Source organism: Oncorhynchus kisutch, linkage group LG3 (assembly GCF_002021735.2).
Source record: "Oncorhynchus kisutch isolate 150728-3 linkage group LG3, Okis_V2, whole genome shotgun sequence".
Classification (NCBI taxonomy): Eukaryota; Metazoa; Chordata; class Actinopteri; order Salmoniformes; family Salmonidae; genus Oncorhynchus; species Oncorhynchus kisutch.
In genome coordinates, this window is record NC_034176.2 from 37,243,318 (window position 1) to 37,315,406 (window position 72,089).

At 41.9% G+C, this 72,089-nt stretch overlaps 3 protein-coding genes, 1 long non-coding RNA gene and 1 pseudogene across 8 annotated transcripts in view; 1 reads left to right on the forward strand and 4 right to left on the reverse strand.

Annotated features, from left to right (window-relative positions):
* Positions 1-777: 777 nt before the first annotated feature.
* Positions 778-5,806, reverse strand: LOC116361486 (uncharacterized). Its single transcript, XR_004207622.1, has 6 exons — positions 5,597-5,806; positions 5,394-5,442; positions 2,805-2,884; positions 1,820-1,981; positions 1,419-1,532; positions 778-1,269 (listed from the first exon to the last, which is right to left on the reverse strand). It is a non-coding gene; the product is annotated as an uncharacterized LOC116361486 (long non-coding RNA).
* Positions 5,807-10,233: 4,427 nt separating this feature from the next.
* LOC109882161 (transmembrane protein 150A) lies at positions 10,234-32,194 on the forward strand. 4 transcript variants are annotated; one of them, XR_002253963.2, is made up of 9 exons: positions 10,234-10,899; positions 12,361-12,626; positions 12,741-12,788; positions 12,948-13,034; positions 13,928-13,995; positions 17,400-17,527; positions 17,894-18,071; positions 28,638-29,086; positions 29,169-32,194. XR_002253963.2 is itself a non-coding variant. In XM_020474259.2 (8 exons), exons 2-8 carry the CDS (start codon positions 12,445-12,447, stop codon positions 28,934-28,936), a joined length of 990 nt encoding a protein of 329 aa, XP_020329848.1. In that variant the 5' UTR covers positions 10,234-10,899; positions 12,361-12,444; the 3' UTR covers positions 28,937-32,194. The 4 variants fall into 4 exon arrangements, 2 of the variants coding, with proteins under 2 accessions (XP_020329848.1, XP_020329854.1); XR_002253966.2 differs by having other exon boundaries at positions 29,172-32,194; XM_020474259.2 differs by having other exon boundaries at positions 28,638-32,194.
* A 2,353-nt stretch (positions 32,195-34,547) lies between these two features.
* LOC116360620 (E3 ubiquitin-protein ligase RNF181-like) lies at positions 34,548-44,267 on the reverse strand (annotated as a pseudogene).
* An 8,160-nt stretch (positions 44,268-52,427) lies between these two features.
* Positions 52,428-64,973, reverse strand: vamp5 (vesicle-associated membrane protein 5). Of its 2 annotated transcripts, none has more exons than XM_031805421.1 (3): positions 64,818-64,973; positions 54,736-54,879; positions 52,428-53,678 (listed from the first exon to the last, which is right to left on the reverse strand). In XM_031805421.1, the coding sequence occupies exons 1-3, from the start codon at positions 64,878-64,880 to the stop codon at positions 53,478-53,480; spliced, it is 408 nt and encodes a 135-aa protein (XP_031661281.1). In that variant the 5' UTR covers positions 64,881-64,973; the 3' UTR covers positions 52,428-53,477. The 2 variants fall into 2 exon arrangements, with proteins under 2 accessions (XP_031661281.1, XP_020329865.1); XM_020474276.2 differs by lacking the exon at positions 64,818-64,973 and adding an exon at positions 62,958-63,235.
* A 1,469-nt stretch (positions 64,974-66,442) lies between these two features.
* Positions 66,443-72,089, reverse strand: part of LOC109882195 (vesicle-associated membrane protein 8-like) — an 11,468-nt gene continuing 5,821 nt past the window's right edge. Inside the window, exons 2-3 of the mRNA XM_020474281.2 lie at positions 68,913-69,068; positions 66,443-68,564 (exon numbers count right to left, since the gene is read on the reverse strand). Coding sequence (XP_020329870.1) covers positions 68,379-68,564; positions 68,913-69,068 — 342 coding nt within the window. The 3' untranslated portion in view covers positions 66,443-68,378. The remainder of the gene's footprint in view (positions 68,565-68,912; positions 69,069-72,089) is intronic.

Genomic DNA, 72,089 nt, shown 5'->3' on the forward strand with positions numbered 1-72,089 from the left:
TGTTTAAAGGTACAGTCAACTTAGTGTATGTAAACTCCTGACCCACTGGAATTGTGAGACAGTGAATTATAAGTGAAATAATATGTTAACAATTGTTGGAAAAATTACTTGTGTCATGCACAAAGTAGATGTCCTAACTGACTTGCCAAAACTATAGTTTGTTTACAAGACATTTGTGGAGTGGTCGAAAAACAAGTTTTAGTGACTCCAACTTAAGTGTATGTAAACTTCCGACTTCAACTGTATAGTCACCCTTTCAAGCTGCTACTAGCTTTCACGGTTCCTAAGGCCAAAACTGAAATAGGATAAATATAATTTTCCTATAACGCTCCTTGGTCTGGGAACGAGCTGCAAAAGACTAAAACTGGAGGAGAGGGTATCAATTGTTGAGTTTAAAGCTCTGATAGAGAAATGTTTTTGAATTGTATTTTGCTCTTTGTATATACACTGTACACGCTGACTACTTCCTGCAGACCTCTTGGCCAGGTCCCTCTCGCAAAAGAGGTTTCTAACCACAAATGGTATTTTCCTGGTTAAATTAAGGTAAACAAATACAAAATAACACACACAGATTTGCTGCTCCTATACATTATATACCAGCAGTAATTGCCCATCGTAGTTGAAGTTCAGCAAGCCCCGCCTGCCATTGTCAGGTATTATTTCAAGCCATTTAGGTTAACTGACCAATTCCGAGCACTCTGATTGAATCCATCCAAAGACTACAATAAATGAGAGAAGCACACAGGCACATAAATAACAGTCACAGGCAGTATAGTTCATTCAATGCCAATATACTGTAATCAAAGATAGGCTACAGTAGTAACAGTGCATTAGGGGGATTTTATTTGTTTTAACAGGAAACAAAATGAAATATGACAATGTCAAATTGAGCAACACTTTGCTAGCATTGAGGAAGTCCTCCAGATCAAATTGCTGCTCCATGCGCATGCTAGGGAACAATGACTCTTCTCGTACAACCACTGAAACAAAGAGCACAGACAGGGAGGTATGCATGAGCAAACCCAGAAACAGTGTACAAAAGCTGTAATCCAGTTTAAAGGGCTGAGACTCCTTGTAATTGTGACGGAACATCATTGTGGAATGTGGGGGCAGTAAAACAGAAAAGTACAGATGCTCTTTGAGCAGCAATGGAGAGGTCACTGGTATATTGCTGAGGTGCTGGGCTGAATTTAGTGGGTATTAAAGCTGGTCTCTTCAACTGCTGTTGAAGTTTTGACTGATGTTGAGGCTGCTGAAAATATCCTTCTTCTGTGATAGAAACAACAGCAGGGGACAGAATCATATGAATTAGTTGGGATGTGTATTTATTATTTTACCTATGGGTAAATAGGTTTTTACAATAGCCAAGTACCTAAAGATTCCCTATGCACAGATATTTCCCAGTCGCCATCACTCACCTCAAAGATCTGTACATGTGTCCAGCTCTGGTAGCCCAGGGTGTGGGCCTTCCCCCCCATAAAACAACCAGGCTGATGAAGGGCCAGCAGAACATGAAGTTCCCCACCACATCACTGTGGAATTATGTCAGAAAACAGCATCAGTCAATACTGTCAGGAGATGTAATGAAATACAGGGCCATGTCAGAAGAGGACAGGATATGTAATCTGTTGGAAGATGCAGAACAGGGCCCGTATTCCTAAAGCATCTCATATTAGGAATGCTGACCTAGGATCAGTTTTTCATTTTACATCACAATGAATATGATTACATGGACGTGGGACTTAATCCAAGATCAGCTCTCCTGCTTTTTGGCGCTTTATGAATACTACGTGCCCTTATTTTCTAAAATCAGTTATACTTCGCTTATGCTTTGAACAGGCCAATTGCTGTGTGTTCCAGTTGAGCATCTGGGCACGTGGAGTAAATGGTAGGGTAGAAGATCGCATTCCCAGAGAGTGAGCAGCCACCATCAGAAGCACCATGACCAGCATAACCATGCTGTGTCACCACCACTGCCCACCTGCAGAGCGCGCCAGAGAGCACACAGACGTCAATCCACATTGTTGATATGTCGCAAAATATATGTCAACGTCATTATTTTATAAGTGATGGAAAAATGTGTGTGCCACTATAGGGAAAGACAAGGGAGACGGTGTTTACCCACAGACTTCTGTATATATCTATCATAATTGTATTTGTTTGTTTAAGTGACACTCTTGAAAAAATGCTACTGAATTACTAGGCTACTCATCACTACAACACAAAACCTGTTGGTTTTACTACTTGATTGCTATTGAGATGTGTAGTAAACCAGTAGTGATTTATGTAGTTATTTAAGTAGTAATAAGTGATAAATTGGGAGGTTTCACTACTGGTGAACACTACAAATTTCCTATTCAAATTACTACATAATTCTCCCTTAAATGACTACTGTGTAACTACTGAGCTTTTGGGTATATACACCACATAAAACCTACATACCTAGACAATTCTTACATGTTCACGATTGAATAACTACACAATGCTTACCCATTACTGCTGTATGCCTACTCAATCCCTATTGAATTACTACTGCAGTGTTCTGTCGCGACTGAATTGCTCCTGATCCTTTTTCCATTTCATACATAAACCCCTTTGAATTACTATTGGAAACTGAAACATTTACAACTGTTTGCCTATTCAAAATCACAATTGACATCTTGTTTCAATACTGCGTCACTACTAGACATGAGCACATGTAATTTCCTCATGTTTTCGAACTGTAGTTATATCAACAAACAATAAGCTTGCACAAACTTATTTGGAATTTTTGTATTTATAAAATTATTCACATATTAAATTACCTAGTTACACATTTTTGTTAATCCCATTGAGGTCTTCAGAATCCATTTTTTGTTGCAGCCACATTTCTCCACAACATAACCTTTTAGAAAATAAAGACAAACACAAGAGACAACCAATTATAAGCCACTATCATGCATCTGCTAACAGGGGTCACATAAGACAAGACAGATAAGATCAACGTTGTTTAACAGCAATGGCCTCCAGTTTTCTTAATTGGAGGGCCCCCTTGGCAACAGGTAAGTAAGTATACCAATATCAACATACTGTACATTAGCATACAAACACACATTAGCTAGCATGATGAAAACAGAGGCTACATAGCGATACTAAACAAAAATATAAACGCAACATGTAAAGTGTTGGTTCCATGTTTCATGAGCAGAAATAAAAGATCCCAGAAATGTTACATATGCACAGAAAGCTTAATGCTCTCAAAATGTTGTGCACAAATTTGTTTACATCCCTGTTAGTGAGTATTTCTCCTTTGCCAAGATAATCCATCCACCTGGCAAGTGTGGCATATCAAGAAAGTGATTAAACAGCATGATCATGTCAGAGGTGCACCTTGTGCTGGGGACAATAAAAGGCCAAGCTAAAATGTGCAGTTTGGTCAAACAATGCCACAGATGTCTCAAGTTGAGGGAGTGTGCAATTGGCATGCTGACTGCAGAATGTCCATCAGAGCTGTTGCCAGATAATTGAATGTTAATTTCTCTACCATAAACTGCCTCCAACGTCGTTTTAGAGAATTTGGCAGTATGTCCAACCAGCCTTACAACCGCAAACCACATGTATGGCATTGTGCGTGTAAGCAGTTTTCTGATGTCAACGTTGTTATGGCAAAAGCTACAGACAACGAATAATATTACATTTTATCAATGGCAATTTGAATTCAGAGCTACTATGATAAGATCCTGAGGCCCATTGTCGTACCATTCATCCACCGCCGTATCCTTATGTGTCACGCCCTGACTGTAGTTATCTTTGTTTTCTTTATCATTTTGGTTAGGTCAGGGTGTGACAAGGGTGGTTTGTTTAGTTTTTGTATTGTCCAGGGATTTTTGTATGTCTATGGTTGCCTAGATTGGTTCTCAATCAGAGGCAGCTGTTTATCGTCGTCATTACAACTTGCGTTTCAACCACTCCACCAATGTCTTGTAAACAAACTATAGTTTTGGCAAGTCGGTTAGGACATCTACTTTGTGCATGACACACGTAATTTTTCCAACAATTGTTTATAGACAGATTATTTCACTGTTTCACAATTCCAGTGGGTCAGAAGTTTACATACACTAAGTTGACTGCCATTAAACAGCTTGGAAAACTCCAGAAAATTATGTCATAGCTTTAGAAGCTTCTGATAGGCTAACTGACATCATTCGAGTCAATTGGAGGTGCACCTGTGGATGTATTTCAAGGCCTACCTTCAAACTCAGCGCCTCTTTGCTTGACAAGGGAAAATCAAAAGAAATCAGCCAAGAGCTCAGAAATAAAATTGTAGACTTCCACAAGTCTGGTTCATCCTTGGGAGCAATTCCCAAATGCCTAAAGATACCACGTTCATCTGTACAAACAATAGTATGCAAGTACAAACACCATGGGACCACGCAGCTGTCATACCGCTCAGGAAACAGATACAAAAGTATCTATATTCACAGTAAAACGAGTCCTATATCAACATAACCTGAAAGGCCGCTCAGCAAGGAAGAAGCCACTGCTCCAAAACCGCCATAAAAAAGCCAGATTACGGTTTGCAACTGCACATGGGGACAAAGATCATACTTTTTGGAGAAATGTTCTCTGGTCTGATGAAACAAATAGAACTGTTTGGCCATAATGACCATTTTAATGTTGAGAAAAAAGGGAGGCTTGCAAGCCGAAGAACACCATCCCAACCGTGAAGCACGGGGGTGGCAGCATCATGTATTGGGGGTGCTTTGCTGCAGGAGGGTCTGGTGCACGAGGAAGGGAAATTATGTGGATATATTGAAGCAACATCAAGACATCAGTCAGGAAGTTAAAGCTTGGTCGTAAATGGGTCTTCCAAATGGACAATGACCCCAAGCATACTTCCAAAGTTGTGGCAAAATGGCTTAAGGACAACAAAGTCAAGGTATTGGAGGGGCCATCACAAAGCCCTGACCTCAATCCTATAGAAAATGTGTGGGCAGAACTGGAAAAGCGTGTGTGAGCAAGGAGGCCTACAAACCTGACTCAGTTACACCAACTCTGTCAGGAGGAATAGGCCAAATTCACCCAACTTATTGTGGGAAGCTGTGGAAGGCTACCTGAAACGTTTGACCCAAGTTAAACAATTTAAAGGCAATGCTACCAAATACTAATTGAGTTTATGTAAACTTCTGACCCACTGGGAATGTGATGAAAGAAATCAAAGCTGAAAAATCACTATCATTCTGACATTTCATTCTTAAAATAAAGTGATCCTAACTGACCTAAAGACAGGTCATTTTTACTGGGATTAAATGTCAGGAATTGTGAAACTGAGTTTAAATGTATTTGGCTAAGGTGTATGTAAACTTAACTTCAACTGTATACCAAATAATGATGAAGAGGAAGGTCACTCTCACCTGCTATTGTGGTTGAAAGGTTAGGTTCCTCTAGATTAGAAGACACCACCTGGGCAAAAACGTAAATTCAACATCTCTTCCAACTTGATTGAACGTAAATTAATTTAAATAACGTTGATTCAACCAGTGTGTGCCCAGTGGGCAGCCGATAAACATGATTTCCATTCTGGTATGGTTAAAACTAATCCTGTTTGTGTGCTCACCTGTTCAACAAGGCCTGCAAGGCTGGATATAGGTGACACATTCATATTTTCAGCCATACTGGGGATCTACAATAAAAAAACACAAATGGATACCCTAACATGATTTAATACCAGTGTAACGAGTGCGCTGAGAGTCGGGAAGCAAGTTCAGGGAGTGAGGGTTTTAATAAATAAAATAAACAATTAACACAAACGCACCGCAAAACAGAGTCAATAACACCTGAGGAAAGAACCAAGGGGAGTGACAGATACAGGGAAGATAATCAAGGAGGTGATGGAGTCCAGGTTAGTGTCATGAGGCACAGGTGCGTGAGACTATGGTGACAGGTGTGCGGGATAATCAGCAGCCTGATGACCTAAAGGCCGGAGAGGGAGTGTACGTGACAAACAGACACATGATACAAAAAACAAAGGGAAAATGTCCTTTTCTTTGATCAGTCTCCGGCATATCCTTGGTTTTCGACAGACACGAAAACTAGATTAGAGAAAGAAAGACCTGGTCTGTCCCCCAATGACACCCTATTCCCTATAAAGGGTTATTTGGCTGTCCCCGTAGGAGGACCCTTTGAAGAACCATTTTAGGTTCCAGGTAGAACTGTTTTGGGTTCCATGTAGAACCTTTTCCACAGAGGGCTCAACATGGAACGCAAATGGGTTCTACCTGGAACCAAAAGAAGGTTATACTTGGAACCAAAAATGGTTCTCATATGGGGACAGCCGAAGAACCCATAGGAGAACCCTTTTTTCTATGAATGTAGGGTCAGGACTTCACAGGTGGGGCACTTTCCCAGAATCGTCAATCAGCTCTGTAGCTCCTGGAGGCTTTTCTGCATCATTGTGTGATTGGCCTGCAAGTCTGTCTGGTCGCCTGATACAACTGCAAGTTCTCAATGGTTCTAATAGCATCTGTGGCCATACAGAGAGACATGGGCCCATGTGGAAGAAAATGGAAGTCAATGAGATTCATCCACACTTGCATAAAACATTATAAACAACTGAAAGCACATTTCTGTCCATTAAAATAACATCAAATTGATCAGAAATACAGTGTAGACTTTGCTAATGTTGGAAATGACGATAGTAGCTGGAAACGGCAGATTTTGTTTATGGAATATCTACATAGGCGTACAGACGGCCAGTATCAGCAACCATCACTCCTGTGTTCCAATGGCACGTTGTAGTTAGCTAATCCAAGTTTATCATTTTAAAAGGCTAATATTGATCATTAGAAAACCCTTTTGCAATTATGTTAGCACAGCTGAAAACTGTTGTTCTGATTAAAGAAGCAATAAAACTGGCCTTCGTTAGACTAGTTGAGTATCTGGAGCATCAGCATTTGTGTGTTCGATGACAGGCTCAAAATGGCCAGAAACAAAGACATTCTTATGAAACTCGTCAGTCTATTCTTGTTCTGATAAATCAAGGTTATTCCATGTGAGAAATTACGATGAAACTGAAGCTCTCGTACAACGCTGTGTACTACTCCCTTCACAGAACAGCGTAAACTGTCTCTAATCAGAATAGAAAGAGAAGTGGGAGGCCCCGGTGCACAACTGAGCAAGAGGACAAGTACATTAGAGTGTCTAGTTTGAGAAACAGACACCTCACAAGTCCAGAACTGGCAGCTTCATTAAACAATACCCGCAAAACACCAGTCTCAACATCAACAGTGATGAGGCGACTCCCGGATATTGGTAAATAAAAAGAAAAGATTAAGATGGGCAAAAGAACACAGACACTGAACAGAGGAACTCTGCCAAGAAGGCCAGCATCCTGGATTCACCTCTCCACTGTTGATGTTGAGACTGATGTTTTGTGGGTACTATTTAATGAAGCTGTCAGTTGAGGACTTGTGAGGTGTCTGTTTCTCAAAGGATAGAAATTTGTTTTCCAGAACATAACCGGCAAGATTACATCATAACTAGTGCACATTTCAAATAGCAAATACTTCATAACGGTCAGACTGGTTTTATCAATTGATGAAAATCTGAATGAGGAAAGAATGATCCCTTAGTCAGGGGAGACAGGTGCACCTCTTTGAAAAGCATGCATTGCATTCTTTTAACCCCAATATTACCAGTGTGGGACAGAGGTTATGAAATTCTGTTGAGCTGATATTATTGTAAATGCTGGCCATTTGTCTTCATGTATCCTTGACACTGACAACAGTTACCAGTTAAGAATGGTATCTAACTGTCTACATCCAATGACTGGGGCCCATCAGTCCCTACAAAAGGGATGTCATGCAATTGGACTCAATGGGCATAATGGGTATAACTGCAACATATGAATCAATATATCTGAGGGCAAGGGAACATCATGGAGACAGACAATTTTATCTCCATGAGAAACACAAGCACATACTTGTAGAATGTCTAATTGTTCAGTCTTTAAAGCTGTACATATGATATCTGAAAATAGAAAGCATATCATACTAGTGTCATTGTTTGTCCGTTGAATCTGCCACTAAAACATACCTTCTATAGGAGGGGATTGAGATCTACTTGTACAGGGTTATATCTATTTGTTCCATGCAACATCTGAGTTGATTAATTGGCCCAATATATTCATAGACTTTAAAATAAAGTATTCGGTTTAGAGTGATTAACACAATGCTTAGCATATGTATATATTTTCCCTGACTGTAGCTAGGTTTCGATCCAATTGGCGACAGATTGTCATGATAATATTCTAAAATCTGCATACAAACTATTTGAGCATTTTCCCACCAGAGTAGTGTGTCCGTCAAATGGACTTGTTTTGCAGATAAAAGTTTGTGTGTGATGATGTAGGCCACATAAAATGACCTTTTGCCGTAAAATTCCCATGTACCGAATTAAAAAAAAACTCAAATGGGTTTCCATCCCATTTTCAACTCTTCTGATGGTTCTCACAAAAGAAAGTACATTATATAGTGAGCGCCCACTCTCTTATTGGCACGTGCGCTCTAGGCGACAGCTTGCAGATACAGTGCAGATGGCCTATGATGAGATCATTATGGACAAAAAAGCTAGTTTATTTTTATTTGTCAAACGGCAGCCAAGCATCCATGATCATCTCAGCAGAATAAGACTCTCGATATTTATTGGATCCCTTGCACTTTCCCCACTCTGTGAAGGTCATCACCGTATATTTAATCTGCAGCCTAATAAAATGCATGCTTTCCCGACGAGTGGTAGTGGGAGGTCAATATGATGGTTAGAGGGCCTACATCAATATTTGCGCATAAAAGCGTTTTCACTGACATTTCTCTCATAATTAGTCAAAAGATCCCACCGTGTCTAGTGTATTAGTAATTTTACCGACACAAAAAGATCCTACCTTGTCTAGTGTATTTTGGTTTGTCAACATTTTTACATTTTACCGACAAATGTTCTGTTTCCATAAGGCTTGTCTTTACATTTTTTTTAACCAAAGTACTTTACCCGCATAAAAAGGTTGGATGGAGACTCGGTTGGTAATACACATCATTTGTGTAATTAGGATAAAATGCCTTCTCTGCTTCCATTCTGGAGGTGTCTCCCTGTTGCAACTTGTAATTGATATTATCACTGACTACTCTCCTTTTTGTTCACCTGGAAATCCCCTTTTCAAGTACTGCACATCAACAGCATGGAATGCTTAGATTATAAATGATCACAGGTTCCGATATGGGGTGATGGAGGGGATCTTCCCTCCAATAAACACGAATGTGGGGGGGAATGGGTGTGTCAAGTCAAATCGAAATCAAATGAAAGTTTATTTGTCACATGACATAATACAACAGGTATAAACCATACAGTGAATATTTTATATATATACTTACAAGCTCTTCCTCGACAATGCAGGGTTCAGTATATGAGGTAAGATATTGCGTGTGTGTGTGTTAAAGGTATTACATTTTATTTGGGGTATTATCATTTAACAAGTTTTCTCTTTTAGCATGTGATGTCTAGGGAAATAAACATTTCATTGGTCAGGTGCATGCACAGTCGTCCTGGACAATACAGTGAGTGGCGAGGAGGAGCTTCACAGACATGAAGTTATTTAGCCATTCATTGTTGCCATTGCAATCTGTAGATTGTTATTTTATAGAGTTATAGTGTCAATTAACTCATAATATTCCTGGATTACTCATTATATTAATAAACTCTGATTTAATCAACAAATATGATAGGCAGTTGAAAATGTTTTAATGGTACAACAGTGTCACAGGAGGTTGGTGGCACCTTAATTGGTGAGAACTGGCTTGTGTTAATCACTGGAGCGGAATTAGTGGAATGACATCAAATACATGGTTTCCAGGTGTTTGATGCTATTCCATGTGCTCCATTCCGGGCATTATTATGAGCAGTTCTCCCCTCCGCAGCCTCCTGTGATTACAATGTACATATCTGCCGGTGTTGGCAAAATCCCTACATATCCTATTGAACCAAGCGTGGAGAGATTTTCTGTCGCCACAGTTCCAAAACCAGTCAGAAACGTTCAGTAAATGCAGCGTTCATGTGCTAGTCGGGCCTACGATATTTGCTAACAGCTAACTGGTTTCACGCGGCACGTGTATAACCACAACCACGACTGGGAAAATCAATTTTCCCAGTCGGATGTCGTTTTTTCGAGTTCCCAAATGGACTGAACGCACGGAAGTCGGAGATTTTCGAGTTCCCCGTTGTTTTGAACACGGCAAATTATATCATTCGCCACGGTGGTTTTATGGCAGACATGTCGAACCATGAGTATTCAACAATACATACTTTAAACTTAATTCCAGCGAATTTCTTAGTTAAATGATTGTATAACTAGCAAAGGAGTTTAGAAGTTGAGGGTGTAGTATTTGGCAATGAGGACTACCCAACTAGTTTAGGTTTAGCCATATAAAACCGGAGAAAACGAGCTCACGATACAGTTATAATGCCCTGATATTAGGAGCTGGTGGCGAAAAGTTTGATTAAAGAATTCAGAGACTGAAACAAATAAATCAGATGACGTATGTTTAAGGACAGCAGATCGACATACAATCCTGAAGTCAGCTGTAACCGTCGATAGTAAAATAAAGTTTTAAAAGATATTTGAGTGACCCTGAATACATCCAATGAATGGTGACTCCTCATCACTATCTATGGTCAAGGCCCGGCCATTGATAGTGATGTTGATGGTTAATGTAGTTCATTACGCTTTGTCCTTCATCCATTGTCTCGCAAAAAAACTACAGTTACTGTGTCGGTGCTTGAGTGGCACGCACGGTCGCGTGGGTCCCGAAATATTGTAGTTTTAAAGGGAAACCAAGGTTGTTGCGGTTCGTGGTGGGAGTAGCAGGACCTGGGGTATGTAAATAGTGATTTTCATTATATCTTTTTTTTTACAGATACAATGTTGTGGACGTTTAACGAGCATGTGTAAACGTACTGTTCTTTTCAGAAGCTAACTAGCATAAAATAGCTTGGTGGGTCAAAACTAGCCAGCCAGGCAATATAGCCCCTCTTTTGTTCGATTGTCAGCCGGTAGCCAGCTAGCGGTCTAACTAGCTAATTACTGTGTGGAAATTTGGGAAAAATGGCCACCTAACCGTTGTGCCATCTGAAACAATCTGGCTGTCTGAACACATTTTACGTATACTACCGCTCTAAAGTGTACCGGTGTCTTGTTAGCAACACTGAATGTTGGCTAGCTAACAACTAGTTAGCCGTTGGTTATCTTAGCTAGCGTGTGTTAGTCCATACACAATCAGTTTGAGATGTCGTTAGCTAGGAGGAAAGACGCACTGGGATAAAATGCATGAGCTAGCTAGCCAGTTTACCTGTCACATTTACAGGGTGTACTAAAATGTTAACAATTTTAGAATATAGCTGTAATTAGCTAGCTAACACAGCCGGTGTTCTGACAATCTGCTGATGGTGAGTTGATAATCCATGCCAGCCACTGTTCAACAATGCATCATACATACATCAATTGTAGGTACCCCAAACCTTTTTGCTTGCTGCAGGTGGACCTCAAATAAACTACCACTAGTTAGCTTGATAGAGAGAGAGAGACCCCCGCCCTACCTAGCCTTACAAAGTCAGATGCTGCAGTGGAGGGGTTGATCATTGTGAGACTTGAGAAGAGATAGCCAGTTAAATGGGGAAATTGATCAAGCCTAGACAGGAAATAGGCCTAAACTGGCTTAGAATCATCAACCAGTATCTGTTCCCTGTGTAATTGTATAAGGAAACAATTGTCTCTCATTTGAGATGTGTTCACTGCCCAGCCCCCAAGATTGTAGGAAAACCTATTGCATACATCTTCACCTGTTGTTATTTCTCAATGTGGTTATGGAAAACAAGAGCTTGTTTTATTTGGAGCATTACAGTGGGATTTCCTCTGAAAAGGTCATTTTTTGTTCATTCTAGTCTGAGCAAAGGTCAGAGTTCTAAACTGCACACTGTGCAAAATCACCACTTTATGATGGCCTCTGCTTTTGGCCATTGAATTATCCTCATTCAACACACTCATTTGACCAATGACCCATTGTCAGATTGTTTGTCTTCTGTAGGTAGGCCAACCTTTGTGGAAAAATGCTTATTTTATTGTTTGTTTGTAGGCCTGGGCTATCCGATTTTAGAATTCCTGAGGTGCCTGATTTAATTTATTTTAATGAAGGAATCTCAAAAAGTCAAGTCACCCTACTGAAAAATTAAACTAAATGCTAATCTTTGTCTCTTTCTTTCCTCCCTCTCTCTCTGCTCCCCTCCACCTCACATTTGACCTTTTTGTTCAACTCCCTTTCTTCCTGCTCTGTGGTAAAGACAGCTGCTGGTTGCAGGCACCGAGCGGTGCAACAGAAGCAGTGTGCCGTCCCCCTGTCCTACTCTCATGCCCCCCCTCCATGTATGTCCTCTCTGCCTGTTAGTGTCCCCATCTGGTCCCCTCATTGTCTCGCTACCTTCTCCAGCCTAACGCCCTCCTTTCCCTCATGCTTTGGACAAAGCCGGCATACTGCCAGCCCAATGACTGCCTGGATCGTCCTGCCTGTCAGCCTCTCTGCCTTCTCCATCACAGGGATATGGATAGTGTGAGTCCTGGCGCCCAAGCATGTATCACAAAGTGATTGAAAGACAAATATTCATAAGAAATTCATGATTGTGGGTTTGAGTCATTGTTGATTTGTGTTTGTTTTTCCCCACAGCTACGCCATGGCTGTGATGAACCATCACGTTTGTCCAGTGGAGAACTGGTGAGTGCTTCACTGAGAGTTTCATTAAAAGCAGTGGTAGTAAAGAAGACCGAGGTTTGTCTTTGGATTTATAGCCTACATTAACTTGATATACTGCAGTATATCACCTGCTTGAAAAGAATAATAGCTAATTTAATTGTTTTTATGTCTTACCTGCAGGTCCTACAATGTTACATGTACAGAGGAGATAGCCAGGCCAGGCTTCCCAAAGACATGCTGCACCATACAGGACATCCCCCTCATCAGGTGTTACATTTATTTATTCTCTCGCTCTCTCTCTCTCTTTGCGCCTTCTGTCTTTCAATTACATTTCAATTTACAGTTTATTTTTGCATGGGGAACATATGTTTACATTGCTAAAGTGAAATATGTAATAAATGGACCGGGAGGTCCGTGGGGAGATGCACAATTGGCCTAGCGTCGTCCGGGTTAGGGAGGGGTTGGCCGGTAGGGATAGCCTTGTCCCATCGCGCACCAGCGACTCCTGTGGTGGGCCGGGCGCAGTGCTCGCTAACCAAGGTTGCCAGGTGCACGGTGTTTCCTCTGACACATTGGTGCGGCTGGCTTCCGGGTTGGATGCGCGCTGTGTTAAGAAGCAGTGCGGCTTGGTTGGGTTGTGTATCGGAGGACGCATGACTTTCAACCTTCGTCTCTCCCGAGCCCGTATGGGAGTTGTAGCGATGAGACAAGATAGTAGCTACTAAAACAATTGGATACCATGAAATTGGAGAGAAAAATGGGGTAAAAGTAAAAAAATAAAATAAAAAATTACAGTAAACATTACACGCACAAAAGTTCCAAAAGAATAAAGACATTTCAAATGTCATATTTTGTGAAAATAGTTCAAGTACAAAATGCTAAATAAATAAACATAAATATGGGTTGTATTTACAATGGTATTTACAACAATAAAATGACTGATGCATTAATCTACAAAGTCTTAGCCTTGTAACCAGACTAGAAGGGAAATAGTAACAACCTTGTAATAAACCAGTGACAGGAAGGCCTTTTCCTAACATTTGAATCATGGGCATATATAGGCCTAGTCAATGTCATTCAATGAATTAAGTCTAGTGAGTGGATTTCTAATTAGTTTTGGGTGACATGTTGTTTCCTCCCCCATCTTGTGTCTTGTACAGTAAATGTGGCTCCTTCCCCCCTGAGAGCTGCCTGTTCAGTCTGATCGGGAATGTTGGAGCCTTCATGGGTAAGTAAGGCCTCTTCTACATTCCAAATGGCATCCATAGAGCTCTGGTTAAAAGTAGTGCACTATGTAGGGAACAATAGGGTGCCATTTGGGACGCAGACCTCTTCTCTCATCACTCCACAGCCCACTCACTCACACTGACAATAAGCTGTGTCCTTTGTCTCACTCATCACTGATGTAGTGAAGAGCAAACTCAGTTTACTCACCTTTTTTATTTTGTGAAAAGTGTTTTTTGCATTAGTGTTTAAAGCTGAAATCCTTAATGTTGGAACTGCCATGTCCACTTGCGATATTACAACAACAAAGTTACTGTAAACAATAACAAAATATGTCTCTCCATCTGACATTATTGCATGCACGATAGAGCAGCAGATTGTGAATTTTCTTACCACATTGGCCGATGCTCCTCCCATCCGCTTCATAAACAATAACAACGTCCGTTTGGTTGGACAGTGGCGCTGTTAATTTCATTGAATCAGAGCCTACTTCACCAAACGGGTGATTTAACAAGCGTATTCACAATCAATGACTGTCATTGCTCCAATGTGTACTTAACCAAACATCAATGCCTTTCTTAAAATCAATACACAAGTATATATTTTTAAACCTATATATTTAGTTAAAATAAATTCATGTTAGCAGGCAATATTAACTAGGAAAATTGTGTTACTTCTCTTGCGTTCATTGCACGCAGAGTCAGGATATATGCAGCAGTTTGGGCCGCCTGGCTCGTTGCGAGCTAATTTGCCAGAATTTTACATAATTATGACATAACATTGAAGTTTTGTGCAATGTAACAGCAATATTTAGACTTATGGATGCCACCCGTTAGATAAAATACGTAACCGTTCCGTATTTCATTGAAAGAATAAACATTTTGTTTTCGAAATTATAGTTTCCGGATTGACCATATTAATGACCTAAGGCTCGTATTTCTGTGTGTTATTATAATTAAGTCTGATTTGATAGCCCAGTCTGACTGAGCGGTGGTAGGCAGCAGCAGGCTCGTAAGAATTCATTCAAACAGCACTTTCCTGTGTTTGCCAGCAGCTCTTCGCAATGCTTAAAGCTTATGACTTCAAGCCTATCAACTCTCGAGATTAGGCTGGCAATGCTAAAGTACCTATTAGAACATACAATAGTTAAAGGTATATGAAATAATCCGATAATAACTACAACCTAAAACTTCTTACCTGGGAATATTGAAGACTCATGTTAAAAGGAACCACCAGCTTTCATATGTTCTCATGTTCTGAGCAAGAAACTTAAACGTTAGCTTTTTTACATGGCACATATTGCACTTTTACTTTCTTCTCCAACACTTTTTTTGCATTATTTAAACCAAATTGAACATGTTTCATTATTTATTTGAGACTAAATTGATTTTATTGAGTTAAAATAAGTGTTCATTCAGTATTGTTGTAATTGTCATTATTATAAATATATAAATAAATAAATAAAAATTGTCTGATTAATCGGTATCGGCTTTTTTTGTTGGTACTCCTATAATCGGTATCGGCGTTGAAAAATCATAATCGGTCGACCTCTAGTATTTACCCCCCCTGGCATTTTTCCTATTTTGTTGCCTTACAACCTGGAATTAAAATGGATTTTTTGGGGGTATGCAATCATTCGATTTACACAACATGCCTACCCCTTTGAAGATGCAAAATATTTTTTATTGTGAAACAAACAAGAAAACTTGAGCGTGTATAACTATTCACCCCCCCAAAGTTAATACTTTGTAGAGCCACCTTTTGCAGCAATTACAGGTGCAAGTGTCTTGGGGTATGTCTCTATAAACTTGGCAATCTAGCCACTGGGATTTTTGCCCATTCTCTAAGGCAAAACTCCTCCAGTTCCTTCAAGTTGGATGATCTTTTTAATCATACCACCGATTCTCAATTGGATTGAGGTCTGGGCTTTGACAAAGCCATTCCAAGACATTTAAATGTTTCCCCTTAAAGCACTCGAGTGTTGCTTTAGCGTAGGGTCATTGTTCTGCTGGAAGGTGAACCTCCGTCCCTGTCTCAAATCTCTTGAAGACTGAAACAGGTTTCCCTCAAGAATTTCCCTGTATTTAGCACCATCCATCATTCCTTCAATTCTGACTAATTTCCCAGTCTCTGCCGATGAAAAACATACCCACAGCATGATGCTGCTACCACCCTGCTTCACTGTGTGGATGATGTTTTCAGGGTGATGAGAGGTGTTGGGTTTGTGTCAGACATAGCGTTTTCCTTGATGGCCAAAAAGCTCAATTTTAGTCACATCTAACCAGGTTCCCTTCTTCCATATGTTTGGGGAGTCTCCCACATGCCTTTTGGCGAACACCAACCGTGTTTGCTTATTTTGATCTTTAAGCAATGGCTTTTTTCTAGACACTCTTCTGTAAAGCCAGCTCTGTGGATTTTATGGCTTAAAGTGGTCCTATGGACAGATACTCCAATCTCCGCTGTGGAGCTTTGCAGCCCCTTCAGGGTTATCTTTGGTCTCTTTGTTGCCTCTGATTAATGCCCTCCTTGCCTGGTCTGTGAGTTTTGGTGGGTGGCCCTCTCTTGGCAGGTTTGTTGTGGTGCTATATTCTTTCCATTTTTTTTAAATAATGGATTTAATGGTGCTCAGTGAGATGTTCAAAGTTTCTGATATTTTTTATAATCCAACCCTGATCTGTACTTCTCCACAACTTTGTCCCTGACCTGGTTGGAGAGCTTGGTCTCCATGGTGCTGCTTGCTTGGTGGTGCCCCTTGCTTAGTGGTGTTGCAGACTCTGGGGCCTTTCAGATGTGTATATATACTGAGATCATGTGACAGATCATGTGGCACTTAGATTGCACACAGGTGCACTTTATTTAACTAATTATGTAACTTCTAGAGGTAATTGGTTGCACCGGATCTTATTTAGGGGCTTCATAGCAAAGGGGGTGAATACATATGCATGCACCACTTTAACGATTTTTATCGTTTAGAAATTCTTTCCCATTTTACTTCACCAATTTTGACTATTTTGTGTATGTCCATTACATGATATCCAAATAAAAATATATTTACATTTCAGGTTGTAATGCAACAATATAGGAAAAATACCAAGGGGGGTGAATACTTTCGCACGGCACACATATATACTAATGTGTATGTTAGCCATTAGTTAGCAGCACGTGCAGAAGGGCTTCAAATAGGCTCTGCGATCAATAATGGATGTGGCCTTTCCTCCACTCCTCCCCCTCATCATCCATCACCTTCCTCCATTACTTCCTTTTCTGTCTTATTTATCACCACTCACTCTGACCCCTTTTCCCTGTGCTCCTCTTCACCTACCTCTCTGCCCTCCCCCTCTCTCACCATCCCTTATTTCTCTACTTCTTCCTGCTCCTATCTCTCTTTCGCTCTCTCTGTCCCTCCAGTGGTGATGGTGTGCCTTCTGCGCTATGCCCAGGTGATTGAGCACAGCCACCGTTGCTGGATTAACACCAGCGCTCTGGTGTCTGGCTGTACCAACGCTCTAGGACTGGTCATGGTGGGCAACTTCCAGGTGATTCTTCTCACTTCATTACTCTACGTAAAGGCTGATTCCATGGGTGTGTCCAAAATGGTTCCATATCTCTCTCTAGGCTCGAGCGACAATTACTAAGTGGTGGTGGGTTATATAGTCTATATTTTCCTCATTTTTTATCTCAACTTGGTGATTGGCTGTGTTTTCTAACATGTCTCCATATGTTAAAAACAAGGGGTATGGGCGGATGTGGGTGGCCATGTGCATAGGAGTGGGAGGGTTCAGGGGGACGTCAATGGGATTTGGGTATTCGGAGTGGGTTCACTTGTGCATTAAATGTATGTTTTCAATCACAGTAAAAAAAATACATGAATAGATAAATAAGATTTTTCCCTCCTTGGGCAGGTTGACCATGCCAAGTCTCTCCACTACGTTGGCGCGGGCGTGACGTTCCCCGCCGGTCTGCTCTTTGTGTGCCTGCAGTGTGTGCTCACCTACCGGGTGGCCGTCACTGCCCTTGACTACTGGATGGCACACGTACGTGTGGCGCTGGCCGCAGGAGCCCTCGTCTCACTGGTCCTCAGTATCCTTTTTGACTCACTGGGATTGGTTAAGGGAAGGGTTGAGCGGCTGGGATGAGGGAAAGGGGTGGGGGCTGGCATTAGACTGGTCGTGTTATTGGTCCTGATGGACTCCACCAGTTAGTAAAAGGTGACTGATAATTTATCCTTAGCGTTATTTAATTTCAATCAGTCACAGTTAAAGATGGAATCCGCAGTAGGGGGAAACTGCGCCACTGGCCGCCCTACCACAGTTCAAATAGTTTCTGTTTTCGAGCTGAGGAGCATAAAATTGCAGTATATATTGTGCTCTTCCATCGCACAACGCTGTCTGAGGGGAATAAACAGTGTTTGTTGTTTGCAGTAACTTTGTTGTTGTATCACAAACGGACAACATTAACATTAAGGATTCCAGCGTTAATGTGTATTGTAGTATTGTCATTTCTCTTCTGTAATGAAACCTTGCAATGGCTTGTCTGTGATACCACCAAACAACTAGTGGGCCCCATGTGCTTCATATATATTTAGTAAGTCTAATTCCTTTCAGTGGTCTGTGATAAATAGGCAGATTTATAGTGGCTGTAGGAAAGGAGGGGCTGGGGGTCTGAAGAGGATGTGGGTGTGTGTCTGTAGAGGCCAGGAAGGATGTTGGGGGACGGTTGTTTGGATAGGTAGCTAGGGTTCTGTGGTTGGCTAGCTAATACATATGTGTCTGTACAGGTAGGCTGTTGGGGGAGGGTTGTGAGTGTGAGCAGTTATTGGGCTAGATGGATAGCAACGGTCATGGCTAGATTCTCCTAACCGGCAAGAGATGGCGCCGAAGAACATGGCTGACGGTATACATTCTCTCAACCAATTGTGCAATTTTAATTTTTTTGTATTTTGTGTAACTTATTGTTTTACTTATTGTGTACACCATGTTGCTGCCACCATCTCTTATGACTGAAAATAACTTCTGGACATCAGAAAAGCGATTACTCACACGGACTGGAAGAAACTTTTTCCTTTAACGAGTCCGACGAGAAGGATATCCTACTTTCACTGTAACAGGCCCAGATCCACACCTTTTGCGTGAAGAAAAGACGCTGGAAAAGGGGACACAGATTGGGGATCCTTCTGAGAATCCGTAGGCAAGCGAGTAAACTCCCAATGCCTTCCATTAATCTTGCTAACGTGCAATTGTTAGAAAATAAAATTGATGACCTACTATTAAGATTATCCTACCAACGGGACATAAAAACTGTAACATCTTATGTTTCACCGAGACATGGCTGAACGAAGAAACGGACAATATAGAGCTGGTGGGATTTTCCATGCACCGGCAGAACAGAGACGCTACCTCTGGTAAGACGAGGGGTAGGGGGCTGTGTCTTTTTGGTAAGGGGTGGTAAGAGTAGGCAACAATACATCTGCCACGCTAATCCTTAACACTGGGGCCCCTCAGGGGTGTGTACATAGTCCCCTCCTGTATTCCCTGTTCGCCCAGGACTTTGTGGCCAAACACGACACATTCATTAAGTTTGCTGATGACACAACAGTGGTAGGCCGGATCACTGACAACGATGAGACGGCCTATAGGGAGGAGGTCAGAGAACTGGCAGTGTAGTGCCAGGACATCAACCTCTCCCTCAAGTGAGCAAGACAAAGGAGCTGTTTGTGGACTACAGGAAAAGGCGGGCCAAACAGGCCCATAAAATTGTCAGAGACTCAAGTTATAGACTTTTCTCTGTTACCGCACGGCAAGCGGTACCGGAGCACCAAGTCTAGGGCCAAATACACTTAAACTTAGTATTTCACAACTCCTGACATTTAATCCTTGTAATAATTCCCTGTCTTAGGTCAGTTAGGATCACCACTTTATTTAAAAAATGTGAAATGTCAGAATAATAGTAAAGTTATTTCTTTCAGCTTTTATTACTTTCATCACATTCCCAGTGGGTCAGAAGTTTACATACACTCAATTAGTATTTGGTAGCATTGCCTTTAAATTGTTTAACTTGAGTCAAACAAACAAACATTTTGGGTAGCCCTCCACAAGCTTCCCACAATAAGTTGGGTGAATTTTGGCCCATTCCTCCTGACAGAGCTGGTGTAACTGAGTCAGGTTTGAAGGCCTCCTTGCTCGGACACGCTTTTTCAGTTCTGCCCACAAATGTTTTATAGATGTGAGCGGACCAAGTAATTGGGCGTCACTCTAAAGCGGGAAGGTGGAATAAATGAGTCAGGAGTAGGTTTTCTTGATTGAACACAGTTCTCTATTGAGGGCATTTGGTCAACACAAACACTCCAACATAATCAATGAAAATCTTCAAGGAAAAACATACATCTTCTTCTCCAGATGACACAGGAACACAATAGGATTATCTTTAAACTACAACAAAAAGTCACGGGATTGTCACCGTCTTAGTAGTTCTTCCTGGATAGCTCCTCTCTCTCGGTGGCCATCTTCCAGAGATAGTTTCCCCCTTCTCTCTCTGCTGGTTCCATTCTCTCTCTTATAGGGGAAGGAGAGTATGTCATTAGTACTGTCAGCTGTGCTTAATTGCCTCTGGTTACCTTGTCTCCCATGCCTTGTTGGGCTACTATCCATGAGCCCAGCCTGCCCTCTGGTGGTCCTTCCACATAGGATTGAGGTCAGGGCTTTTGTGATGGCCACTCCAATACCTTGACTTTGTTGTTCTTAAGCCATTTTTCCACAACTTTGGGAGTATGCTTAAGGTCATTGTCCATTTGGAAGACCCATTTGCAACCAATCTTTAACTTCCTGACTGATGTCTTGAGATGTTGCTTCAATATATCCACATCATTTTCTGTCCTCATGATGCCATCTATTTTGAAAAGTGCACCATTCCCTCCTGTAGCAAAGCACCCCCACAACATGATGCTGCCACCCCCGTGCTTCAAGGTTGGGATGGTGTTCTTCGGCTTGCCTCTCCCTTTTTCCTCCAAACATACAATGGTCATTATGGCCAAACAGTTCTATTTTTTTTTTCATCATACCAGAGGACATTCCTCCAAAAAGTATGATCTTTGTCCCCATGTGCAGTTGCAAACCGTAGTCTGGCTTTTAACGGCGATTTTGGAGCAGTGGTTTTTTCCTTGCTGAGCGACCTTTCAGGTTATGTCAATATAGGACTCGTTTTACTGTGGATATAGATACTTTTGTACCGGTTGCCTCCAGCACCTTCACATGGTCCTTTGCTGTTGTTCTGGGATTGATTTGCACTTTTCGCACCAAAGTACGTTCATCTCTAGGAGACAGAACGCGTCTCCTTCCTGAGCGGTATGATGGCTGCGTGGTCCCATGGTGTTTATACTTGCATACTATTGTTTGTACAGATGAACGTGGTACCTTCAGGCATTTGGAAATTGCTCCCAAGGATGAACCAGACTTGTGGAGGTCTACAATTTATTTTGCTGATTTCTTTAGATTTTCCCATGATGTCAAGCAAAGAGGCACTGAGTTGGAAGGTAGGCCTTGAAATACATCCACAGGTACACTTCCAATTGACTCAAATGATGTCAATTAGCCTATCAGAAGCTTCTAAATCCGTGACATCGTTTTTCTGGAATTTTCCAAACTGTTTAATGGCACAGTCAACATAGTGTATATAAACTTCTGACCCACTGGAATTGTGATACAGTTGTTGTAAATAATTGTTGGAAAAATGACTTAGGACATCTACTTTGTGCATGACACAACTAGAGGTCGTCCGATTATGATTTTTCAACGCCGATACCGATTATTGGAGGACAAAAAAAGCCGATGCCGATTAATCGGCTGATTTATTAGAGAGAAAAAATGTTTTATATATATATATCATACACTCACACACATTTTTGTAATAATTTTTTCATTTCATTTTCATTTCACCTTTATTTAACCAGGTAGGCTAGTTGAGAACAAGTTCTCATTTGCAACTGCGACCTGGCCAAGATAAAGCATAGCAGTGTGAGCATACAACAAAGAGTTACACATGGAGTAAACAATTAACAAGTCAATAACACAGTAGAAAACAAAGGGGGGGTCTATATACAATGTGTGCAAAAGGCATGAAGAGGTAGGCAAATAATTACAATTTTGCAGATTAACACTGGAGTGATAAATGATCAGATGGTCATGTACAGGTAGAGATATTGGTGTGCAGAAGAGCAGAAAAGTAAATAAATAAAAACAGTATGGGGATGAGGTAGGTGAAAAGGGTGGGCTATTTACCAATAGACTATGTACAGCTGCAGCGATCGGTTAGCTGCTCAGATAGCTGATGTTTGAAGTTGGTGAGGGAGATAAAAGTCTCCAACTTCAGCGATTTTTGCAATTCGTTCCAGTCACAGGCAGCAGAGTACTGGAACGAAAGGCGGCCAAATGAGGTGTTGGCTTTAGGGATGATCAGTGAGATACACCTGCTGGAGCGCGTGCTACGGATGGGTGTTGCCATCGTGACCAGTGAGCTGAGATAAGGCGGAGCTTTACCTAGCATAGACTTGTAGATGACCTGGAGCCAGTGGGTCTGGCGACGAATATGTAGCGAGGGCCAGCCGACTAGAGCATACAAGTCGCAGTGGTGGGTGGTATAAGGTGCTTTAGTGACAAAACGGATGGCACTGTGATAGACTGCATCCAGTTTGCTGAGTAGAGTGTTGGAAGCCATTTTGTAGATGACATCGCCGAAGTCGAGGATCGGTAGGATAGTCAGTTTTACTAGGGTAAGCTTGGCGGCTTGAGTGAAGGAGGCTTTGTTGCGGAATAGAAAGCCGACTCTTGATTTGATTTTCGATTGGAGATGTTTGATATGAGTCTGGAAGGAGAGTTTGCAGTCTAGCCAGACACCTAGGTACTTATAGACGTCCACATATTCTAGGTCGGAACCATCCAGGGTGGTGATGCTAGTCGGGCATGCAGGTGCAGGCAGTGACCGGTTGAAAAGCATGCATTTGGTTTTACTAGCGTTTAAGAGCAGTTGGAGGCCACGGAAGGAGTGTTGTATGGCATTGAAGCTTGTTTGGAGGTTAGATAGCACAGTGTCCAAAGACGGGCCGAAAGTATATAGAATGGTGTCGTCTGCATAGAGGTGGATCAGGGAATCGCCCGCAGCAAGAGCAACATCATTGATCTACACAGAGAAAAGAGTCGGCCCGAGAATTGAACCCTGTGGCACCCCCATAGAGACTGCCAGAGGACCGGACAGCATGCCCTCCGATTTGACACACTGAACTCTGTCTGCAAAGTAATTGGTGAACCAGGCAAGGCAGTCATCCGAAAAACCGAGGCTACTGAGTCTGCCGATAAGAATATGGTGATTGACAGAGTCGAAAGCCTTGGCGAGGTCGATGAAGACGGCTGCACAGTACTGTCTTTTATCGATGGCGGTTATGATATCGTTTAGTACCTTGAGTGTGGCTGAGGTGCACCCATGACCGGCTCGGAAACCAGATTGCACAGCGGAGAAGGTACGGTGGGATTCGAGATGGTCAGTGACCTGTTTGTTGACTTGGCTTTCGAAGACCTTAGATAGGCAGGGCAGGATGGATATAGGTCTGTAACAGTTTGGGTCCAGGGTGTCTCCCCCTTTGAAGAGGGGGATGACTGCGGCAGCTTTCCAATCCTTGGGGATCTCAGACGAGATGAGAGGTTGAACAGGCTGGTAATAGGGGTTGCGACAATGGTGGCAGATAGTTTCAGAAATAGAGGGTCCAGATTGTCAAGCCCAGCTGATTTGTACGGGTCCAGGTTTTGCAGCTCTTTCAGAACATCTGCTATCTGGATTTGGGTAAAGAAGAACCTGGAGAGGCTTGGGCGAGGAGCTGCGGGGGGGGCGGAGCTGTTGGCCGAGGTTGAAGTAGCCAGGCGGAAGGCATGGCCAGCCGTTGAGAAATGCTTATTGAAGTTTTCGATAATCATGGATTTATCAGTGGTGACCGTGTTACCTAGCCTCAGTGCAGTGGGCAGCTGGGAGGAGGTGCTCTTGTTCTCCATGGACTTCACAGTGTCCCAGAACTTTTTGGAGTTGGAGCTACAGGATGCAAACTTCTGCCTGAAGAAGCTGGCCTTAGCTTTCCTGACTGACTGCGTGTATTGGTTCCGGACTTCCCTGAACAGTTGCATATCACGGGGACTATTCGATGCTATTGCAGTCCGCCACAGGATGTTTTTGTGCTGGTCGAGGGCAGTCAGGTCTGGGGTGAACCAAGGGCTGTATCTGTTCTTAGTTCTGCATTTTTTGAACGGAGCATGCTTATCTAAAATGGTGAGGAAGTTACTTTTAAAGAATGACCAGGCATCCTCAACTGACGGGATGAGGTCAATGTCCTTCCAGGATACCCGGGCCAGGTCGATTAGAAAGGCCTGCTCACAGAAGTGTTTTAGGGAGCGTTTGACAGTGATGAGGGGTGGTCGTTTGACTGCGGCTCCGTAGCGGATACAGGCAATGAGGCAGTGATCGCTGAGATCCTGGTTGAAGACAGCGGAGATGTATTTGGAGGGCCAGTTGGTCAGGATGACGTCTATGAGGGTGCCCTTGTTTACAGAGTTAGGGTTGTACCTGGTGGGTTCCTTGATGATTTGTGTGAGATTGAGGGCATCTAGCTTAGATTGTAGGACTGGCGGGGTGTTAAGCATATCCCAGTTTAGGTCACCTAACAGAACAAACTCTGAAGCTAGATGGGGGGCGATCAATTCACAAATGGTGTCCAGGGCACAGCTGGGAGCTGAGGGGGGTCGGTAGCAGGCGGCAACCGTGAGAGACTTATTTCTGGAGAGAGTAATTTTCAAAATTAGTAGTTCGAACTGTTTGGGTATGGACCTGGAAAGTATGACATTACTTTGCAGGCTATCTCTGCAGTAAACTGCAACTCCTCCCCCTTTGGCAGTTCTATCTTGACGGAAGATGTTATAGTTGGGTATGGAAATCTCTGAATTTTTGGTGGCCTTCCTGAGCCAGGATTCAGACACAGCAAGGACATCAGGGTTAGCAGAGTGTGCTAAAGCAGTGAGTAAGACAAACTTAGGGAGGAGGCTTCTGATGTTGACATGCATGAAACCAAGGCTTTTTCGATCACAGAAGTCAACAAATGAGGGTGCCTGGGGACATGCAGGGCCTGGGTTTACCTCCACATCACCCGCGGAACAGAGAAGGAGTAGTATGAGGGTGCGGCTAAAGGCTATCAAAACTGGTCGCCTAGAGCGTTGGGGACAGAGAATAAGAGGAGCAGGTTTCTGGGCATGGTAGAATATATTCAGGGCATAATGCGCAGACAGGGGTATGGTGGGGTGCGGGTACAGTGGAGGTAAGCCCAGGCACTGGGTGATGATGAGAGAGGTTGTATCTCTGGACATGCTGGTAGTAATGGGTGAGGTCACCGCATGTGTGGGAGGTGGGACAAAGGAGTTATCAGGGGTATGAAGAGTGGAACTAGGGGCTCCATTGTGAACTAAAACAATGATAACTAACCTGAACAACAGTATACAAGGCATATTGACATTTGAGAGAGACATACAGCGAGGCATACAGTAATCACAGGTGTTGAATTGGGAAAGCTAGCTAAAACAGTAGGTGAGACAACAGCTAATCAGCTAGCACAACAACAGCAGGTAAAATGGCGTAGACTAGGCAACGGGGCCAACAGATAAAACAAACAAGCAGAATGGAGTACCGTGATTAATGGACAGTCCAGCGTGCATCAGCTATGTAGCCAAGAGATCAGTGTCCAGGGGGCAGCGGTGGATGGGGCAGGGAAGCTGGACTGGCGAGTGTTATCCAGGTTTTAAAAAAATAACAATGACTAAATAGCTTGTAGCTAGTTAGCTGGTTAGCTTCTGGAGGTTCTTGAGTGTGTTCTAAAAAGAAATAAAAAATAATGACAATAATTTGACAAATGCAACAATACTGAATGAACAATGAACACTTATTTTAACTTAATATAATACATAAAAACACACACACACACACAGCTCTGAAGTGACAATGATACTGAAGTCTGCTTAGGAGACAAATAAACTCTATTTTTATTCAAAGAGTTGAGGGTAAGTTACCTGTGATGAATGTTGAAAACAAAAACTTTAATTTCTATATGCAGGAAATCATATTTTAATAATGGGCATGGTAAGAATTGACAATCAAAGTGCGAGTCATAATTCCCATGACACCTAGCAAAATCTGAATAGCGGTTCCTTCATTTATTCCATAGGATATTTTTTGAATCTCTTAAAATAAGGTCTGTGTTTCGTGTAGGCTTACACCACCGTGCCAATTTTATAACTGTGTAGATATCCATAGGACAAGGTAATATTGGCCAAATATAAGCGAAGATCATTTTTTTTGTAGAGTGGATTTATGAAAATATGTTGACAAACGTTACCTTATCCTAGTGAGATTTACAGGGGTATCAAAACGCCGAGGCGGTTTAAGCCTGCACGAAACACAGACCTTATTTGAAGTAGATCAAGACATTCTCTATGGAAGACATGAACTGTAAAATAACGAAGGAACCCCTTTCAAGTTCAGCCGCAAGTTATTACAGGAATTATAACGCGTCGACTATTTCTCTCTAAACCATATACCTTTGACTAATCCGGAAACTATCACCTCAAACAAAACGTTTATTCCGTTCCGTATTTTATCTAACGGGTGGCATCCATGAGTCTAAATATTCCTGTTACATTGCACAACCTTCAATGTTGTCATAATTACGTAAAATTCTGGCAAATTATTTCGCAAAGAGCCAGGCGGCCCAAACTGTTGCATATACCCTGACTCTGCGTGCAATGGACGCAAGAGAAATGACACAATTTCACCTGGTTAATATTGCCTGCTAACCTGGATTTCTTTTAGCTAAATATGCAGATTTAAAAATATATACTTGTGTATTGATTTTAAGAAAGGCATTGATGTTTATGGTTAAGTACACATTGGAGCAATGACAGTCATTGATTGATTGTTTTTTTATAAGATAAGTTTAATGCTAGCTAGCAACTTACCTTAGCTTACTGCATTCGCTAACAGGCAGGCTCTTCGTGGAGTGCAATGTAATCAGGTGTTAGAGCATTGGACTAGTTAACTGTAAGGTTGCAAGATTGGATCCTCCGAGCTGACAAGGTAAAAAGTCTCTTGTTCTGCCTCCTAGGCCGTCATTGAAAATAAGAATGTGATCTTAACGGACTTGCCTACTTAAATAAAGATCAAATAAAGGTGTAAATATATATATATATATATATATACATTTTAAAAATCTGCAAATTGGCACCCAAAAATACCGATTTCCGATTGTTAAGAAAACTTGAAATCGGCCCTGATTAATCGGTCGACCTCTAGTCCTAACCGACTTGCCAAAACTATAGTTTGTTAACAAGAAATGTGTTTAGTGGTTGAAAAACGAGTTTTAATGACTCATAAGTGTATGTAAACCTCCGACTTCAACTGTACATGTACAGACTACCTCAACTAGCCTATACGCCTTCACATTGACTCTGTACCGGTGTCCCCTTTGTATAGCCTCGTTATTGTGCTACTTTTTATTATAACTTTTTTATTGTTATTTTTTTATTTTACCCCCCTTTTCTCCCCAATTTTGTGGTACCCAATTGTTAGTAATTACTATCTTGTCTCATCGCTACAACTCCCATACGGGCTCAGGAGAGACGAAGATCGAAAGCCATGCGTCCTCCGAAACACAACCCAACCAAGCCGCACTGCTTCTTAACACAGCGCGCATCCAACCCAGAAGCAAGCCACTAATGTGCTGGAGGAAACACCGTGCACCTGGCGACCTTGGTTAGCCTGCCACAGGAGTCGCTGGTGCGTGATGAGACAAGGATATCCCTACTGGCCAAACCCACTCTAACCCGGACGATGCTAGGCCAATTGTGCGTCGCCCCTCTCGGACCTCCCGGTCGCGGCCGGCTGCGACTGAGCTTGGGTGCGAACCCAGAGTCTCTGGTGGCACAGCTAGCGCTGCGATGCAGTGCCCTAGACCACTGCGCGACCCGGGAGGCCCTTATATATATTTTCTTCTTCTTGAACTGCACTGTTGATTTAAGGGCTTGTAAGTAAGCATTTCACGGTAAAGTCTACACTTGTTGTATTCAGTGCATGTGGCAAATAATGTTTGATTTTATGTTAATTCTCCTAACCTTCTACAAAAAGTAAAATCTGATGTTAATTTGACAAAAGCTGGATCCCTTCTAGCCATTGCCACAAACTAGGGTTCTTAAAACATGATGATGACTCCGAATTGTGAGAAGTTCTCAGGGACAAGGCTGATCTTCCTCCTGCTGGAACTAAGTAGGGGTGAAGACTGCCTGGCAGGCTCAGCCATACTCTGAAGCTCTCATTAACATATTGATGGATGAAGAAGCATATTGATATATCCCTGCCTAAATATTTCCACAGCAACAGTACTGCACTCTGTGAACCGTGCACTCATTATTGACCATAGCATACTGTGCGTCCCAAATGGCATCCTATTCCATTTAAAGTAGTGCACTATATAGGGAATAGAGTGTCATTTGGGACGTAAGCATAGATTTCTTAATGTTGCCCTTCCTCCTCCATCGATGTGGCTGTTGCTTCTCCTTAACCGTCTTTCCCCAGGTGGTATTTTCTTCATTCACGAGAGCTTTGTCCTCCAGCATGCGGCGGCCATCTGTGAGTGGGTCTTCACCGTGGACATCCTGGTTTTTTATGGCACTTTCACCTATGAGTTTGGCACAGTCACCAATGACACCATGATGGTCGGCCTGCAGCAGACCCACCACCACTCGGGGGTCATGATGGGCGGCGCGGCCGGGGCCATGACGCTGGGCATGGGAGCCAAGGGCCTCAAGTCCCCTGGAGGAAGTAGCACATCCACCCATCTCAACTGCACCCCTGAGAGTATAGCCATGTTGTAGCTTAGTGGGGATCACAGGAGGTCACCATGCTGCTGCAGAGAGGAATCACCATACAGGCAGCGGACGTTAGGGCTCAATGATAGTACTGGCCGCCAGGGGAAGGAGGAAAGACAAGACATTGAAAATCACAAGATATGATTGACACACCGGGTCGGTATTGCTGTATTGAGTTTTCGTGTTGTAATAATCTGTCCGCTTCTCCACTACGGTCTAATTTTCTTTGCTTCATCAGCAGGAAGGAAGACTTACAGGAAGGACAAATATATGGGATGATGAGGGATGATGATGTTCTGAGTGTTTCCAAGATGACAGCTGGCACATGGGCCTCCCAGCACACTGACCCGATGATACCTTTTTTCTTTCTTAAAGATCAGTGTTGTTTGACCGGTCACTGAGGCCTTTGCCAGTGTTCATCCCTGTCATGTCGGGATGGCAGACACAAACGGTTTCTTTTATATGCCAACACAATGATGTTTTTTGTGGCACATTTTACAGACTTCCTCTACCGGGTGAATGAGAGAGTAGAGTACGTTGTTGGATTGATCAGACTTGGTTTGAGTTTTTCTTTTGTGTATACTCTGCCAATGTTTAAGCATCATAGTAAAAACTATTGAATGTTTGAGAAGTGGAACTATGGATAGTATACTGTTATGTGCATGACAGGTTGTATGCACACGTCTTTTTATTTATCAAATCAAGTATGAATGAACTGTAAAACGATTTGTGAACTCAGAAACATAATTTGACAAGACAATTGACACATTCTGTGCACAATATCTTCCCAATATCTCAAATAGCTGTCTCAAGAGGGCAAGTGATATGAACAACTTTATTTTTTAAATATTGTTTAAAATGATATCTCTGTATGTTTAGTAATTCCCTAGATAACATTTTATAGATGTATGACATGCTATACATCTAGATGACATGATCTGAGCATCGAATGCTCGCACATACCTGCTGGTCTGTTCTGCCCCTCTGTTACTGGGGCAAACTCTGCGTCTCAATCACTCTTGCTTGATTTGTTTTATATTTCCCATGTTGCCACTGCATTTCCATCAACTGTTAGCCACTGGTAACATAGCTAATTGTGTTGCTTTTATGAGGTCACCTTTATTGTTTTCCATCTTTGTTGGTGAATTAATAGCCATTTCATCTGCCAAAGTAAAGTACACTACAGAGTATGTTTTGAAAGCCTTGCTTTGGAGAGTTTTGAACACATTGCTCTTTGTTATATGTCAAAATACATGTAATTAAATATATGGTTATAAATATGTCAACCCTCTAGGCTACGATCCATTTTAAAAGGTGCAAATATGACTAATTGAACAACAGCTGTCTTATCTGGAGAAGACAATACAGGGGTATCTACTGGTTGGATTCCAGGCTGGTTCCTTGGAAGCCTTATTTGGAGACTGGGCAACACAATCTCTGTAAGAAATGTCTCGTCAAAGCCTGTCCTTAATGTTCTGAGTCAGATACTGTGTTGAGAACAGTGCTCGTATTTATAAAGCCTCAGAGTCGGAGTCCCCTTGAGTCCACCCCCTGTCCATGTAACCTTGTTCATTATGATAGAAGTGATCTTTGATCAGCACTCCTACTCTGAGATGCTTTATAAATACAGGCCCAGTTGTGTTGACATTAGGGAATAAAGAGGAGGATGCCTATATTGACCTTGTGCCATTGACCTGATAATGACGAGTGTCTGATGTGTGTCAACAGGTTGTGAGTATTGTTGAGATCCTCTCTGTCATGCCTCTGATGTGGAAATACATGAGGACATTTGTCATTTTAGAGTTGAGAGGCTGCATGCATGTACTGTGTGGGCGATGGGGTGCAAAATTGTTAGACTGAAATAGATGTGTATGATATGTAGACCGTGACTTATGAATGACTTATTAAATTGTCTTTCTCATTGCCAAACATCTATAACTGAAATGGTACAGAATAAACCTCTCAACGTTGTGACTGACAACCAACCAAATATACCCCAGGTGAGAGTCACCAGGAAACAAATGTGTTTCTGTAACCAACCAGCGCCACCTTGAGGCCAATAATTGTCTCCACATGGAGAAATCAAATGCAAGTCAGCAGTTTGTATGCTATGCTTTCTCCCTCTCTCTCTCTGGCACTTCTTTAGTAGGCCCCAGGGGTGGACTTTGCTACGTTGAAGGGGTTTCAATTAATTGAAACTGTCCCCAGCTGCCCATGGGAACCCCACTGACTGTTATTTAACAACTTTATATGGCCTATATATTCAGTGAAATAAATATTTTCAATTGTGGGATAATAATCATATATGTCAATTTAAGTCCGCCCCTGGTTGGCACTTTTAACATTAGTGATCTATGATATCACTTCCACGGTATTCTCTATTGGGTCATTGTGTTCCTGGTAGAGTATATATTAAACTGTACAGTACAGCCACTGGATGGTTTTTCAGCCAACAAAACTATTTTCAACCGTGTTTTATAGTTTTCTTCATGTCAGCTACCTCTGTGATTGCGAGTGGACTTGATGGTATTCCAGAGAAGATGCATAGATTGTATTTCCTATTCCTATAGCTGGAAAAGATGAGAATCTACACTGGAATGTGATGGGTTGGCTCTGTTGCTATAAAACAGGCTACACAGAAAAGACAAGAAAATGAAAGCACACTGGTGGTTTCTGATGCAAAAATTCTGTAGCTCCTGTGTATGTTCACTATGTTCGATCTTTTGGCATTTTCCCCCTTATCCCGTACCAGCCAAAAAGTTTTTTCAAATATTTGATTTCAAATGACCTTATTTTCTGATGTATTTCAGCACACTGTAATTTAGTATCAAGGTTAGACTTCAACAGGCAGCTTTGATGAAAATGTACCTACATGGGATTGGAACTATTCTGTGTAAACATTTGTGTTCTCTTACAGTGGACATGGCCAAAACATGACAAAATGGAATTTCTATACATGATTGTTTTTGTTAAAAAATAAATAAATAGATTCATGCACTCTTTCAAGACGTGAGAGAATAACAATTCCAGTAGCAGAAGACAGCCTGTATGTAAAATGATGTCTTGAATTCTAAATAACAGCAATGCACATCAAAGATGTAATAGTCATTTTATAATTTTTGAAAACTATGTAAAACGGGTGGTATGGGAGGGAAGTCGATTACCCCCTTCTGTAAATGTGTGATGTATCTATCATTTAGCTATTTTTCTTTTGTCAGAGATTTATATTCAAATATGAAATAAAATGGATGAATTATAAGCAAATTCTTTGCTCTTCGTATTGTTTATTTGTGGGCAGAAGATGGGTAAATCATGTTAGATTACACAAGCTGAAGGTTTGTTTCGCCATGACTGATCTGGGACGAGTCTCAGCTGTATCCCCTCAGAGAAGGGAGTAGGCTGGCTTGGCAGACATTGACTTGGCAGACATTAGCCTACCCACTAAAATGATATTTCCTCAATATTGCATAAATCAACATTTGGCATATCTTTGAGCCCAGAACATCAACTTCTCTCTTCCGCTCCTCTGCTCTAGCCTTGTGAAACCACACTAACTGCAATGTGAGATATTGCAAGATAATTCAGGTTTCATGAGGCCTTTACTATAATTAAACGTATCATGTGCTCTATACAAGACAGCCCTTTGTTGTAGACTGAGAAATATGGCAGAACAATTATCACTGCCTTGAAATAGTGTCTGTTCAGTACTGTCCGCATTTCACAGCAACTGTTAATTTTAAGGACTCACTCACAGGACTCAGCAGTTGGAGGTTATTTTGTCATATGCCTACTGAGATACACTCATTGACATGAAGCACAAACCAGTTATGCCAGCCAGATCAACAACTGAATGCTATACATGCTTTATAACCACCCATTGGACTTGGTCTGTGTGTTAACAATGCTGGGTCATTCAACAAACTATTTAGTATTTGAGGAAATGCGATTGAGTGGACCTGAGAAAAACTACAGTTCTGAGATTGGTCCTTAATCTACAATGCCTTTAGAAATTATTAACACCCCTTTACTTTTTCCTAATTTTGTTGAATTAAAAATAGTTTAAATTGAGATTTTATGTCACTGATCTACACACAATACCCCATAATGTCAAAGTGGAATTTGTTTGTAGAATTTTTTTTATTTAATTAATACAAAATGTAAAGCTGAAATGTCTTGAGTGAATAAGTATTGGACCCCTTTGTTATGGCAAGCCTATATAAATTCAGGAGTAAAATGTGCTAAACAAATCGCATAATATTTCGCATGGACTCGTGTTCAATAATAGTGGTTAACACACATTTTTTATGATTACACCATCTCTGTACCTCACACATAAGGTCCCTCAATCAACTAGTGAATTTCAAGCACAGATTAAACCACAAAGGCCATGGAGGTTTTTCAATGCCTCGCAAAGAAGGGCACCGATTGATAGGTGTAAAAAAATATCCCTTTGAGCATGATGACGTTATTAATTAGTCTTTGGATGGTGTATCAATACAGAGTCACTACAAAGATACAGGCGTCCTTCCTAACACAGTTGCCGGAGAGGAAGGAAAATGCTCAGGGATTTTACCATGAGGCCAATGGTGATTTTAAAACAGTTACAGAGTTTAATGGTTGTGATATGAGAAAACTGAGGATGGATCAACAAAATTGTAGTTACTCCAGAATACTAAATTATATATATTTTTCATTTTACTAGGCAAGTCAGTTAAGAACATTAAGAACAAATTCTTAATTTTACAATGACGACCTACCCCGGCCAAACCCTCCCCTAACCCGGACGACACTGGGCCAATTGTGTGCCGCCCTATTGGATAAAGTGAAAAGATGCCTGTACAGAATAAAAATATTCCAAAACATGTATCCTGATTGCTACAAGGCACTTAAATAATACTGCAAAGCGTTATGTTTAGGGCAAATCCAACACATCACTGAGTGCCACTCTTCATATTTTCAAGTATCGTGGTGGCTGCATCATGTTATGGGTATGCTTGTCATTGGGAAGGACTAGGGAGGTTTGTTTTTAATAAAAATAAACGGAATACAGCTATAAGCACAGGCCAAATTCTAGAGGAAAACCTGTTTCATTCTGCTTTCCAACATACACTGGGAGATGAATTCACCTTTAAAGCAGGAAAATAACCTATTAAAACAAGGCCACAACTACACTGGAGTTGCTTAACAAGATGACATTCAATGTTCTTGAGTGGCATGGTTACAGTTTGGACATAGTTCAGTTTGAAAATATATGGCAAGACTTGAAAATGGCTGTCTAGCAATGATCAACAAATCAACTTGACAGATCTTGAAGAATTTCTAAAAGAATAATGGGAAAATATTGTACAATCCAAGTATGCAAAGCTCTTTGAGACTTTTTGAGGCTCTTTGAGACTCTTTGAGACCCAAAAATACTTACAGCTGTAATCACAACCAAAGGTGCTTCTACAAAGAATTGACTCAGGGGTGTTTGCTTATGTAAATGAGATATTCCTGTATTTCATTTTTAATACATTTGCTAAATTTTCTAAAAACATGTTTACACTTTGAAATTCTGGGGTATTGTGTGTATATGTATTTTTATATTTAATCTATTTTGAATTCAAGCTGTAACAGTACAAAATGTGGAATAAGTCAAGGGATATGAATACACTGTATGTTCACTGGTTTTTTTCTGTGCACTGAGTGGTGTTCATTGAACTTTCTTCAATATCCTATACCAGGGTAGGGAGTTACTGCTGGTGCCAAAGCAATCAACACTATAAACAGATTGTTTTTCAAATCTGAAAAATGTGAGGCCATCAAAACATATGCCATTTAAAAATCTGCTTTGGTCATTATATTGCATCTTGGGGGGAAAAGAAAAGGAAGGGACATGGTATGACATGTTAACACAGGGAATGTAGAGAGAGTTCAAACTGACTGAACTGCCTCATTATTCCTTTCATATTGTATAATGATCATCCATCATTTATATCTGTATCAAAAAACAGGTCTTTGTACAATTGACTGTATATAAAAACGGACATATTTACAATACACAGGATAAAACATAATAGCTAAACAATATTTTTTGCAGCTTTTGTCAATTCTCAATTCTATTGCGACCCAATGCAATACATGTGAAATAAGCAATAAGTGTGCGCTGAGCCGCTATGTGTACATGGCAACATGTAGATACTCCAGTCTATGTTCCCTCTGTTTTCTCTTATCCTTTAACACACAAATACACGGTTTAGTAACAGGCTGATGCTGACCATTTCTGTGTCCCAAATCAGCCAAATGGCACCCTATTCCCTGTACAGTTGTGACCAGGGCCCACAGAACACTTAGGAAAGAGGGTGTCATTTGGGACACACCCAAAGTCTCAAAAATGAGACAAGCACTTTGATTATGATTTCCCATGCCAGAGTTCCACACACACCTTGTCCTTCTTAAACTCCTCATACTCTGGATTGTCGGTTGGTAGCTAGAGTCGGCATAGCAGACAAGAATTGGCCTGTAAAGATGCACAGCAAAGGTTAGGATTCTCCAAGGGTTATATATTGTTCAGGTAAATAGTAAATTCACATCAGAACCGACAGAATTGATCCGTGTGTGTGTCGATTCAGTGGCCCTCACCTTCCTTAACCAGGGCAGGATACAACCAGAGTGAAAGGGGTGTTTGCCGGGCATCTCACGCACTGTCTCCTGCTCCTCAAAATCCAGCAGACACACAGGACACTTCATCCCTTTGCTGGATGATGGGAGAGAGGGAGTTCAATCACAGACAATAGACTACACTTACAGACTACATTGGTTGTCGTGCAAGCAATTATAATGAATTCTTTTAATAATCATAAATATTTTTGAACGGGGTGGATCAGCTTCAACATTGCAAATAGATTGCTTCTTCTATGAATGTAATTGTAACGGCGTTCTTCGTTTGTAGAAAGAGAGTCGGACCGAAATGCAGCGTGGTGGTTAATCATGATCTTTAATGAAGAAAAAGTGACGATACATGAAATAACTTAATAAATACAAAACAACAAACGGAACGTGAAACCTAATACAGCCTATCTGGTGAAACTACACAGAGACAGGAACAATCACCCACGAAAGACAAAGCGAACTCAGGCTACCTAAATACGGTTCCCAATCAGAGGCAACGAGAAGCACCTGACTCTGATCGAGAACCGCCTCAGGCAGCCAAGCCTAACTAGACACACCCCTAAACATACCAATCCCAAATCTTATAAAACCCCAATACGAAACACAACACGTAAACCCATGTCACACCCTGGCCTGACCAAAATATATAACGAAAACACAAAACACTAAGACCAAGGCGTGACAGAACCCCCCCCCAAGGTGCGGACTCCCGGACGCACCTCAAAACCATAGGGAGGGTCCGGGTGGGCGTCTGTCATTGGTGGCGGCTCCGGCTCGGGATGTGGACCCCACTTCATTAATGTCCTAGTTCCTCCCCTTCGCGTCCTGGGATAATCCACCCTCGCTGCCGACCATGGCCTAATAGTCCTCACCCAGAACCCCACAGAACTGAGGAGCAGCTCGTGACTGAGGGGCATCTCGGGACTGAGGGACAGCTCGGGACTGAGGGGCAGCTCGGGACTGAGGGGCAGCTCGGGACTGAGGGGCAGCTCGGGACTGAGGCAGCTCGGGACTGAGGGGCAGCCCGGAACTGAGGGGCAGCCCGGAACTGAGGGGCAGCCCGGAACTGAGGGGAAGCCCAGTACTGAGAGGAAGCCCAGTACTGAGAGGAAGCCCAGTACTGAGATGAAGCTCAGGTAGGTAGTAGGCTCCGGTAGATCCTGGCTGGCTGGCGGATCTGGAAGATTCAGGTTGACTAGCAGATCTGGAAGATTCTGGTTGACTAGCAGATCTGGAAGATTCTGGTTGACTGGCGGATCTAGCTGCTCTATGCAGACTGACAGCTCTGACTGCTCCATGCAGGCTGACAGCTCCTTGCAGACTGGCAGCTCTTTGCAGACTGACAGCTCTGACTGCTCCATGCAGGCTGACAGCTCCTTGCAGACTGACAGCTCCTTGCAGACTGACAGCTCCCTGCAGACTGGCAGCTCCTTGCAGACTGACAGCTCTGACTGCTCCATGCAGGCTGACAGCTCCTTGCAGACTGGCAGCTCCTTGCAGACTGGCAGCTCCTTGCAGACTGGCAGCTCCTTGCAGACTGACAGCTCCTTGCAGACTGACAGCTCCTTGCAGACTGGCAGCTCCTTGCAGACTGACAGCTCTGGCTGCTTCATGCAGACTGACAGCTCCTTGCAGACTGGCAGCTCCTTGCAGACTGACAGCTCCTTGCAGACTGACAGCTCCTTGCAGACTGACAGTTCCCTGCAGACTGGCAGCTCCTTGCAGGCTGACAGCTCCTTGCAGACTGGCAGCTCCTTGCAGACTGGCAGCTCCTTGCAGACTGGCAGCTCCTTGCAGACTGACAGCTCTGACTGCTCCATGCAGGCTGACAGCTCCTTGCAGACTGACAGCTCCTTGCAGACTGGCAGCTCCTTGCAGACTGGCAGCACCCTGCAGACTGGCAGCTCAGGCTGCTTCAAACAGGCAGGAGGCTCCGGCAGCGCTGTAGAGAAGAAAGGCTCTGATAGCGCTGAACAGGCGGGAGACTCCGACAGCGCAGGAGAGGAGGAAAACGCTGGCTGCGCTGAACAGACAGGAGACTCCGGTAGCGCAGGAGAGGAGAAAGGCTCCGGCAGCGCTGGAGAGGCGGGAGACTCCGACAGCGCAGGAGGGAAGGAAGGCTCTGGCTGTGCTGAACAGGCGGGAGACTCCGACAGAGCAGGAGAGGCGAGGCGCACTGTAGGCCTGATGCGTGGTGCGGGCACTGGTGATACTGGAGCGAGGACACGCACAGGAAGCCTGGTGCGGGGAGCTGCTACCGGAGGACTGGTGTGTGGAGGTGGCTCTGGATAGACCGGACCGTGCAGGCGCACTGGAGCTCTTGAGCACCGAGCCTGCCCAAGCTTACCTGGCTCGATGCCCACTCTAGCCCGGCCAATAGGAAGGGCTGGTATGAACCGTACCGGGCTATGCACCCGCACTGGAAACACCGTGCGCTCCATAGCATAACACGGTGTCTGCCCGGTCTCTCTAGCCCACCGGAAAGCACAGGGAGTTTGCGCAGGTCTCCTACCTGGCATAGCCATACTCCCTGTAAGCCCCCCCCCCCAATAATTTTTTGGGGTTGCTTCTCGGGCTTCCTTGCCAACCATGTTCCCTCGTATCGCCGGCTCTTATCTCCTGCTGCCTCTGCTTCCTCCTTGGGGCGGCGATATTCACCAGGCTGAGCCCAGGGTCCTCTCCCGTCTAATATCATCTCCCAAGACCAGAAGTCCTTATATCGCTGCTCCTCTATGATTAACAGGGAGAGTTGGCTCAGGTCTGACTCCTGACTCTGCCACTCTCTCCCTGAGCCCCCCCCCCCCCAATAAATGTTTTGGGGTGACTTTCGGGTTTCGCTCTGCGCCGCCATGTTTTCCTTTTCGACTCCATTCGCCTATAGCCTTCTTCGCACTGCTCAAGCGAATCCCATGCGGGCTCCTGCACTCTCTCTGGGTCGGCCGCCCACCTGTCGATTTCTTCCCACGTCGTATACTCCATGCCATTGCTGTCCATAACGTCCTCCTTTCGCTGCTCCTGCTGTCGCTGCCTGTTACCACGCCGCTCGGTCCGTATGTGGTGGGTGATTCTGTAACGGCGTTCTTCGTTTGTAGAAAGAGAGTCGGACCGGACTCAGGCTACCTAAATACGGTTCCCAATCAGAGGCAACGAGAAGCACCTGACTCTGATCGATAACCGCCTCAGTCAGCCAAGCCTAACTAGACACACCCCTAAACATAGCAACCCAAATCTTATAAAACCCCAATACGAAACACAACACGTAAACCCATGTCACACCCTGGCCTGACCAAAATATATAACGAAAACACAAAACACTAAGACCAAGGCGTGACAGTAATATTCTGAATCATTTCCAATCCCACATATTTTTTAAAATAAATATATTATATTAAATATATATATTTAAAATGTTGATATTTAATGCAGGGCCGACAGACAAGTTTCTTACTTTCTCCCCCTTCTACTTGCCTTTTCCATTTTTTTGCGGTAATGCTGCAATTAGTTGGTTGTAATTTTGGATAGAGCAGACATTTCCATATATTTTGTTAGCTTGCATGTGTGACATACTGTAACTCCACCAGTCCTTTATATGATATAACTTACCAAGATTACACCGTACATTTTCAAAAAATCCATTTGAGTTTATCCATAATATATGTTGTGTCTTTTTGTTAAGATATTTTATCAAGGTTTAAGATAAATTATTAAATAATTCTACCCATAAACTTAACCATTAGGATTATAGGTTATTATAGGTTAATTGAATTTAAATTGAATTGGTTAATGAACACATCTTTGATTTGATGTTCTAAAAATGTTTAGAATTGATCAATAATAGGAGCTTCGCTATTCCAAACTGGTTTTGTGGGTTACCTGTATGACCAATATACAAGGGTTTGTGTGTGGCAGGTCCGAAATGACCTGAGGTAAGGTGCGCTACCATAAATCAAATATCTTAATAGATCCGGGCCTTGCAAGCCATGAAGGTTATTAAGGGTGGGATATAGTAGGTGTTGTTAGATAGGACGGTCGTTTTGTACAAATAGGACAGCCATTAATTAAAAAGACATACCTAAATAAAGTCCTAACCTAAGTGGTAAAACAGGAGAGGATATAAACTAGGCCTGGTGAGAAGGAAAGGTAATTCTATGCGAACAGGATAACTGCACCTATTCAATACTGAAATAAATAATATCCAAAAAAGGAGAAGAGGGAAACCTAATGTAGCGGAGTGAGATACGAGATATTGGGGTACTTTCTAAAACCACCCGAGGTTAACTAGGGATGTATGGCCCCTGGGTAATAGCTTATAGTTGTGCAAGTGAGATATAATGTCCGATTGACAGCCAACGCTATAGATAAAGTTTCCAGAAAGGAGAAACACATAGAAATTTATACACATAGATTGTAACTTGGTAACCGTTACATAGATAATAGAAATATATACACCTAGATTGTGAGAATATACTGTAGAATATAACTATAGTATTTGGATAGCGGTAGAAAAGAACACACACATAGAAGGTAAAAAGCACATACACATAGAAGAAGATGAGACAGAAAAAGGATTGGGCGGCTGTAAAAGGAAAAGGGGAACCCCAGGACAGGGGGCAGCGGTGGTTTTACAGTGGGCTGTAGATAGAAAACGAGAGAGCGAGAGTAAGGAGAATCATCGCCGGAGAGATGCCTTGACCTTTAAGTTAGGGCTATTTTTTGGGAATTGTCTCGGTGCCGGAATCTGTGAGTCTGTGAAATAAGAAAGGAGAGAAAAGGGTTACTGTTTAAATAGATAAACATATATATATTTAAGAACATACAAAGCAGCACAGATACCTCTTAAACTAGATAAGACACTTGGCAATGAATTGATACAGGATAGACATGAATGGACGCCCAAGGGAGAATTGGACATGTGGAAAATGAAAGGGGCGCTCCTACATGATAATGTCAGAACATAAGGATAATTTACTAATCTTACCTAAATCATTGTTTAGAGTAGGCAAGGTTGTTACCTGGGCAGAGCCAGGTATCAAGGGGGGGGGGGTTGGGTAAGTTGTGGTCTAGGATAGGACGGGGCCTAGGGAGGCCTAGGATAGGACACTTTGTGGCCTATTGGATAATAAACTAATGTAAAAAAAATCTAGCTAACAAGTAGGCATAGAAGTTAAAGATATAATCAGATAGAACAAATGAGAAACTGTTTGTTAACCAAACCTGTATGTCCAAGATTTTATGCACTACAGGTGAATTACAGGAGAAGGTGATTCACTCAATCCAGTCCCTGAGGAGAATAGACAGGAAGCAGCCCCCATTGGGAGGGGTCATACCAAGTACTCCTGGTGACAGCCTTCGTGGTGAGAATACCTGAAAGAGCTACTTGGGTTCATATCACACACTGAAAAAGGGTAAGACACACTGACACTGTCGAACAATCACAGTGTTAGAGAGGAGAACCATAACCAACAGGGTTCGGGGATCATCTCTCTAATGAAGATTCCCTGATCCAGTCTTGTCATCCCTGTGGGCGTTCATAGAAGTGAAAGTGTGGGCTGGCCTCTAGCTGAGGATATGTTCTCCGGGAAAGGGTGGGGCTTTACAGGAGTGCTGATTGGTCTGAGCTGTCTTATTGTGGGAGCAATATTCCTAAATATACCAAGACCCATCCGAGAAGGCCAAAGAGGGAAACTTGACACATAGTTAGACAATGAGGATTTTGTTTTAAAACCTCTTGACACTACCCATCCCTGTCGCGGGATCATTTTCGTCAGCAACCGCTGAATAGCATAGCGCCACAGTCAAATAATATTACAAAAAAATATTCATATTCATGAAATCACAAGTGCAATATTGCAAAACACAGCTTAGCCTTTTGTTAATCCACCTGTCGTCTCAGATTTTGAAATTATGCTTTACAGCGAAAGCAATACAAGCGTTTGTGTAAGTTTATCGATAGCCCAGCGTAGCATTATGTACACTTAGCATCAGGAAGCTTGGTCACGAAAATCAGAAAAGCAATCAAATTAGCTGTTTACCTTTGATGATCTTTGGATGTTTTCACTCACGAAACTCCCAGTTACACAACAAATGTTCCTTTTGTTCCTTAATTAACCTAGCATAAGAGATCACTTGATCTGGATAAACCAGAAGTGAGAGTGGGATTGGGAAGGATGTCTCAGTGGAGTTCTATGTAGACCAAATGCGGTCTCTGACTCCTTGGCAGTCTAGGACTATGAGCCATTATGGAAGATATCTGTGCAAGTCCCTGTGTAGTTCATGGAAACAGGTTATAGCTCACACTGAGAGAGAGGGCTACATAAATCCACGTACCCTGTATGGAAGAAGATGGAGTGTAGTGAAAGTAAGGGTTTCAGTTGATAACCTAGTGCCATTCCGGGTAGAAGAAGTTAGAGCAGATGATAGCTCTATAGTCAGCCAGAATAAAGCAGAGCCCCTGACAAAGCAGAAACTGACCCAGAGCCAAGGGCCGGTGTGGATAGTTCAGATGAAAGATCTGAAGGAAGTGATTGAGGTGGAAACGGGTTATGGGGATTCTAACCTATGGGTAGGAGTTGTGAGAAAGGTTCTCATTTCTAGGACTCTGGAGAAATCGATGACAGAATAGATGGTGAGATACGGACCGATTCCAAGCTCTGACTAGTGGGATGAAGAATACAGACTTCCAGGCCTAAGAGAAGGCTCGGTGTCTTTTAATTATGAGGAGCCAATGTTGGATGAGACTGTTTTCAATTTTTTATTAAAGGCTGTTCATTTCATGAAGATTATGATGAAGATCCTAAACCGGAAGTGTTATAATTGGATATAGGCGTAGAACAGTCATTGCTGAGGAATTGAATGTAAATACATGTATCGTTTTGGTGTATTCTTGTATAAAAAGGAATGTTTCCATATAGTGTTTGATATGTCAGTATGAATTATTTAGTCATTAAGGGTGGATTGTTAAGATATTTTATCAAGGTTTAAGATAAATTATTAAATAATTCTACCCAGAAACTTAACCATTAGGATTAGAGGTTATGTAGCATGAACAAGGAGTAATTAAAATTAATAAACACAGCTCCAACTACGTTGGAGGGGGGAAGAGAGGAATGCATGTGTGTGCCTAAAGTAAGCAAAGATAATCCTTAACCTATGTTTAAACTGACTCAGCTATAACTCTGTGGCGATAAAATAAGACAGCGAGAGCCCCTCCAGGTTTTCCGTATCTGGGGGGGACTGGAACTGTCTGCTAAGTGGTATTAAACTGTGGTGAGACTTCAGGAGATAATCCAGATATAGTGTGCGTTAGTGGGTTGAAATGGACTTTTGAATCTGCTTTGTCCTTGTCGGAGAGGAGGAGGGACATTAAAAAACGCTATGACGTCACATGTGATATATAAACTGATGTACATGGTATTTTAACCAGCACTCTCGGGAATAAATGCTATTGGCTAATTTTGGTAGACTGGTCTGTGTCTATTTTATGCAAATAAGGATCTTACAAATTCTTAGAAACAGACAGTGTGATTTAAATTGAATTGGTTAATGAACACATAAGAACTAAATTCATCCAACACTTTTCTGACATTTGGATGTAAGTATAGCTTTTGTATGACTATCATTTAAAAAACAAGTCATTAGGTGTAGGCAAATAAGTAAACTGGGATATAAATAAAGAGTTAATCAGGGTGATTTTCTTTCACAATAGACAACTATTTTCCATTCCATGGTAGCCAGATATTATCTATTTTTGCTAACTTTCTATAAAATGTATTGTTGTGAGATCATTTCTTTCGGAATATAAATACTGAGTATGACCACCATTTTATTGGTAATATACACAGTAATGTAAAAGTTGAATTTGTTTGTGATCCAATACCTCATATAGTACACTTATCATAATTTGGTTGTAATCCAGAGAGGTTAGGAAAATTATCTAGATCCTCTATGAGGCTATGGAGGGATCCAAATTGTTTATTTAAAATAAAACATGAATCATCTGCGTACAATGACACCTTTGTTTTTAAGCCCTAGATTTCCAGCCCGTTGATATTATTGTTGGATCTGATTTGAATAGCTAACATTTCGATGGCCATAGTAAATAGATATGCCGATAGTGGACAACCTTGTTTTACTCCTTTTGACAGTTTAATACTTTCTGAGAAGTAGCCAACTGAAATGTATTACCACATGAGACAGCACATTATTGTTGTCTCCTTTTTGAAGAGACAGTAGCCTATAATCCCCAAAGGTTTTTCACAGCTAAAGAGGGTAGTTTATGCAGGCAGCAGGGTTCACCTGCTTGCTCTGAGGATATGACAACCACAGGTAAGGTTTGGACTGCTGTTTTAGCAGCTGGAGGAGGAAGATGCTGTAATATTCATATGTGTAAACATACTGAATTGTAATTGGATGCATTTTACCGCCATATCATACTGTGCTATGATTGGTTAAGACCACCCAAATGGTTAGGTCATGGTCAGTTTGATCCTGGTTGGCGATATGTGAACATGCTAGTTATAGCTAGCTAATAAAGAGCTACGTTAAGAAATATCCTGTAGTACTGCATTTTATTATTTTGTACAAAGTGTACAAAACAAGACATTGTGTCAGAGTAAAAGGTCTTAAAAGATGGATTTTTCTGGAGTTCCTCGAATGGACTGGGAGTCTACAAACTTACCCGACGCATGGCGTAAGTACAAACAGCATGTGGAGCTAATGTTCACTGGTCCTCTGAAGGACAGAGGAGAAGAGGAACAATGCAGCTACCTGCTCCTCTGGATCGGTGAAAAAGGGAGAGATATTTACAACACATGGACACTTACCGAGGCTGAATCAAAGGTACTGAAAACATACTACGATCGTTTTGAAGCATATCTTGTGCCGAAGACCAATACGATTTTCGCTAGGTACAAAGGTTAGGTTCCATGAGAAAGTACAGGGAGCTAGCGAGTCTTTTGAACAGTTTGTGACAGAGCTGCATCTGCTTGTGAAAGACTGTGATTATGCAAACAAGGATGAGATGGTCAGGGACCGTATTGTATTTGGAATACACTCACCGCGAGTGAGAGAGAATGTTGGGTCTGAGGTAACGCTGGACAAAGCTATCGACATAGCCAGATCTAACGTGCTAGCACAGGCTCAGATGAAAACCATTTCGCGCGGCAGCACGAGCGCATCACGTGAACAAGCAGTGCATGCAGTCAGGCAGACATCAAAGCACACCTCCGGTGCACAGAGAGCGCGTTTTAGAACGGAGAGAGACGAAACTCCAAAACAGAGCGACACAGACTCAAAACGCCCCACAACATGTGGATATTGTGGATACAAAGTGCATGGCGAACAAGGAAGTTGCCCAGCTAAAGGGAAACAGTGTACTAAATGTGGAAAATGGAATCACTTTGCAAAAGTGTGCAGAGCTTACCGTGGAAAAACAGTACACACAGTGAGTGAAGATGAAATGTCAATCAAAGAGTCAAACGCTGATGAACTGTTTATTGATTCAGTAACACAGAAAAGTCAAATATCAGAGACAGAGCAAGCCTTTGCTGACATTGAGATAGGAACACAAGGCACAAAGCTAAAGTTCAAACTGGACACTGGTGCACAAGTAAACATTATTCCTCTGAATAAGTTTCACAGCTTGACATCTGAATGCGAGCTACAGCCCACCACGTGCAGACTGACTAGTTATGGTGGTGAACAGCTCCCAGTAAAAGGCCCATGCACTTTCAAATGCAAATACAAGGAAAGTGACATGATGTTGGACTTTTATGTTGTTGACACTGGAACACCAGCAGTGCTAGGTCTTAAAGCATGTTTAGACAGAGACCTCATCAAGCTAGTTTTATCTGTGACAGTGTCACGTTCTGACCTTAGTTCTTTTATTATGTCTTTGTTTTAGTATGGACAGGGAGTGAGTTGGGTGGGTTGTCTATGTTCGTTTTTCTATGTTGTGTTTTGCGTTTGGCCTGGTATGGTTCTCAATCAGAGGCAGGTGTTGTTAGTTGTCTCTGATTGAGAATCATACTTAGGTAGCCTTTTTTCACCTGTGTTTTGTGGGTGATTGTTTTCTGTGTCTGTGTGTTCCACACGGAACTGTTTCGGTTTTTGTTTCAGTCTTTCACTTTGTTATTTTGTATTTGTATAGTGTTCAGTTTGTATTATTAAAATGGACACATACCACGCTGCAAATTGGTCCGACATCTCTTACTCCTCATCAGAGGAAGACGAATCCCGTTACAGACAGCACCAGTAGAGACAGACAATTTACTGGAGGAGTTTGCTGATGTTTTTACAGGAATAGGATTATTCCCAGGAGAATGTACCATTCACCTTGACCCAGACGCAACCCTTGTGGTCTACCTACCGAGAAAGATTCCCCTTGCTCTCCGTGCCCGTCTGAAGAAAGAGTTGGAGAGCATGGAGCAATCTGACATAGTCACCAAGGTTACAGAACCGACTGACTGGGTAAACGCATTAGTGGTGGTGGAGAAACCACGCACAGGCAAGCCCCGAGTATGTCTCGACCCAAGAGACTTGAACAAGGCTATCAAACGCCCCCATTACCCTTTACCGACTAGTATCACACACAAGCTAGCGGGAGCACACTACTTCAGCGTCATGGATGCTAGATTAGGCTACTGGGATATCAAGCTTACAGAAGAGTCATCTAAGCTCACAACATTCAACACACCGTGTGGACGCTACAGGTTCCGTCGCCTGCCTTTTGGGATTATCTCAGCCCAAGACGAGTTTCAGTGAAAGATCGACGAAGTGTACGAAGGCCTCGACGGAGTTGTGGCAATTGTGGACGACATCCTTGTCTATGGTCGGACTCCACGCGATGCTGCAAAGGTCTTGCGAGAGAGGAGTCCGGCTCAACCCCGAGAAGAGCACAGTCGGTGCTACAGAGGCCAGCTACTTCGGACATCTTCTCACAGCGACTGGAATCAAGCCAGATCCACAGAAAATCTTAGCCATAAAAGAAATGGAGCCACCAAAGAACCGTGCAGAGCTGGAAACAGTGCTTGGCATGGTCAACTACTTAGCCAAGTTCGCACCCAGCCTCTCCAACGCTAATACACCCCTGCGTCAACTGCTAAAGCAGTCCAGTGAGTTTCTCTGAGACAAGCAACACGACATTGCTTCCCAGAATGTGAAAGACTTGATCACAAGAGAACCAGGACCAATCCTTGCCTACTACAACCCTGACAAAGAGCTCAGACTCCAAGTGGACTCGTCGAAGTATGGACTAGGTGCAGTGCTACTGCAAGAAGGAAAGCCCATTGGCTATGCTTCCAAATCTCTCAGAGACTGTGAAATCAACTACGCTCAAATCGAAAAGGAGCTCTACGCCATTCTGTTGTGTAAACGTTTCCATCAGTACATATATGGACGACAAGTCATTGTGGAATACGACCACAAGCCCCTTGAGTCAATTATGAGGAAACCACTAGCCGCAGCCCCGCCAAACTACAGGGAATGATCTTTCAACTGCAAAAATATGACTTCACAATCACTCACCGTCCAGGCAAAGACATCCCTGTCGCAGACACACTCTCCAGGAAGTTTCTTACCTATAAAGGAGCCTCAGTGAAGGCATGGACATGCAAGTGCACACTGTGTACAGCAACGTACCAGTTAGTGACACAAAACTGAAGGAAATCCAAGCAAAAACAGAAGAGGACTCACAACTCGCACAGCTGAAGAAAGTCATACAGGATGGATGGCCTCAGGAGAGGAGAAATGCCCCCACAGAGTCTCAGAATTCTGGAAACATCGTGATGAACTATCACAGATCAACGGAATAATTTTCAAAAGAGAGAAAATCATTATTCCTACCAGTCTCAGAGAAGAGATTTTGACAAAGATCCATGCTGGACACATGGGCATGGAAAAGTGGAAACAGAGAGCATGGAACATTTGTTTTGGCCTGGAATGTGCAAACAAATAGAGGACATTGTTGGTAAATGCGCCATATATCTTGAACTACGCCCCTCAAATACCAAAAAGCCAATGTTACCTCACTGTATCCCAGACCGACCCTGGCAGGTCGTGGCAACCGATCTGTTCACCTGGAACAACGAGGACTACATCGTAACAGTGGACTACTACAGCAGATACTTCGAACTCGACAAGCTTCACAGCACCACATCTGCAGCTGTGATACACAAGCTGAAAGCAGCCTTTGCCAGGTATGGCATTGTAGAGACTTTAATAGCCAACAAATAAAATGAGTTTGAATCCTTCACAAAAGCATGGGAGTTCACACGTCACCACAAGCCCACATTACCCTCAAAGTAATGGCCTTGCTGAAAAATCTGTGCCGATTGCTAAATCACTCATGGACAAAGCAAAAGCAGACAAGAGAGACCCCTACCTCAGTCTCCTTGAATACTGCAACACTCAAGTTGACAACTTCAAATCCCCAGCCCAGCTGTTGATGAGCCGCAGACTTCGCTCAAACCTTCCCAGCACCAACCAGCAGCTGCAACCTGAGGTCGTCAGCTACAAGGAAACGTGCACGGATACAACAACAACAAAAGCGATACTACGACAGATCAGCTAGACCACTGCCACCACTGATCGACGGAGAGTCAGTTAGAATCCAGAAGCATGGCCTCTGGAAGCCAGCAGTCGTCATCCAGCCAGCTGACACTGAACGTTCATATCACGTCCGCACCGCAGAAGGAGCGGTGTACCGCCGCAATCGTCGTCACCTACTGAACACAAAAGAACAACACACTGATGAGATGAACTGTTCCCCTGAAAGAGAACGTGATGGACTAAACACACACAGCACAACATACACCATACTGACCTGCAACACCACAAGAGCTGTTGACTGACACAGAAGCATGCTCAGCATCATATCGCTCAAGGTCAGGAAGAGAGGTCAAGCCCAGAGCTGTCCTAGTCCTGTGAAATGTCAAAGGATGTAGGTGGATCGCTGCCCTAAAAGAGTTCCAGACTGTTAACTTGTTATTGGAAGTTCACTTGAAATGCTTTGGTATTGTATTTGTTTGAAATGTTAAGATGTTATTTCTACAGTGAAAACTGAGTTGCTGAATCCCTTGTTTGAAAAGTAACAGTATGTTGGATTATTGTTTCAGAGTCTATGTTGATTCAGTTGGTATAGTATGCAATATAAATGGTTACTTACCTTGAGTTCAAACTACAGAGCATGTATTCAAAAGCAACCCTTAGAATATGTTTTTAAAAAATGTTTTAAAAGAAGGGGGATGTAATATTCATGTGTAAACACACTGAATTGTAATTGGATGCATTTTACCGCCATATCATACTGTGCTATCATTGGTTAAGACCACCCAAATGGTTAGGTCATGGTCAGTTTGATCCTGGTTGGCGATACGTGAACATGCCAGTTATAGAAATATCATGTAGTACTGCATTTTATTATTTTGTACAAAGTGTGCAAAACAAGACAGATGCTGGTCCCAGTCTGAATGCTCTTGAGTCAATGTCCAGGCCCTGCATCAAAGACCTACACAGAGGTCAACAGGCATTCAGTGGCAGTGATGCAAAATACAGACTGGATTGTGTTTTGCCAGAAGACACAGACCCTACACATGTATACACTGCACTATGGGTCGGCATGTATACACTGCACTATGGGTCGGAATGCAATCATGGTTACATTAAGACACTGCGGAGCTGGAGCAAGATATGTGTCGGAAAACTTACCTCAATACAGGGATGTGCCACTGTGCTCTAAATGTTACCTTTATCCACACTGTTCCACCAGGAAGATTGAAATTCTGCTAGTTTTCCTGGAAAACTGCCCTTTTCATCCTCATTCAAGCCAATAACAGGAACCACTGAAGCCATTTTGGAATGGCAGTGTCAGCCAATCAGTTGTTCTAGGTGATGTGCCATTCGATAATGGCTGCAGTGGCTCCTGCTAGCTAGCACGAAAAGAGCAATTTTCCAGGAAAACTAGCAGTATTTCAATCTTCTCGTTGGAGCAGTGTGGTTAAAGGTCAAATTTGGGGTACAGTGGCATATCCCATCACTGCATAGAGGTACGTTTTCCGACCCATATCGGTTTTCTGACCCAAACGTAATTGATTTATATAGCTTTAAATGGCTTTTAATAGATTGTATGTATTTCTATCAAATCAAAACTGGAGTTTCTATTCAAAGCAAAGGTTGTAAAATTATACTAGACATGTATAGAATAAATCACACCTAGTTTGATGTTTCTGTGAGAAACGGTGAATTAGTTATTGATTTATACCGCTTTTAATGGCATCTTATAGATTTGATGTATTTCTATCAAATCAAAACTGGAATTTGTATTCAAAACAGGTTTTAAAAGTGTGCTAGACATTTATAGAATAAACCATCTGAATTTTTATGTTTCTGTGACATTCAATTAATTAGTTATTTATTTTTACAATTCTAAGAGGCTTTTGGTGATTGTCTGTTGAATGTCTGATTGTCACGGTCGTTGTATGGAGGAGACCAAGGCGCAGCGTGGTGAGCGAACATAACTCTTTAATAAAGAGAGAACACTGAACAAAACAAAACAAAACAACAAAACGTGAAGCAATATGGCTAGTGCAGAACAGGCAACTAGACATAGAATAACAACCCACAAAATAACCAAGGAATATGGCTACCTAAATATGGTTCCCAGTCAGAGACAACGATAAACATCTGCCTCTGATATCTGCCTCTGAGAACCAATCCAGGCAACCATAGACATATAAACCCCTAGACATACGAAAACCCCAATACAATACGAAATCCCCTAGACAATACAAAAACTAAACAAACCACCCTTGTCACACCCTGACCTAACCAAATAATAAAGAAAACAAAGATAATTAAGGTCAGGGTGTGACACTGACCAACTTCACCTTGGTAGATATTTTCTCCTTGTTCTATCTCTGCTACACCACTGTCATTCTACCGGGTACCGTCATGTAAAGTCTGTCCATCTGATCACAAATGATGTATGGGAGGGGTTTAGGATAACAAGAGCTGGTACAGGGTTGGTTTGGTATTTTTATTGATAGTAGTTGAAATAGGGACTTGGTTATCGAGGACTGACCCTGTTTGCAACTGTTATCCTGTCAGCTCTTTTTCTCTCTGTCTCTCACTCTCTGTCTATTTAACTTGTCAGCAGCTCTCTCTCTATCAAATACAAAGTCACTTTATGATGTCTAAATGTATATGTAAATTCACTCAATATGGGGCTACTTCATGACAACTTTCGTAAACCTGTCAATAGCTTTTTATGTACAGTACATTGGACCCCTTGACTTCCTCATTTTGTTTTGTAAAAGCCTTATTCTAAAATGGATCAAATAAAACATTTTTCTCATCAATCTACACACAATACCCTATAATGACAAAGTGAAAACAGGCTTTTTTGGAAATGTATTACAAGTAAAAAACAGAAATACCTTATTTACATAAGTCTTTAGACCCTTCGCTATGAGACTCGAAATTGAGCTCAGGTGTATCCTGTTTCCATTGATCATCCTTGAGATGTTTCTACAACTTGATTGGAGTCCACCTGTGGTAAATTCAATTGATTGGACATGATTTGTAAAGGCACGCACCTGTCTATATAAGGTCCCACTGTTGACAATGCATATCAGAGCAAAAACCAAGCCATGAGGTCGAAGGAATTGTGTTCCGAGACAGGATTGTGTCGAGGCACACATCTGGGGAAGGGTACCAAAAAATTTCTGCAGCATTGAATGTCCCCAAGAACACAGTGGCCTTCATCATTCTTAAATGGAAGACGTTTTGAACCACCTACTCTTCCTAGAGCTGTCCGCCCGGCCAAACTGAGCAATTGGGGGAGAAGGGCCTTGGTCAGGGAGTTGACCAAGATCCCGATTGCCACTCTGACAGAGCTCCAGAGTTCCTCTGTGGAGATGGGAGAAGGACAATCATCTCTGCAGCACTCCACCAATCAGGCCTTTATGGTAGAGTGGCCATACGGAAGCCACTCCTCAGTAAAAGGCACATAACAGCCCGCTTGGAGTTTGCCAAAAGGCAACTAGAGGACTCTCAGACCATGAGAAACAAGATTTTCTGGTCTGATGAAACAAATATTGAACTCTTTGGCCTGAATGCCAAGCGTCACGCCTGGAGGAAACCTGGCACTATCCCTACGGTGAAGCATGGTGATGGCAGCATCATGATGTGAGGATGTTTTTCAGCGGCAGGGACTGGGAGATGAACGGACCAAAGTACAGAGAGATCCTTGATGAAAACCTGCTCCAGAGTGCTCAGGACCTCAGACTGGGGGCGAAGATTCAACTTCCAACAGGACAGCGTCCCTAAACACACAGCCAAGACAACGCAGGCCTGGCTTCGGGACAAGTATGAATGTCCTTGAGTGGCCCAACGAGAGCCCAGACTTGAACCCGATCAAACATTTCTGGAGAGAACTGAAAATAGCTGTGCAGCGAAGCTCCCCATCCAACCTGACAGAGCTTGAGAGGATCTGCAGAGAAGAATAGGAGAAACTCCCCAAATACAGGTGTGACAAGCTTGTAGCGTCATACCCAAGAAGACTCGAGGCTGTAATCGCTGCCAAAGGTGCTTCAACAAAGTACTGAGTAAAGGGTCTGAATACTTATGTAAATGTAATAGTTCAGTTTTTTATTTTTAATACATTTGCAAAAATGTCTAAACCTGTTTTTGCTTTGTCATTATGGGGTATTGTGTGCAGATTGAAGAGGGAAAAATACAATCAAATCCATTATATAATAAGGCTGTAACATAACAAAATGTGGAAAAAGTCAAGGGGTCTGAATACTTTCTGAATGCATTGTACACACTCAATCAAAATGCTCCACAGAGATAACTTATCAACTTATTTTTTATTTTACAAATTGTGCACTACAGTTTTACATGTATTTGAGATGGTAATAGCTCAAGGGTAAAAAACTATTGGGAAAGGAAAATCAGTAACAAATAGGGTAATCTCATCCACCAGCCGGCTAACAATTGAGCATGGGGATGAGGTTACAAATAGAGAGGACACCAAAAAGACAAACTCAAAACTCATAGAAGATAAGTGAAGATATGATGCAATTTCTCTGCAGCGGTTTTTGATACTGTACACATTGCTTACCTGTAGGCTAATGAATAACACATGTAACATAAGTACTCACACTGCATTGCCCACAGAAACAAACTTTCCCCAAACATAAGTGTTTTGTATACAAATAAAATTAAGTTCCTTTTCTTCTGTTTCTTTTGACCAGAAAAAAAGGAAGAATGACATGAAATGACTTACTCACAAAATGTCATGACAATTATAATTTTACAGCTTACATGGAATACTGAAAAAAAGGATACAAAATTCATCCAATGGTGATTTTTGCTTTTTAACAAAGGCACAATATTTTTTATTTGAACTGACCAAACATTCACATATACCAAATCCTATGGTAAGGCTGAAGCATTTCTGAGTATGAATGTTAAACTAGTGAGCCTGACCAACTACGGCCAGTTGAAGACGATACTGAATTGGGAAGCAGCTGAGCTAGTGATGGTACCATTTTATTTAACGATCTACACACTGAGCACGGAGCCTAAAATGCTTCTAAAAATAAACAATATCACAGATTAAAAAGTTAAGAAAAGTCAACCCACAAAACTTATATTGAGCTCAGGTGGAAAGCATGTTTGTGCTATCATCATACCAACTCCTTGTCGCTCAATGTCATGCCAAATGTTTGGTCCCAAATCTGGGACCAGGTTAATAAACCTATATATTCATCTACATGCACTATTCTTGTCTGATTGACTCCTTATTTCCGGGGAGGCCTCGATTACCCCTGTCTCCATCTCCATCTTCCATCTTCATTTCCTCCATGTCCTTTGCTCTGACAGACAGTCTATGGTCCTAAGGCCCTGAGGTGGGCTGCTCTACAGCAGTGGAGCTGTTTGAGCTGCGGTCGTCAGGTCCAAACGCTGTCCATACAACAATCCCAATGATGATGGCTGCCACGACAACCCCTATACCGGACAGCAACACTTTCATTTTCATGTGTTCCCACCACTTCTGTTGTTTAACTCTTCCAGCAGACTTTGAGAAAGCCTTACTCTGAAAACACATAATTATAAGATGTTAATATTAAGATAGTAGGATGTTAATACCAAGACTCTATGCATCTATATCTGTCAGAATATGGAGGAGGGGGGGGGGGGGTCTGCTTTATCCGTGCAATTGAGGTCATGGTGCATTGTACATATTTTAAAATCCAGAAAGAACTATTCTGTCATGAAACTTGACATTTTCTGACAATTTGCTAGACAGAAGCCTTTAGTTACAGTGCACACAACTTTCCCAATGATCTTCCAATGAATCGAGACTGTTTGTTTTTCTTGACGCTTCTGTTTTATTTTTCCCAGTAACCGAGTCTGCCAGCCAGTCCTCAGATAACTCTGGCTGTGTCCCATGTGGGCTCTAGTCAAAAGTAGTGGGATAGGGATTAAGGTGCCATTTGGGATGCAACCCCAGTCAGCCACCTAGCGAGTCCTCAGAGAACTATGTGGTTGTTGTGATGTAACAGCCTGGCTGGGGAGAAATGTGGGAAAGCTGTGACCTGGTTGGTTGACCCCAGGATGGACCATTACGGACATGCACCCTGTGGCACATCCTGGACACCCCTCTCTCTATACCGAGGGAGACTAGTGGGTTTAATTCATCTTACAACAATAGGAAATACCTTTCTAAAAATATCACCTTAAACCACAACCAGGATGTAAATTGTACATTATTTCCCCTCTCCAATTCCACCTAAAGTGTATTTGTAAACACCAATATGACATTTCCTGCCTATTCCCTGGACTTGTTTTGGACCATGGAACATTGGAAAACCCTTTCATGAGACACCAAAGCTGGAGAATCCAAAGGAGAACCCTATTGTGCTATTTGTGTATGATAGCATTGGAATCATCAAAGTAAGACCTTCAAAGTCAGTGTCTTCATATTACGAATGCTTTGTTTTAAGTCATGATTTGGTTCGATTAAAGACATATATTATTACATCTAGGGTACATCCCAAATGGCACCTTATTCCCGATATAGTGCACAATTTTTGACCAGAGCTCTCTGAGAATAGGGCTCCATTTGGAACATATCCATAAACTTCAATCACCTTCTCCAGAAGTTCATCGGCCCTGTTCTCCAGTTCTCCCAGCTTGCCTGACCTCTCGTCAGCCTTGTTGAGATTATCTAGCATGATCACCTTCACCTCTTCCACCTCCTTCTGGGCCTGCTGCAGGCGGTTCTTCCCATTCTCCTGAACACACAAAAAAACGTTTGGGGTTAATGGAAGATAAATCATGGAACCACTACCGATTTGGTGTATATTTTATTAATGGTTTATTTGAATAGGGGTTGGTTTGAACAAATTTATTGACACAATGATTGAACAATCATCATAAGCACCATAGTGTGTGTACAGATGTAGGATCTTAACTTGAGCTAGTTTCCTACAGCAGGGAAAATAATCCTGCAGCAACAGTAAATGTGAATAATTATGTGGATTATAATTCATGGACATTTTTGTAGAGATTGATGTATTTCTCGTAAAAGGAATTTCAAAGTGGAAATTATAAACTTTAGAAGCCTTTTTAAACCTCAAATACACTAAATGTTTTACATTTCCTGCGTTGCAGGAAGGTTATCCTGCAAAAGGGTGAAAGATAATTACAACTGTAGCTCATGCATTTTTCTTTATAGATTTGTCCCTATCTTTGTGTCACCATGTTCAAGGTAATATTTTGTATTTCTTATGTTATGTAACCTATGCAATGCTTAACAGTAGTGCATTGTTAACACAGTATCATTAATCATTAGTCATATTGGCTGAGAGATTACGTTTCCATAGAGCAAACAAGACAGAACAGGAATATGACACCCAACAACTGAAGTGGGGCAGGTTTTCCTGGACATCTGGATTACTCTGTTTTCTGTAGCCTCTGAGTCTGTCTGGAGGAACATGGCGGCACCCTACAGCTCTCCAAACAAATGAAGCACTTTACCCTGGGGCAACGAAGGTTGAACAACCCACTGTGACAATGACACTCTTGGAGGCCACCAAAATCTACTATAAACTGTAAGGGCCGAATCCTAACTGAGATGTGCACACTTAAATCATGTATTGATATCAAGTCTCAAAGTATCAAATCTCAAGTCACTAAAAACGTAAACAGGATATTTAATAATAGGTTGTGCAGAGCTTGATTTATATCCTGATGGGACTGTCCGTGACCTTTTGCCCTCTGAGCCGGACAGGGAAGTGAGTGATTCAGGAGTCAAGGATGCTGAGTGCTCTAACACTAAAGCTCAGACACACCGGTAGGATTGTCAAACGTTTTCCCGCCGACAGTACTTAGCACTTCTGAACAGAATGTAGGCAGTCAATCTCTTTTGTGTTCATCGTTAGCCATTCAAACCAGATGGTGTCAGTAGCATTGTTTGGCCTTGCATGTCCATGTGTGTTGCTTAGTTTACGGTCTAGATTCCAACGTTAGCTAGCTAGCTAATATTGTTATTTTGTAAAAAGCCATTGTTGAAACTTTCCAGGTGGCTATAGCTGGATAACGACCTAGCAAGATAACAAAGAAACAATTCAATTCCCTCTCCATAATCCCAAATTGTCAGTGCCAGCCAATAGCCAAATGTTTATCTAGCTAACATTAGCATATCCATTGTGATTTAAATATAATGTCAATACTAGCTAGAGTGGTTAGCTAGCTTTGAGGAAGTATTTAGGTTTGTGTGCATTGCGGATTTATATTTATATTATATTTTTTATTTATATTGGAGAAGCAATTACTGCCTATCTTCACACTGTACTGTCTTTGGTACCACTTTTGTTCTAGCAAGAGAAGGAATGGCCTCGCACTGTGAGTACTTCTCTGCAGTGAGATTCTCTGTTTCATGCAGGAAACCAAGAGACTGAACAAAACAAGTGCAATCTCAGCGAATCTGATGATTTCATATTTCACTGTCATTACTTCTTCGACACCCTTTCATACACACAAACATAGTGGGATATGACGAGGTTAGAACACTAGTTCAGTGCCCCCAGGACTAGCTGTTATAAGTTACCAGTCAATGCACCGTCAATGCACCGAGTTATACAAGCTTTAGTAAAAGCTGCATTTCTTTCCCATTTATATTCACTATTACAGCTGTCATATGGTGAATAATACTACATCTGGATTGTTGTAGTTAAATTGGATTGAGACATAAAGTTTGAGGATATGCATGGCACTGATTTAGTTTGCACCACCAGTTAAGTTTCAATAGCTGAACAATAGTCGGTTTAAAAATCAACTGGCGACAAAGTCTTCACACAGGAACTGTTGCCCCTTCCAGGAAATAGGAAATCTTAAGTCTTATTACATACAGCCGGGAAGAACTAATGGATATAAGAGCAACGTCAATTTACCAACATTACAACTAGGAATGTGACTTTCCCGAAGCGGATCCTCTGTTCAGACCACCACCCAGGACAATGGATAATGGATAATACCAGTAGCCGACCCAAAACAACGGCACCGCAGAAGGGGCAGACGGAGCGGCCTCCTGGTCAGGCTCCGTAGACGAGCACATCGCTCACCGCTCCAGACTATACTACTCGCCAATGTCCAGTCTCTTGACAACATGGTAGACGAAATCTGAGCAAGGGTTGCCTTCCAGAGAGAAATCAGAGACTGTATCATTCTCTGTTTCACAGAAACATGGCTCTCTCGGGATATGTTGTCAGAATCAGTTCAGCCACCCGGCTTCTCCATGCATCATGCCAACAGAGATAAACACCTCTCTGGGAAGAAGAAGGGCGAGGGTGTATGCTTTATGATTAACGGCTCATGGTGTAATCATAACAACATACGGAAACTCAAGTCCTTCTACTCACCTGACCTAGAAATCCTTACAATCAAATGCCAGCCATTTTACCTACCAAGAGAATTCTCATCAGTTATTGTCACAGCTGTGTACAATCCCCCTCAAGCAGACACCAAGACGGCCCTCAGGGAACTTCACTGGACTCTATGTAAACTGGAAACTATATATCCAGAGGCTGCATTTATTGTAGCTGGGGATTTTAACAAAGATAATTTGAGAACAAGGCTACCTAAATTCTATCAGCATATTGATTGCACGACACGCAGGGCTAATACTCTCGACCACTACTACTCTAACTTCCCCACCCTCCCTTCAGCAAATCCGACCACGACACCAGCTTGCTCGTTCCGTCTTATAGGCAGAAACTCAACCAGGATGTACCAGTGACAAGAACCATTCAACGCTGGTCTGACCAATTGAAAGCCACGCTTCAAGATTGTTTTGATCACGCGGACTGGAATATGTTCCGATCAGCCTCAGAGAACAACATTGTCCTATATGCTGACTCGATGAGTGCGTTTATAAAGAAGTGCATTGGAGATGTTGTACCCACTGTGACAATTAAAAACTACCCTAACCCGAAACCGTGGATGGATGGCGGCATTCGCGCAAAACTGAAAGCGCGATCCACCGCATTTAACCATGGAAATAGGTCTGGAAATATGGCTGAATATGAACAGTGTAGTTATTCCCTCCGCAAGGCAATCAAACAAGCGAAATTCCAGTACAGGGACAAGGTGGAGTCAAAATTCAACGGTTCAGAGATGAGACGTATGTGGCAGGGAATCCCGGACTACAAAAACAGCCACGGCACAAACACTGACGTCACACTTCCAGACAAACTAAACACCTTCTTTGCCCACTTTGAGGATAATACAGTGCCACTGTCGCGGTTTGCTAACAAAGACTGCGCCTCCCCTCCCTTCTCCGTGGCTGACGTGAGTAAAACATTTACGTTTTTAAACTTGTTAACCCTCGCAAGGTTGCTGGCCCAGACGGCATCCACAGCCGCGTCCTCAGAGCATGCACAGACCAGCTGGCTGGTGTGTTTACGGACATATTAAATCGCTCACAATCCCAGTCTGTTGTCCCCACATGCTTCAAGATGGCTACCATTGTTCCTATACCCAAGAAGGCAAAGATAACTGAACTAAATGACTACTGCCCCATAGCACTCACTTCTGTCATCATGAAGTACTTTGAGAGGCTAGTCAAGGATCATATCACCGCCACCTTACCGGCCACACTAGACCCACTTCAGTTTGCATACCGCCCCAAAAGGTCCACAGATGACGCAATCGCCATCACACTGCATACTGCCCTATCCCATCTGGTCAAAAATAATAGCTATGTAAGAATGCTGTTCATTGACTAGAGCTCAGCATTCAACACCATAGTACCCTCCAAGCTCATCATCAAGCTGGAGGCCTTGGATCTCAACCCCACCCTGTGCAACTGGGTCCTGGACTTTCTGACGGTCCACCACCAGGTGGTGAAGGTAGGAAACAACATCTCCGCTTTGCTGACGCTCAACACTGGGGCCCCTTCTGTACTCCCTGTTTATCCATGACTGCATGGCCATGCACTCCTCTACCTCAATCATCAAGTTTGCAGACGACACAACGGTAGTGGGCTTGATCACCAACAACGACGAGACAGCCTACAGGGAGGAAGTGAGGGCACTTGGAGTGTGGTGTCAGGAAAACACCCTCTCACTCAACGTCAACAAAACAAAGGAGATGATCGTGGACTTCAGGAAACAGCAGAGGGAGCATCCCCCTATCCACATCGAAGGGACAGCAATGGAGAAGGTAGAAAGTTTTAAGTTCCTGGGCGTACACATAACAGACAAACTGAAATGGTCCACCCACACAGGCAGAGTGGTGAAGAAGGCGCAACAGCGCCTCTTCAATCTCAGGAGGCTGAAGAACTTTGGCTTGTCACCCAAAACCCTGACAAACTTTTACAGATACACAATCGAGAGCATCCTGTCGGGCTGTATCACAGCCTGGTAAGGCAACAGCAACGCCCTCAACAGCAAGGATCTCCAGAGGGTGGTGCGATCTGCACAACGCATCACCGGGGGGAAACTACCTGCCCTCCATAACACCTACAGCACCAGATGTCACAGCAAGATCATCAAGGACAACAACTACCCGAGCCACTGCCTGTTCACACCACTATCATCCAGAAGGCGAGGTCAGTACAGGTGCATCAAAGCTGGGACCGAGAGATTGAAAAACAGCCTCTATCTCAAGGCCATCAGACTGCTAAATGTCAATCATTAACTCAGAGAGGCTGCTGCCTACATTGAGGCCCAATCACTGGACACTTTAATAAATGGATCACTAGTCACTTTAAACAATGCCACTTTAAATAATGGCACTTGAATAATGTTTAGATATCTTACATTATTCATATCACATGTATATACTGTATTTTATACAAGCTATTGCACCTTGCCTACGCCACTCGGCCATCGCTCATCCATATAAATATATGTACATATTCTCATTCACCCCTTTAGATTTGTGTGTATTAGGTAGTTGTTGGGGAATTGTTAGATTACTTGTTAGATATTACTGCACTGTCGGAACTAGAAGCACATACACTCACATTAACATCTGCTAACCATGTGTATGAGACCAATAAAATGTGATTTGAGGGATAGTCTGCTTATGGACTTCAGAGATATTTAACAGAGCTGGGTCTATATCTGTTATTAAATAAGAGTAAATATAGTAATGTCATAAACAAACATAAAAATATCTAACCATTTAAATGTGGTTGATTGATAGGTTAATATCCTACACTAAATTATTACCCTGGCCCTCTGATGACGTTCACAAACCATTTTCAGGTTTGTATGCAGGTTTGGAGAGTAACGGATGACAAAAAACGGTAACTGTAATCAGTTATGTTACAAGCAAAAATGTTGTAATCAGATTACAGATACTTTTGAAAAACTAGATTACTTTGAGGATTACTTTTAAATTCAGAAAGGATGTCAACGACATTCAAATCAAAATTGAAAATCTAAATATGTTCCGCCTGACCGTGTCTGACCACAAGTCAGAGACTACTATGATGACACGCTAAATGTGTTTGATGGATCGCGGGAAAATCAGGCATACGTTTTTGTAGGCTACAGTCCAAGCTATGTCTTCCAATGGTGCAACTGCTGTTGGCATCCAAAGATGATCCAATTTGAATAAACGCTTGGAGGTAAGGACGACAGCAGTGATGTAGTCTATGGCGATACGGATATCACTTTTTATTGATATCCACATAGCGCATTGATGTGAATCACACTGCTGCTCTCTCATTTAGCTGGTGGTTGTTGTGGATGGCTGTTCACAAATATAAATTTGTATTTGAACCCAATAATGGTTTAATTAAAGAAGTTTAAGCTGCCTATCAATCATTGTTTTTGAAACCAGTGGACAGCCAGTGGAAAATGCACTCTTGCAACAGCTGAATAGTGCGGATCCCAGCCTATGGAATGAAAGTGGGGCTATGATTGCTCAATCTAATTCATTCTGAGAAGAAAAAATATCCATAGGCCGAAAGGACACGTGCTCAAACTCGCACACTCGCTCCTATTCTTGATAGATTTAAGGGGCAATCTGTAATTGCTACATCCATTTTAGAATAATAGTGAAGACAATAGAGTTATGAAATGGAGGCCAGCTCATCTGATGCAGCACTCTGTCACTCTCCATCTTGGTAAAATAGCCCTTAAACAGCCTGGAGGTGTGTTGGGTCATTGTCCTGTTGAAAAACAAATGATAGTCCCACTAAGCCCAAACCAGATGGGATGGCGTATCGCTGCAGAATTCTGTGGTAGCCATGCTGGTTAAATGTGCCTTGAATTCTAAATAAATCACAGACAGTGTCATCAGCAAAGCACCCCCACACCATAACATCTCCTCCTCCATGCTTTATGGCAGGAACTACACATGCGAAGATCGTCCGTTCACCCAGACTGCTTCTCACAAAGACAAAGCGGTTGGAACCAAAAATCTCAAATTTGGAATCCACACCAAAGGACAGATTTCCACCGGTCTAATGTCCATTGCTCATGTTTTCTTGGCCCAAGCAAGTCTCTTCTTCTTATTGGTGTCCTTTAGTAGTGGTTTCTTTGCAGCAATTTGACAATGAAGGCCTGATACACAGTCTCCTCTGAACAGTTGATGTTGAGATGTCTGTTACTTGAACTCTTTGAAGCATTATTTGGGCTGGTAACTCGAATGAATTTATCCTCTGCAGCAGAGGTAACTCTGGGTCTTTCATTCCTGTGGCGGTCCTCATGAGAGCCAGTTTCATCATAGCACTTGATGGTTTTTGTGACTGCAATTTTGTTCCGTATTGACTGACCTTCATGTCTTAAAGTAATGATGGACTGCTGTTTCGCTTTGCTTATTTGAGCTGTTCTTGCCATAATATGGACTTGGTCTTTTACCAAATAGGGCTATCTTCTGTTTTTACCAAAACAAAGGCGGGGTGTCAGTTTTGTTATTGTTTCATCTGTTTCATCTGCATATTATCAAGATATTAAAGTGTCACCAACAAAAAGGTAGACAATAGGCCTATAGCAAATGCAGAATATGGCATACATTTTTCACATATAAACAGCACTTTTCAATATGGCTCAAAGCACGCCATTCCATGAGCGCAGCATTATTTTTCAACTCAAATCAATGAGCCCAATCAGTCCGTCATGACAACAAAATCATAAACAACAGAGTAGGGCTGGTGGCTAATAAGTCCTTGATTTTGGGGTTATGCTCAGGTGAAACAATTTGGCTAATCTATATTTCCAAGTCCTATTCTTGAAGATCAAGGGGTATAACATTTATTGGAATGACTGGAATTCTGATAGACTTTGGTTTTTATTAATGTAAAGATATAACTTGTAACTTAATCGTTTTATTGTGTGAAGTAGAAGGCGGTGGGTTAGAAAAAGCCTAAATAACCAACCCATAAAGTAAAATGTAACATTCATATATGGCCAGCTATGTAAACTTCAACAAGTTAAGTTACTGATTACAATTTTGGACAGGTAACTAGTAACTGTAACGGATTACATTTAGAAAGTAACCTACCCAACCCTGTCTGTATGAGATAATCTATTTGCATGAATTTGTTTGAATTATGTTTGATCTCTCATAAATCAAATCCAAATAAAATAAAAACTATAAAAGGGAATAATTCATATCTAATTAAATGTATCACACGATGTAGGCTACATAACAGTCAAGTTCAATGTAGGAAAACGGTCTAACGCAATTCAAAGCCAGGCTGTAGCCTAATATAGGCTATACACATACAGTGATAAAGGAACGCTTCTTACAGGTCTGTGCAATATTGAGGTTAATAAACTAAATTATGAATACATAAACATATATAAATATAGTATTTCTTAATCCTTTATTTGTCCAAAAAATCATAGAAACTTACCATTGCTTTCACGTTACTATCTCTATTCCCGTCGTAAACTGTCACTGAACACAATGCATTGCGTCTTGGCATAAACTTTGTGTTCAAACAAATGTTGTCTTTATCCAAGATGATTTTCCGATATGACAAACTTTTATTTTAACCTTATCTCATTTGCAGTTGGCTACAGCTCGTTGCAATCTTTCTTTTAGTCGATATTCTTTATTTTTCCTGATCTACTCTCTTCCACTTTCACTGAAGTCTACTGGTCGGGTCGGGTGACATCCACCCCTTTTCTGGAAGTCAGCAGAACAGACCCTGTGACGTCGCGGCCGTAATGTCACTGAATTTAAATGCTGATCGGTAATATTAGATGCGTGATCATACTACATAAGTGAAAGGGGAAAACCGTACACCTTCCCTATCATTTGAAAATCTACAGATTGTACAGGCTTTTGACGAGTGTTATAGAGCCTTCATTATATATTCATATTCAGCCATTGCCTTTCACTTTCACCTAGGCTTACTATGCAGTGGTGTAAAGTACTTAAGTAAAAATACTTTAAAGTATTAAAGTATTACTTAAGTCATTTTTTGGTCATCCCTACTGCCTCTGATCGGGCGGAATCACTAAACACAAATGCTTTGTTTGTGAATTAATGTCAGAGTGTTGTAGTGTGCCCCTGGCTCTCCGTTAAATAAAAAATAAAAAATAAAAACAAATTGTGCTGTCTGGTTTGCATAAAATATTGCATTGGAAATTCTTAATACTTTTACTTTTACTTTTGATACTTAAGTACATTTTAGCAATTCCATTTACTTTTGATACATAATTATACTTAAAACCAAATACTTTTATACTTTTACACAAGTAGTATTTTACTGGATGACTTTCACTTTTACTTGAGTCATTTTCTATTAAGGTATCTTTACTCAAGTATGACTTTTGAGTACTTTTTCCACCACTGCTACTATGACAGTAGCTAGTCTAATGAGTGGGCTATATGACCATGATTTGCCTTTTTAGTAGAGGGGATTGAAAACAAAAACTGCATTTTATGACAAATTGGCCCACATTAACAGGCTCCAAAACTTAAACAATGGGTCCTTGTCTGTGTTCACTGTCACCAACGGTCAGTAGCGTGGCTCTGAATTTTTTTTGTTATGGACTAACAACTTCCATCCCAAATTCCTTGTGCTTCTAGTGTACACCCTGTTCTGTTAATACTGTATTTCAATTATAGTTTAACTCACAGCCTTAGTCTGTATTTATTCAGTTATAATACATAATAAATAACGCTCACCATAAGAGTTACAGTTGATGTAAACCTACATTCCACTTATGACAACTGACATAGCACAGTCATAATATGAAACTTTCATGCAGGACATCTAGGAAAGGAAGGGAGGAGTAGGGTGAGAGAGCACAAACCCCACAAAAAAATAATAATCAGGAAATTGAAAGTGAAGTAATACATGCGAGAGGAAGTAAAACTTTTCTCACAGTTAAATAAACTAAAAAATGTATATTCCATTTGGTAGTGAATTCACAAGTTTTCAGTAGGAAAATGAAGTCTGAGTAATTTGATCACTGAGCTGAATGCACATTCTTACATTATTTCATCATTACAACTATTTCCATCAAGGTTTTGTGACATGAAACCAGTACAGAAACATGCATGTGAACGAAAACCACACTTTTTGTCTGAGTGCACTGTGTACCTGTATGCTTAGTATATTTGTAATTAAAGGTCATGCAGGAATATCTGTTGTCCTCCATCTTACCAATATGACATTAAACCAACCAACACTAACATCATGTTTTCATACATTTTCATTAACTGTCCTTGAACTGTAATAAAGAAATCATAAATGGGTTACCTGGGAAGGCAGGATTTTCTCTTTATCGCCTTCATCTGTCAACATTGACTTGATGATAAACATGAATAAGAAGTAAGCTATAACCCTGGTTGCCTGCCTTGGCTTTATCAGAGCATACTAGAGCTGTGCCCAGTGTCGGGGCGCTTAATTGTGTATGGGGGCAGGTATGGACTGGGACCACAAATCGGCTCACACATTGCCCATTTTTTTCCCTTGAGGCCCCTACATTTGGCAAATAATGATCATTCTGCACAAAACCCCCAATTTAGAACGGTCCACTGGGTTAAATATGGACAGGCCCATCCGGCATTTACCCAAACTGCCCCATTTCCAATCCATTTCTGTTAGGGGGCAGATGACAGCCACCATGTGAGGCTGTGTCAGGTCGTGTGGTACTAACCAGACTCTCTCAGGCCTAGTTAACAATGGGTCACGTCTGGGTCCGTTCCACACCAACACAAAGAACATATTCAGTCCACTCGGCCCTCCCTCCTTATCATTATGTAATATGGAGGAATGAGGACTCACATCCACATGACTTCCAATCAGAATCCAGACAGAATGCCTAGATACCATTTCCTGTCCAGTATAAATGGGCTCTTTTAGTTTCTTACATTGGAATCTGTTGTTTCAGGAACACATGGTTGGTCATAAGGATTGCAAATGTAAATTGTTATGTGAGAAGTACCTTGGTAATATAAGATTAGCATTTTTCATGCTTTGTTAAAAACAATCACATTCATTCCAGAACTACTCTACTCTGTTTGTTTACCATATATCCTGATTCCTAGTCACCTTACCCATATACATATACCTTATATACCTTAACCCCTATACCACAGGAGGTTGGTGGCACCTTCATTGGGAAGGGTGGGCTGGTGGTAATGGCTGGAGCAGAAACAGTGGAATAGTATCAAATACATCAAACACACGGTTTCCATATATTTGATGCCATTCCATTTGCGCTGTTCCAGCCATTATAATGAGCCATCCTGCCCTCAGCAGCCTCCACTGCCCTATACATATCTACCTCTATCGATCCAGTATCCCTTCCAATTAGTGGAAAAAATATCAGAATTGGATTGCCTGTGTTAACGCAGCCTAAGGAGATCAGATCCAAACAACCTGGACCCCCTTCCCGTATGTGAGATCTGTGCTGTGAGATATCACACATGGATGGAGATTGAGATGTCCTTGAGGTCTTTGCATGGCGAGTTCAAATTGCAAGATGTTAACACTGTTTATGCCCACTGTAAAACCTAATATACAGTCCAAGTAAATACTGTTAATGCTTCCAAAGATATCAAATATTAGATTAAAACTCTGGGAACCTTGACTGTTCTGGTAATGGCTCAACTGTTCTTTTCTGTTGATTCAAGATAACGCCTTCACAAAGTAAACACTTAATCAAGACCCCCCCCCCCCCCCCCATTAGCGTATTGAGAGATCCCAGCAGTTAGAACACAGTAAAACAACCACGGGGAAAACCCAAAGGTTTTCCCCATGATCCTTTGAGCAACTACACCGACCTCTTTGTGTTAGTGTGATGTGTCTCCCTCTTGTGACTTTATGATCAAGCAAATATAATTTGAGACAATAGGAAAGAACAAAACTAAATCACTGCGTAAGGTAATACTATTTATTATATAACTCATCAGAAACAACATAATTGAACTCTATCAATGAATGAAAAACAAATCATTCTCCAACAATTGTAACTGGCCCAAATTCCCAATACATCCTACTGGTCTAAAATATCATTATATCTCTGGCCCGGCGCCCCACGGTTACACATATCTGACCTTTATGATCGGACTATAGCAAGGCACATTAAGGTGGCAGCCTTATAAAAACGTTTTTTTAAATGTGCTCATACTTTTAATTAAGGGATAAAGGCAAAATTGTACTTCAATAATTTCCCATTATAAAAGGTGTCAGGCATTTTCTAAGTATGTAGACACTTTTTATATCATATCATACTCCTTCATTGGTATTGTTGATTAAAAATAACATTAATACAGTAATATGAAAAACAAAAGATGTTCAGAAGAGATGACAAATAGCCTTAAATCAACCTCAATGTTACACTACTTGGATGGTTTACAAATGTACTAACAGGTGAAAAAACTAAACATGAACTATATACACGCATGGGAGTTAACCCCTTGACCTCTCCAAAGCTCAGATGGTATTGCACCATTGGAGTGGGCAGTGGGATAAGTTAAAAGGCAAAAGTAGCTAAAGAATACATGTACCAAAAGCTACTCTGCAATTTATCGTTTTAATGGAGTCAAGATTACATTACCAGAATTAATACATTTTGGGGGAATTAAGATTAAAGTGGGCAAAGAAATAAAGGGGAAGAAATAGGTAAGCAATGACTGAATAACAGTACATTACAATTGAAAGATAGTGTCTTCCTAAAACAAGGCAGTAACTAAGCCATGTCGTGACAGCAGTCATAGGAGCTTCAGACATTAGTTTAGACTAGCAGGGGACTTGTTAGCTGTTCAATCATCCCTCTCTCACAGCAGCTTGACTGGAGTTAGCCAGGGTTTCCAAGACCTGGGTGCATGGAACATGATAACAAGCATAGGTCCTGACAAGAGTTCCATCAGGTTATGTATGATGGAGTATCAGAAGGTCATGGATAGAGGTATAAAGACCTTTCACTTCTCCAGAGTCTCCCACCATTCTCTCTTTCCCTCTCTCAGTTCCCACCAGCCTGTGTCTCGTCTGTGGCCTCCGATGCTTTCTTTAACTGTAACATTGCAAGTAAGAAAATCTGTTCTCCCATCTTTCAAAACAAAAACACTGTGACAACCGTTCTAGTAACCAGCTCAGCTAAAACCCATTCAAATACGGTGAAAAAGTGAGAAGACTAACTATACAAACAATTTAAAATAAATATCAGCAACAATGACCATGACAAACACATCTCTACAGCACAAATCTTTTCATATCTCCCATGTTCACCCATTCAAAGCTGTCCTGACCTTTGACCTCTTGGAGGCTTAACTCCTTACCCCTGACTGTGTGTGGATCACATTACATACCCTCAAAACACCAAATGAATAGAAACCATAAATGCCAAATAAATACCAGCATGAATTTAGAAATGTGTCACAAATAACATTATATAGGCTACAATGACAATATCTACCCCTTAATTAGTACTTTGGTCTTCCCTGAAAAATATTTGCGGCTCAGCATTAACAGAGATAGCAGGGGAGTTAGTCGGTTAGTCGGAACCATATGTTGTTTGAATGGCCAAAGACTGGTTAGATGGAGGGTGTGTAGCAGTACAAGAGTTGAGACAGTGATGTATTTAAGAAAAAGGGAGAAAATGTGCAAATAAGTGAGGGTTATTCATAAAAGCCAACATGCATCATTTCAAAGTGACGACGCATTGTTGAACTGTAGAGTCAACAGTAGCTATTGATCATGAGCCAAGTTGGTCTCGAAGTTGGGCTTCTCTTGAAAGAAATTGCTCAGGTGGTAAGTAAGCTAACAAGTATGTGTGTGTGATGTACTGTAAATGTGTGTCTCCGCCATGGGGGGTTATTGCGCTTTTGTGGGTGTGGGAAGAGGGGGAGCAGGCGAGCTAGTAGGGATGACTCCAGTGGCGAGCAGTACGATGATGAGGATTATGACAAGGACGATGACCACTATCACCACCCACAGCTTCATGTTCTTCCACCAGTAGGAACGAGCCACCTTCTGAGACGTGTGCTTGAAGTTCTGAGCCTGAGGGAGAGATGGGATGCTATTAGAAAATACCATTTGCATTGTTTTGCAGTAACCAATGCTTTGCAAACTGTGTGTGTGTGTGTGTGTGTGTGTATAATGCATTTTGTTTTACTGTAAAGTGTATTGCAAATTTTAAATGCAAGTTTGATTTGATTTAATTGGATTTAAACTTAAGTACACTACACAAACCCAAACTGTGGGTCACAAACTAAGTCCATAGACTACTTTAAATCCAATTATGGATACCTAATTTGGATTAACTATGAAATAAAAATAAATAAATAAATAAATAAATAAACAGTAGAGGAGCACACAAGAGGGGAAGAACCGTGTTGTAGGACTGACCCCAGCCTGCAGGTCCTCTGACTTGCCCATCAGGTCATCCAGCCTCTCACCCCGAGCCAGGATCCGGTCCACGTTCTGGGTCATTATGTCCTTCACCCCATCCACCTGAGATTGCAGGGTCTTCACCTTGTCCTGCTCCACCACCTCACCCTTCTCCTGGAGAAAAACAGAGACAGAACATGAGAGAAAGAAAGTAATAGAACACGAGAGAGAGAAAGAGCATGAGAGAGAGCGAGAGAGGTCAATGAGGATAATACGCTTCTGCACATGTTTTTGGAAACTGGTAATATCTGTGTGAGTTCATTTGTATTCTCTTACAAAAGCTTTATCAAAAATCTATTTACAGCAGTAGGCAGGGGACCCTGTGGAGCAGTTTTACACCTGTATGTGCTGTAACTTTAGGTCATATCTACAAGTCATAACTGCCTTTTAATGATGACGTAAGACCTGCACACAAAAAACAGGTGTAATCATTGGTCCAAAAAGTTTTGCAACGGCAACCGTTTACTCCAAATGGAAAACGTTTTGCAACGAAAACGAGAGTTTCTATTGGACAAATTCAAATCCATTTGCTTCCGTTTGGAATACACCCAACGATCCAAGTCAGAATCTCTTTCAATTAGGCCTATTGTATTGCCAGGAGGTGTACATGAAAGAAAGGCCCCTGTAACTGCATTTCCAGGAGGCGTATATGAAAGAAAGGCCCCTGTAACTGCATTGCCAGGAGGCGTATATGAAAGAAAGGCCCCTGTAACTGCATTGCCAGGAGGCGTACATGAAAGAAAGGCCCCTGTAACTGTTCATCACTCCCCATGTTTTTTTATTTGCATAGTAGTTTGTGCATATGTAATTTCTGTTCATATTTCAGACAGCTTGCTGTGTGAACTTTGACACCTTGAAGTGTAAAAGATGCTGTAAGGAGTTGAAGTGTTATGCCAATACTACATGTACAGTGGGGCAAAAAAGTATTTAGTCAGCCACCAATTGTGCAAGTTCTCCCACTTAAAAAGATGAGAGACGCCTGTAATTTTCATCATAGGTACACTTCAACTATGACAGACAAATGAGGGGGAAAAAAAATCCAGAAAATCACATTGTAGGATTTTTTATGAATTTATTTGCAAATTATGGTGGAAAATAAGTATTTGGTCAATAACAAAAGTTTCTCAATACTTTGTTATATACCCTTTGTTGGCAATGACAGAGGTCAAACGTTTTCTGTAAGTCTTCACAAGGTTTTCACACACTGTTGCTGGTATTTTGGCCCATTCCTCCATGCAGATCTCCTCTAGAGCAGTGATGTTTTGGGGCTGTTGCTGGGCAACACGGACTTTCAACTCCCTCCAAAGATTTTCTATGGGGTTGAGATCTGGAGACTGGCTAGGCCACTCCAGGACCTTGAAATGATTCTTAGGAAGCCACTCCGTTGCCCGGGCGGTGTGTTTGGGATCATTGTCATGCTGAAAGACCCAGCCACGTTTCATCTCCAATGCCCTTGCTGATGGAAGGAGGTTTTCACTCAAAATCTCACGATACATGGCCCCATTCATTCTTTCCTTTACACGGATCAGTCGTCCTGGTCCCTTTGCAGAAAAACAGCCCCAAAGCATGATGTTTCCACCCCCATGCTTCACAGTAGGTATGGTGTTCTTTGGGTGCAACTCAGCATTCTTTGTCCTCCAAACACAACGAGTTGAGTTTTTACCAAAAAGTTATATTTTGGTTTCATCTGACCATATGACATTCTCCCAATCTTCTTCTGGATCATCCAAATGCTCTCTAGCAAATTTCAGACGGGCCTGGACATGTACTGGCTTAAGCAGGGGGACACGTCTGGCACTGCAGGATGAGTCTCTGGCGGCGTAGTGTGTTACTGATGGTAGGCTTTGTTACTTTGGTCCCAGCTCTCTGGTCATTCACTTGTTTGTAGGTTGACCATACTTATTTTCCATCATAATTTGCAAATAAATTCATTTAAAAAAATCCTACAATGTGATTTTCTGGATTTTTTTCTTCTAATTTTGTCTGTGTACCTATGACGAAAATTACAGGCCTCATCTTTTTAAGTGGGAGAACTTGCACAATTGGTGGCTGACTAAATATTTTTTTGCCCCACTATATGTGAGAGAAGGGGGAGAAGGGGTGTTTCACATTTCTTCCAAACCCCGTGAGCCCTCTGGCTCACAAACACAGGAATCTCTTCTTTCTTTCCACTCGGTGAGTCTCCTCGCTCTCTCCTTCACAACCTGCTCTCTCTCGGAACAGGGCTCTGCCTGCATGAGGCATACTGAATGGCAGACTGCTATCAAATGACAAGTCCCATTGAGAGCGAAACATTACATACTGATGAACAAAGGAAGTTCACTGATGATAGAGACACTAGTAGGCTACATACAGTATTACACAGAATCTTACTCAAATATACTTGAGAAGCAAGCCCTTTTGAAGCTCGTTGAACATCTTATTATAAAATCATGGGCATTAATATGGTCCCCCCTTTGCTGCTATAACAGCCTCCACTCTTCTGGGAAGGCTTTCCACTAGATGTTGGAGCATTGGTGCGGGGACTTGCTTCCATTCAACCACAAGAGCATTATAAAGGTTGCACACTGATGTTGGGCAATTAGGCCCGGTTCGCAGTTTGTATGTGGAGATTGCATGGCTGTGTGCTCGATTTTATACACCTGCCAGCAACCGGTGTGGCTGAAATAACTGAATCCACTGATTTGAAGTAGTGTCCACATACTTTTGAATATATAGTGTATGTCTGTCTGCTCTGATAGAGAAAGTACATCCAACAGATAATCCCTTCGCTAACATAAATGAGGAAATTATTCAGATGAATTATGGATCTTAGGTCAGTAAATAAGTGCCAGTCTGTGCTATCATGCCAAACATGTTTGACAATTACAGCAACAAACAGATCTGGGACCAGATCTGGGACCAGGGCAAGCTATAGATAATAATGATGGTCCAGTTTCCTTTCTCAGATAACCTTCACTAAATTAATCCCAGTCTGGTCAGAGGGAGCCATCAAATCATAGTAAATCTGTTTCAGAGAGTAGCTCATGTGTACATGAACGAACAGTTGTTAATCTGGGATAACTACTGTGAACTAAGAATAAATTACTTTTTGTGTGAGAGTATAGGCTTGAAGAATGTTCTGTTCCATTGAAC

What these genes read in the sequence shown, in the direction of transcription:
- vamp5 (XM_020474276.2), bottom strand. Translation starts at nt 63,029, where the DNA reads ATGCCAAGACGCAATGCATTGTGTTCAGTGACAGTTTACGACGGGAAT. An exon ending in ATAGTAACGTGAAAGCAATG is followed by an intron (nt 54,880 to 62,957) that starts GTAAGTTTCTAT and finishes TTGTGTGTTCAG; the next exon opens with GAGAATGGGAAGAACCGCCT. An exon ending in CCGATGAACTTCTGGAGAAG is followed by an intron (nt 53,679 to 54,735) that starts GTGATTGAAGTT and finishes ATGTGTTTTCAG; the next exon opens with AGTAAGGCTTTCTCAAAGTC.
- LOC109882161 (XM_020474259.2), top strand. Translation starts at nt 12,445, where the DNA reads ATGTCCTCTCTGCCTGTTAGTGTCCCCATCTGGTCCCCTCATTGTCTC. An exon ending in ATCACAGGGATATGGATAGT is followed by an intron (nt 12,627 to 12,740) that starts GTGAGTCCTGGC and finishes TTTTCCCCACAG; the next exon opens with CTACGCCATGGCTGTGATGA. An exon ending in GTTTGTCCAGTGGAGAACTG is followed by an intron (nt 12,789 to 12,947) that starts GTGAGTGCTTCA and finishes TCTTACCTGCAG; the next exon opens with GTCCTACAATGTTACATGTA.